This window comes from Leptodactylus fuscus, chromosome 3, assembly GCF_031893055.1.
Source record: "Leptodactylus fuscus isolate aLepFus1 chromosome 3, aLepFus1.hap2, whole genome shotgun sequence".
NCBI lineage: Eukaryota > Metazoa > Chordata > Amphibia > Anura > Leptodactylidae > Leptodactylus > Leptodactylus fuscus.
Window position 1 is genome coordinate 106,425,830 of NC_134267.1, and position 72,089 is coordinate 106,497,918.

Genomic DNA, 72,089 nt, shown 5'->3' on the forward strand with positions numbered 1-72,089 from the left:
GGGGTCTACCAACTATTGTATATGAATAAATGTTGTTTTTCTATTATACCACAGGTGTCCAAATACTTATTGGTAGACAGTGTGTGTGTGTGTGTGTGTGTGTGTGTATATATATATATATATATATATATATATATATATATATATATATACACATACACACACACACACACGATCTTATGTGTATATACACAGCAATGGGGCAGATGGGGCAGTTTAGCTTTGACAATATACTATGTAAGTGTCCTCAGTATAGATCAGGGGTCCTCAAACTTTTTAAACAGTGGGCCGGAGGCAGAGCAGGTCGCACAGACATCGGGAGCGGTGCCCTCCAATAGGTAAAGTGACGTGCGCTCCATGGCCTGGTCCGAGCTCCCCAGGAGTTTCATTATAAATGCACGCCTGCCGGCGTTGTCGGCGGGGCGAAGTGCTTGGCGGGCTGCATGTGGCCCGCGGGTCGCAGTTTGAGGACCCCTGGTATAGATACTTAATAATTTTTATTGAGTAATCTACATGTCATGGTTGTAGTCTGAGCACCTTACTTCACCTATTACTGCTTTATATAGCACTTTATGTAGTTATTGCCCACGTCTGAGTGTTTCTAGTTATGTTAAATGAACTTTAAGTTTTAGACTTTAGTTCTATAGTGATAGTTATCTTAGAAATTTACATAACATTTCTTTATGACATGAATAAACTTTACTTACTGTAACCAGATACTCCCAAACACTCACAGATTGCATCTGATTTAATAAGCAGGAACAGCAAGCCCAACCTTATCTCTACTGGTGACGCTGAATGACATTTTTGGAGTTAAATATTTACACACATGCTATTTATATCAGGATTGTAAATTGCATCTAACTTCACATTATTGCTGGCTTTATGTCATGTATTTAATCATAACAATAAAAGGTCCTGATTTACATATAATATTCATTGAATGGTTTACTCTTCATTAAAACCAAATAAATGATTGTCGTAATACAGGGATATATTCAATACACTCACATTACATGTTCCTTCATGGATCCAGTAACAAAAGCAAGAAAACCATAACAATATTCAGGTATGCTTGGCATGTGAATTTGCCACAAATGGAGATAAGGCAAACTTGGATATATTCTGCTAATATTACCCCTCATTCACATCTGCCTTTGGTAATCCGTTCGGGGAATCTGCATGGGGACCCCCCAAACGAAATACCAAACGCACTGGCAAGCGGTGTATAGTGAAAGCACATGGACCCCATAGACTATAATGGGGTCTGTGTGCTCTTCTCTTGCTGCCCAAATGAATCATGCGGACAGAAAAGTACTTTGTGATCTACTTTCTTGTCCGCATGACTCGTGTTGGCAGCGCGCGGAGAGCACACTGACCCCATTATAGTCTATGGGGTCCATGTGCTTTCACTGCACACCGCTTGCCAATGTGTTTGATATTCCGTTCGGGGGGGTCCACATGCGGATTCCCTGAACGGATTACCAAACGCACATGTGAACAAGGGGTTACTTTGAGGCACACATCTTCCAGCACTTGTGATATATGTCTTTATACTCACTGTACAGTGCAATTGTATAGCATTACAAAAACTAAAAAAATACTGCTCACTAAAGATTATATCAAACAGTAGATTATAATAAATCTTTGGCATATTTTATTCATTTTTGGTTACCATTAGAGGAACCTGAGGCAAAATGTATATTCTGCGGTATGACTAGTCTAGGGCCTAATAAATGCCAATGTTCCACCCCTCAGGTTCTGTATTAGGTATAACAGTGTATATGTTTTACCTGGATTGTGTGTTTTTACTCAGGAATGAATTAAAAATAAAGCTATTTTTATTATGATACATTGCACCTTATGTTAGGTTCATACTAGGGCTTGGGTTTCCGTTGTTCAGGTGCAATTGGGGATTCTGAAAAACGGAAACTCTGTCCTCTTAAAAAACGGTTATCTGCAGAAACCCGCGGACCCCATAGACTATAATGGGACTTTTAAGCAGAATGGAGGACGGAGTCTTATACTGAGACTGAATCTCTAGTGTGTACCATGTCTTAATCTGTATTTCTGAAGTGAACAGCCCTTGTTAAGCAATAGTTTAGACATAGTTATCTAAATGAATGGCGTACTATTAAGGCACATATTTATAGACAACCCTTACACCTGCCCTGCCAGTACTGCTAAATCTTTGGATCATTCAAAGACGGACTCTTGGGGGATTACTATAAAATGAAGTTATAAAGTGCTTATACAGTAAACACTTTGAGTCGCACTTTGGTACATATGTAATGATAATCCTCCAAGGCAACTCAAAGGTTATATATTACATCATTCCAAAATGGCAGAGATGTTTCAAGCACATGGCTACTGTATCTTCAGGCATACAGGAATGTATTGCTAAAATATACATAGCAACCTGGTGGATCTTTATGTGGAAGAAAGCAATTTGCTCATTTCTTTTTCAGCATTAAAAGAATATTTCAGCATGATTCTGAGGACATAGACACACAAGGTTTTTTGATGTCATTGTTGAAGCCAATGGTAAAATAGAGGAGATGTAAAGATTCTTACCCTGATCCACAGGGTACTGGCTTTAAAAAACGCATTAGAAAACTGAACGTGCGTCTTTACCCTAATTATTCTAGCTTAAAACCAGCTATTTAAATCATCGGACATGCGTATAATACACAGAAGAAATACATATAATATAATGCAAACATTCACAGCTCAATCGGTTTCTAGCTGAAAAGTGTCATGGCGTATGACGGCATATGTGACCACCGCCCAATGGTCTATTAACATGATTCATAGGTAATCCTAACATCTTGAACATTTGAGACCTTGCAGTAAAAATGTATACCCAGCATCAATTGAAGAAAAACTGAAATCCAGCAGGTTGCAGAATAAAATACACTGAAATTGAAAACATACTGTAAAGACTTCAAGCGCTTTCACTCCATCAGTCTAATGTGATTGTAAATCAGACAATCTTTGTGCATAGAAATTGGATAAACAAAGTAGAAACCTATTCAGTCAGACTGAATACAATAGAAAGGGTGCTGGAAACGAAAAAAACCCAGCATTGATGCAAAGCTAGTTCTGAATATGTATTTTCTGTAGCATTAGTGAGATGACTTTATAGTCCTGCATAATACCCACACATAAAGGCTGGGCTTCATTCAATAGGCCGAAATAACTAAATCTGACATGGCAGGCTAAATTGTAAAAGCAAGCAAACACTCTAGTGTGATCATACAGCTTTGGTTTTGTAGCACCAGTTGCAAAATTCAGTCACTGTCGTACAAAAGTCATATGTAATATGTTTCTGTAAAATAATGGAAATTATATAATGGAGACATCTTCCTTTTTATAATTTTCAGCAGTGCCAGGTGTCAATGCACTGGCCGTACTATCCATAATTTTCTCTTCAGCATCTTTGTCCAGGCCTTTTTCCTTCTGTTTTAAAGTCCTTTCGTGCATCCAAGGGATAAGACAAAGGATAATTCCGCCAATGATTGGAGGAATTCCCGCCAAATAAAAGGCTACGTCGTAAGAGCCAAGTTTGTCACGCAGAAAGCCTGGAGGAGACAGCAAAGGAAGTGTCAGTCACTAATATCAAATGCATTTTCACTACTGTTGAGCGAGCAGTAGTCGATGGAATACCTCGCCGGCATAGGAATGGTTGTAATCGGCCGAACACCAAGGGGTTAAATGCTTTTAATATTCGATGCGTTTAACTCCTTGGTGTTTGGCCGATTACACGCATTCCTATGCTGGCGAGGAATTCGATCAAATACTACTCGCTCAACACTAATTTTCACATATGTTCAGGAAAGTTTTGTGACTTGATGCCACAGTATTACATTGTAAATTGATTATATGTTAGCTACTGTCCATTTATTGTTCTTATTCCAAGTTTATTTACATACTGAAACAGGGTTTTTGGCTCCAGATGGAGTATTCATACAGATGACCTATCAACAGGATGTGAACCCTGCACAGATCAGCTGTTCTAGAAGCCTCCAGGAGCCAGAAACTGGTGTAGGGGGGTTGTGTGTAGGCTTCTCCTTTTTAAGTATCAAAAACAGAACGGCAGTTACTCAGAACCACCGCTATATAGAGAACATTGCTGCTGTGCCAGTCCTATTACTTTAATAGGAGAAATCTGTGTGCACTTCCTGTCCACTACACCAGCTTCCGGCGCCTGGGCGCTGCAGAAATAACTGTTCTGTACAGGGTTTGGGCACCCCACAAATCACATACTGATGACCTATCCTGTGCATAAGTCATCAATATAAAAACTCCATTTGGGTCTTGAAAACCTGTTTAGGCTAAGGCCCCACACAGTGGAAACACAGTTCATTTTTTTACCGCAGTGTTTTTCACTGCGTTTTTGTTAAGTTTTTCTCTGCAAATTTTCTTCCCTTATTAAACTTATAGGGAAAACGCAGCTGATTTTTTTCTGTAAAGTGTGTATGGGATTAGCCAGACTCTTATTCACTTTGCAGTTACAATAAAACTTGGGGGGTTTTGAACATTGCCGCAGTAGCAAGAAGGCAGCATTTTCGCAACATGGGGCTTTAGCCATAGACTGAGGCCCCATATTTTACTTAATTTTTGAGATAACCCATTTACTATATACACATTATGGTACGTGTCTGATGTGCTGAATTTATCCAGTGTATGTGCTGTGCTTGTATGACCTGTTTGCTACACTTGTACAATGTGTGTACTGTACTTGTATTAGGTGTGTTACTCCTCGTGTGAAGTGTGTTACAGTGCTTGTGTTATCGGTGTGTGGTGCTGTAGCATAACTAAAGTCCTGTGGGCCCTGGTGCAGACTTTGAATGGAGCCCCCTGTTTTTTGTTTGCATATTCATGTGTCATGTGATTATGGGGTGTGTGGTCTTTTGTGGTTATATATTCCTGTTACTAGTATGTTATAACATGCCATGACTAAGAGATATGTGTCTCAAAACAAGTATGAGTTTTGAGGATTACTGAACAAATGGATATATTTTTTTTAACATGAAGATTAAAAGGTATATTTTATTTTATTCCAAATTTTTTTGTTTGGGTGCGGATCATTTTTACCTGTATGTGCTGGCCCAGGGTCCGGGCTTTACCTATTAGTTTTGTGCACCTTAATTCAGAGGTGTGGATTTCTGATCTGGACATTGTAGGTGACCTGTATATCCCCTTTTTCCCTCTACTCCATCCCTATTCTTGATAGAGGCAGTTACTGGTACTGCAGTCGACTTGAAAGGGATACTATATGCTATACTTCTATGCTATACTTCTCACAACTACCATTGTCAAGAATATGGTGAGTTAGCAGCACCGCACCCAGCATGTAGACAATGCTGGGTGCTGAATGCTCTGAAATAGTTGACCTGCAGGGGTCCTGACAGCCGGACTTAACTCAATTTAAAATTGATGGCCTATTTTAGTGATATGTCGTCAATTTTTAAAAGGGCATTTAAGTTCTTTGCTATTGATGATATATCCTAAAGGTAGGTCAAAAATGAAAGATCAGTGGAGGTCTGACACAAGAGACCCCAGTTAATCAGCTGTTTAAAGGAATGCTTCTATGATACCTGCGACCTCTTCACCACTTCCATTACATGCGGTCTGTTTTATAGTGACTGTATAATGTAATTACATCCAGTTCACTGCTATATGACATGGCTCTAATAACATTGCACAGCCGCTATAAAACACAAGGAGTGCAATGTAAATAGTGAAGGGGTCAAGGTGCTCACACAAGTGCCATGGTCCCCTCAAACAACTCGTCAGATGGGGTTCTGGGTTTTGGACACCCACTTATGACTTATTGATGATCTATCTTGAAGTTAGATCATCATAGCATGGAACTGAAATACCCCTTTATGGCTGGGGTTGTGAAAACGCTGCGTTTTGAACACAGGGAAGATATGTTACAAAGTTTCTTTTTTTCTACTCTACTGTACCATTCAGTTATGAAAACTTGTTAATAACTGGAGGGACGCTATAAGCAAAGTTCATAGTGTACATGCACATGCAGTGTATATTATTAAATATATTAGGGGTGTTCTCTAGATGATATGGTGCAAAATAATAAAACAAGTAATACTCACCTCACTGATACTGTGTTGGCCTCTAGTTCCTGATCACTCTCCACACAAAGGAATAGTCACTCATCCAATCTTTGGGTCGCTGCTGCAACCAGAAGACTGAGCTTACATTTTCTCTGTGTTGAGAGGGAGCAGGAAGTAAGAGCTAATGGGATAACCTAGCAAGCATCAGGACAGGAGAGGTGGGTGAAAAATACTTTTTTTATTATTTTACACCATTCTCAGCCAGTTTTCTAATATTGTAATTGGCTGTATCCCCTTTAAGGTACTAACATAATACAAAACAATCGTGACATAACATTCAGATTTACCGGCAACAGGAGGACCGACAGTCATAGGAATAGACATAAATCCAAGCAAAAATCCAATGGCTTGAGATACATTCTCTGGCCCAACCAGCTCAAATGCAATTGGAGCCATAATACATATGAAGCAGCCATCAAATAAGCCCATAAAGAGACAGACAGCAATCAGACCACCAAAATTGTGGCACAATGGAATCATCATGGACATCAGTCCAATGAGAAAGAAAGATATCACCTGCAGAAAAAAAAAATCCATATAATATATTAATGGTAATATATAGCATATATCATAAAGACATTGTTCTATAATGTTCAGAACCATAAAATTGCTAGAAATAAATAAGTGTATACTATATAAATTATAGAAATCAATACAGGTTCATAGAAAGACATTGGGAAACCCATTTGAAAGAGCGATATATGGGCCTTTTGGTCTTTAATAGGTAGTGATAGTGCACCTCCATTGTAAGCTATGAAATTCATGAGAACAGTGTCTTACAAACAATCTAATAGGAAAAAGTGTTAAGGTACTGTACACACAGGGGCTGCATATAGTTTGTGCAGCGTGTGCAGCTGCATAGGAACCTAAAGGAGAGTTGGCCTTACTATAGTACTTTTTCAGATAACTGCATTTATGGCAGTGTAAACAAGTTGTTTTTTTAAGTGCCATGTTTTTAGTGTAACATTAACTGTATATACATTATGGTACTTCTGATATACTGTGCTTGTCTGTTTTATGTGCAGGATTTACCTGATTTATGCAATCTATGTAATCAGCTTTTATCCTGTGCTTGCACGTTGCACGACCTGTTTGCCATGCTAGTGCAATGTGCTCTGTGCTTGTATTACATATGTTGCTGCTCTTGTTAAATGTGTTACTGTGCTCTTGTGATCTGTGTGCCAGGGGTGTAGCTATAGGGGATGCAGCAGTAGCAGTTACCAGTAGGCCCTGAATCCTAAGGGGGCAGGGTTTTTTTCTGGCTGTGTCTCAGTTTTTAACATTTGTTTTACACTAGCTTTGCATTTTTAATTGTCAGTGAAAAAACATTGGTCTTTTTTTTTACCCAGCCCACTCAAACATCTGTTTTTATTGTTAATAAAACTAATATGTTGCTCAAAACAATTCTGACCCCACAGATTTGTATTGGGTTCTTCAGGCCAGAAAAATTGACAAAAATAGTGTCCTATTTCTTAAATGACATTAACTAACATTTGTATGCACCCCTTGACTCCATGTAATAGATACAGTCCTATGAAAAAGTTTGGGCACCCCTATTAATCTTAATCATTTTTAGTTCTAAAAATTTTGGTGTTTGCAACAGCCATTTCAGTTTGATATATCTAATAACTGATGGACACAGTAATATTTCAGGATTGAAATGAGGTTTATTGTACTAACAGAAAATGTGCAATATGCATCAAACCAAAATTTGACTGGTGCAAAAGTATGGGCACCTCAACAGAAAAGTGACATTAATATTTAGTACATCCTCCTTTTGCAAAGATAACAGCCTCTAGTCGCTTCCTGTAGCTCTTAATCAGTTCCTGGATCCTGGATAAAGGTATTTTGGACCATTCCTCTTTACAAAACAATTCAAGTTCAGTTAAGTTCGATGTTCGCCGAGCATGGACAGCCCGCTTCGAATCATCCCACAGATGTTCAATGATATTCAGGTCTGGGGACTGGGATGGCCATTCCAGAACATTGTAATTGTTCCTCTGCATGAATGCCTGAGTCGATTTGGAGCGGTGTTTTGGACCATTGTCTTGCTGAAGTATCCATCCCCGGCGTAACTTCAACTTCGTCACTGATTCTTGAACATTATTCTCAAGAATCTGCTGATACTGAGTGGAATCCATGCAACCCTCAACTTTAACAAGATTCCTGGTGCCGGCATTGGCCACACAGCCCCAAAGCATGATGGAACCCCCACCAAATTTTACAGTGGGTAGCAAGTGTTTTTCGTGTAATGCTGTTTTTTTTTTTGGATGCCATGCATAACGCCTTTTTGTATGACCAAAAAACTCAATCCTTGTTTCATCAGTCCACAGGACCTTCTTCCAAAATGAAGCTGGCTTGTCAAAATGTGCATTTGCATACCTCAGGTGACTCTGTTTGTGGCGTGCTTGCAGAAACGGCTTCTTTCTCATCACTCTCCCATACAGCTTCTGATTGTGCAAAGTGCGCTGTATTGTTGACCGATGCACAGTGACACCATCTGCAGCAAGATGATGCTGCACCTCTTTGGAGGTGGTCTGTGGATTGTCCTTGACTCTTCTCACCATTCTTCTTCTCTGCCTTTCTGATATTTTCTTGGCCTGCCACTTCTGGGCTTAACAAGAACTGTCCCTGAGGTCTTCCATTTCCTTACTATGTTCCTCACAGTGGAAACTGACAGATTAAATCTCTGAGACAACTTTTTGTATCCTTCCCCTGAACAACTATGTTGAACAATCTTTGTTTTCAGATCATTTGAGAGTTGTTTTGAGTAGCCCATGATGCCACTCTTCAGAGGAGATTCAAATAGGAGAACAACTTGCAATTGGCCACCTTAAATATCTTTTCTCATGATTGGATACACCTGGTTATGAAGTTCAAAGCTCAGTGAGCTTACAAAACGAATTTTGTGCTTCAGTAAGTCAGTAAAAAGTAGTTAGGAGTATTCAAATCAATAAAATGATAAGGGTGCCCATACTTTTGCACTGGTCAAATTTTGGTTTAATGCATATTGCACATTTTCTGTTAGTACAATAAACCTCATTTCAATCCTGAAATATTACTGTGTCCATCAGTTATTAGATATATCAAACTGAAATGGCTGTTGCAAACACCAAAATTTTTAGAACTAAAAATGATTAAGATTAATAAGGGTGCCCAAACTTTTTCATAGGACTGTATTAAGAACACATGTCCTTTTTTCACTGTTGTGTGCATGGGGCTTAGGCAGACACCAGGACTTCTACCCCAAATTATTTCTACCAAATTAAGAACTATTCCTGGTGTCTGTATAAGGACTGGAACCACATCTATTGTTCACAGTTCAAAATGGAGAACTTTTCTATTACAAATAATAAGAAGAACATACCTGTAAATAGACTTTCTTGACACCTGGAATGTAATCTGCAAGTCTGCCAAAAACAAGCCTACCAACCCCAGATGTAACACCAATACATAACAACAAAACCTCTTCCTTGACATCAGGTCCCAAACGCTCCTTAACATGTTTCATCTGTAGGAAAAAACAGTATTAATGTAAAATTCTTAAATGCATAAAACATATGCAGCAGCCCATACATTATTTCCAATGGACAATATTTTCAACAGAAGGAGGAGGAATTTTCTACTGGATCATAAATAATAAGTGTAGATTTACATGCACAATAAATCTAGTATGTTTTTATTCCATTACATGCTTTCAAGAGCTGTCCACATATGTGGTCACCAAAATATTATTCACTGCTTTCTCCAATGAAACACAGAAGGCAATCTATTATTATTGTTTATTTATATAGCACCATTAATTCCATGGTGCTTTACTAATCTAGCTGAGGAAGGCTTAAAGGGGTTGTCTCACAAAAAGCATCCTATCTATACTGCTAGTTTATGGGGATTTAAGACTTTTCCTAAATACATTGCTTTATCAAAACTGCTATCTTAATTTATTCACTTCATTGTTGACACTGCGTTTCTATGGCCACTGGGCTTATCTGCTCAGTTCCCAAGTGACTTAGCTGCCTGCTCTCATGGGGGAAGGAGGGGCTGACAAGCAACAGAGCTCCTCATTCGCCCACCAATGTGCCGAAAAATCCAGGAAGTGAAGAGAGCACAGAGACCTGCAGGCTGCAGAACAAGAGTTATGGGAATACCCCTTTAATAAGGCCAGGGCCTCGCATTGCAAAAATGTAGCGTTTTGGCCATGGTGGAAATACTGTGGCAAAAAACACTCCGTTTTATACTACCTGCAAAGTGGATGGGATTCTGGCTTATCCCATCCACACATTGAAGAAAATAATCTGCAGCGGACATGCTGTGGTTTCAAAACACTGGTGTTTTCCCACATGGGTATAATAGAGATTGAAAAACTCTGTGGAAAAAAACACGATGCGTTTCCACCGCGGTCTTTTCCAGAGCGTTTCTTGGCTACAGCTTGCAGCGTGGGACCTTAGTCTCAAGTGGTAATTGCAAATTGGTAAGTGTTCGAGATATCTGTCTAAAAACCAAACTGTATAAAAAGCCATTACTTACCAAATGAACATAAGGCACAAAATAGCCAAAAAGTGCTGCTGGAATTCCAAATGCCCATATACAATAGCTCTTGTATTTAAAGATGGAGAAATTGAAGATCTTTTTACGCCTGTTGCTGTCTTTAGGCAACAGTGGCTTGTAGGTGAATCCAGCCAAAAAGAGTATAAACATGAAGATACATAAAACACGCAGAGTATTATAAAGTCCTATTCCGTCAAGCAAGTAACTCAGGAAAAAGGGCAGTGACACAGTAAATAGGCTGCTGCCTGCTGTGACAATACCATTGACGAGACCCAAGCGTTTCTTAAAGTAGTGTCCCAAGATTACCAGGGATGGTTGGTAAGCAAATGAGCAGCCACAGGCAAACAAAATTCCATAGGTAAAATAAAGAGGTTCCAAACTCCTATGGAAAAAAGAATAAGAAATAAACAATTAAATATTAGCAAAAAAAAATATCTCAGGTTGGGACCCACGTTGCGGAAACACAGCTTTTTTTGTTGCAGATTTTGCTGCAGTTTTTTGAGCCAAAGCCAGGAGTGGGTTGAGCAAAAGGTGTAAGTAAAGAGCTACCTATATATTTCCCATTGCATTTGTCGCCATTCTTTGCTTTGGCTCAAAAAAACGCAACAAAATCTGCAACAAAAAAGTTGCGTTTCCACAACATGGGGCCTTTGTCTTAAAATGTATATCATACATTGATAGCATGCAGAATGAACCAGTAGGGATGAGGCTTGGTGACTGGGCTCACACTGGCAGAAGACAGTGCAGAAATAATAGTGTAGTGTTAATGTATAAGTAACTTTAGTGATTCAGCTCTTACCTAGTCCCAGTTTCTGCACTGTGCTACATTTATTTGCAGTTTGTGTCAGTGCATAATTTTCCTCAGACAATAATGACAAACTGCTAGCAATTTTTATGATATGATTTCCTGTGTCATTGCAACGCATACTCATTTATGATATGGTACCCAAGGTTGAAGTACGTAGGAGAAGAGATATAGTGAAATCTCAGATGCGTGACATTACCCAGGGGTGTACACTTGGGGGCAATTTGATGGTTTCACCCACCCCCTGCTGATCCTAGCTGACATCACTCTCCTGAATGATGATTCTGGAGAGCGGTGGCCTGGTAACCAATGAGACCTGATTCCAGCTTGGGATTGTCTAATTTCAGCAAAAGTCAAGACAACTTTCCAATATACTTTCTTTATCAATTCCACACAGTTTCTAGATCTCTGCTTGCTATCATTCATTCTGTTTACTTCCAGTAAAGAAAAATCAGTCCTTGGTCGTGTGATGTACAGTCCATGGGCATGTGATGAAAACACAGGTGCACTGGAAGAGTACAAGGTAGAAACAACTGTCGAGGGATCACAGCTCTGACACAAGTCGCAGTCCCTTTACAGTTCATCAGCAGGGATTATGGGTGTTGAACCGCCACTGATCCCTTATTTGATGACCTATCCAGAAGATAGATCATCAACAGTAATAAACTGGAATACCCCTTTTAAATGGGTTATCCACATTTTAAAAATGTATGGCCTGTCATTAGATAGAGTGATTGTGAACATCAAAATCCATAGCTGCTTACATAAAGAATACGCCACAGGGATGCAGAAGGGGGCCCTGGTTAAAGTTTGCACTGGATCCCACAAGATTTTAGTTGCACTACTGGCCATTATCTTTGGTGCCTGATATGTTATTTAGGCTCTGCATGTCAGGTGGGCAGTGTCAGCCAGGAGCAGACAAGGGGTGTGATTTTGAGCTCCATCACTGTCCACCTCTGTTAAGAGCTCTGAATTACACCCCCTTGGCCGCTCTTGTCCGACCCCGCCCACCTTACATTACAGAACCTAAATAGCATATCAGGCACCAAAACTAATAGCATTCATTGTACAGGAATGCTGGGGACTAGAGAAAAAATTGTAAATGAGCCAGAATCAGTGGAGCAGCAGTTATTAACAAATGCTAAGAACTGGAGGTGGTGAAAGGTTGTATTTCAGTTACATGGGACATTGCACTTTGTTTTTAAGTTACAAATACTTTTGTTATTATTAGTTATGATTGGTTGCTGGTCAGTGTCCTTAAACTACATGTAACCCTTACCTCATGTGGTTAGGGTAAGGGACTAAGAAAACTCCTTTAAGAGAGTGTCTTTACAGACGTATGGAGACTTACAAGCCATTTTCGCTCCACTTTGGGATTCTGGGGAATATGCAAATCTGTTTTCCAGGATGTAATTAAGAAAACAATGCCTCTGCTCGCTGTCTCTAGGACAGCTTCATTAAACACCAGGCATTGCTTTTTCGGAAAGCCTAACACCATGATGTGGGATTACTGCCAAACTAGTATATCTATTCCAAAAGGAACAGATTTCCCATCTGTAGACAGTGCTGTTTTGATCTGGTTGGATCTCTTCAGCACAATGTAAGGAAACTAGTTTGGCTGGGTGAGAGACTATAGGCCAGGGTCAGGGATGATATGGCTAGTAAGTCTCCATACGCTTGTAAAGGCACTCTCCTTAAAGAGTTTTCTTAGTCCCTGATCCTGGTCTATAGTCTTTCACCCAGCCAAACTAGTTTTCCTACGCTGTGCTGATGAAATCCAACCAGATCGAAGCAGTGCTGTCCACAGCTGGGAGTCTGTTCATTTTGGAATAGATTATACTAGTTTGGCAATAATAACACATCATGGTATTAGGTTTTCTGAAAAAGCAATGCCTGATGTTTAAGGGGGCTGTCCTAGAGGCAGTGAGCAGAGGCATTGTTTTCCTAATTACATCCTGGAAAACAGATTTACTTATTCCTCATGTGGTTAGGAACTTATATGAACTAAAACCAGTGCTACAAGAGAAGCTCATGATCAACTCTTCCAATAAATTAAAGAGTAACAATTGTCTGAATTGTAACTGTATTTTATGCCAACATAAAATGAATTGCATAAAGCTCCAGCTGGCTTGGCATATGGCCTTTATGCAATTTATGCATAAGATATTACATAGATTTTCTAGAACTATTAAATGGGGATAATAATAATACACATGGTAATATTTTCCATGTCTCTAAACTATTCCCCAGCACATACTGTATCATCATTATTCCTAAGTCAAGTTAAAGGATGAACCTTTGGTAAACCTGTTCTGCATAATATGGAAGTGTATAGGCTTCAATTTTCTTTATACACTTATCAGAATCTTCCATTTTACAAGCAGAAGGAATGTCCTAATCTATATGGAGTATAGCAATTTTTACACACAGCATTTAGCGGCATTCTTTAGGGCTAGTTCACACGGAGCAAAATGGTCAGTATTTTGACACGGAATCCGGAATCCGCGTCAAAATCCTGCCGCCTCCTTTTTTCCGTGAGCGGTTTGTTCCCGCTCGCAGAAAAAAGAAGCAAGCTGCCCTTTCTTCAGGCTGATTCAGCCGCGGCATCCACCTTGCGACACCACCCTCCGGACTAGGGCCATTCATTTGGGCCTAATCTGGAGTGGAAAGTTGCGATGGGATGCCAGTGCACTGCAGCGGCATCCCATCGCATCAGCCGCGACAGAATGTGTTCACGCAGAAACCTGTGTGAACTAGCCCTTAGGCAGGGTTCACACGGTGTAACATGCCGCGTGATGTGGCACGTAGATGCTGTGTGAGCTTTTGCGGGCCGTTCACGCTCCCATTGATTTCAATGGAAGCGGGGATCGTATGCGCCGCGCTATTTTGCGGCCGTGATTTTGCGGCCGCAAAATAGCGCGGCGCATACGATCCCTGCTCCCATTGAAATCAATGGGAGCGTGAACGGCCCGCAAAAGCTCACACGGCGTCTACGTGCCACATCACGCGGCATATTACACTGTGTGAACCCTCCCTTATGGTGTTTTTCAAATAGTCTAAACTAGTATTAAAGATCTTACTTGACAAAAGAACTTGAAAGAAGGCCAATAATACCAACTGCGGCACCGACGACTGCAGTCTTTCGACATCCAAACATGTCCGTAAATATGCTGACCACAGGAGAACAGAAAAATATCATTCCCATTGACAAGGAGTTCACCCATGCTGTGAAGGAAAAAAAACAATGTTATAAATAAATGCTAGATGGTGACAGTGCCCTATAGAAATTAAGTACATTTATTCCAAGTATGAACACGTGTATATTCTTTTCAGGGTAACACACTTGTACAGTATACCAGCAAGACTTCCAAGATTGTAACAAGAAGAACTATAATTATCCTTTCATGTCTTATGGATATACCATTGTTCACATGAGGCTGTCTCTTTGCAGCCTCTATATATCTCTGTCTACTGGTACATTGTAATTTCTGGAATCTACTGTGGTTTATGAAAAAAAAAAAAAAAAAAAAACACTACATTTTTTTTGTTAGTCACATGCAATCTTTTTAGTCATGCTGCCCTATTGGAATGTATGGGTTCGGCACGAAGATTGTCCTATGGTGTTATAGTGTCACTAGTTTTAGTGTATGAAACAGGCAGCCAAAAAAATGAGAAGAGAATGATGAACTTGTGATGATCACAACACAAGATCAATAAGAACTGTGAATGAAATAAGGCATTCGCTATTAATCCTATTCATACCCATCTCTATACGAGCTGCAACCAATACTTTAAAGGGGTTGTCTTATTATATCCCTCATCCGCTATGGGCTGCTCTAGCTATATTTACAGTCCTATGAAAAAGTTTGGGCACCCCTATTAATCTTAATCATTTTTAGGTCTAAATATTTGTGTTTGCAGCAGCCATTTCAGTTTGATATACTGTATCTAATAACTGATGGACACAGTAATATTTCAGGATTGAAATGAGGTTTATTGTACTAACAGAAAATGTGCATTAAACCAAAATTTGACCGATGCAAAAGTATGGGAACCTCAACAGAAAAGTGACATTAATATTTAGTAGATCCTCTTTTTGCCTCTAGTCGCTTCCTGTAGCTTTTAATCAGTTCCTGGATCCTGGATGAAGGTATTTTGGACCATTCCTCTTTACAAAACAATTCAAGTTCAGTTAAGTTTGATGGTCGCCGAGCATGGACAGCCCAATCTCAAATGATCTGAAAACAAAGATTGTTCAACATAGTTGTTCAGGGGAAGGATACTGTGACTGGTATAGAATGAGGTTAAAACCAATTGCTGTAAGAAAGCCAAGGTCTCTCCTTCCTACGGCCAGAAGATGGCGCACTAACTACAGATCTGTGAAAGAAAATCCTGACTCAGCTGCTCATACCATAACACTATATCTGCCTGCACAAACAACTCAAGGGAACAGGCGGCCTGTATTACTTCTACTAGATTCTGGCGCCAAAGTGATGGTATACATGACAGTTATCTCACCGTGTTATTGCCGCTACTATTAATGCTTGTTTCATGCACTTCTGAATTTGTGACTGTGACAAACAATGTTGTATATTAGCTTATTATTACCTCAGAGGCTTCCAAAGATATCACAGTAATATCCAGCACAGTGTGACAATTACCCTGTACAATTCCTGTCTCTAGGGATCCCCTGTCTGAGGCCAAGGCCCCATGTAGTGAAATGCCGTTGCCGTTTTTTCCCGCAGCACTTTTTTGTGGGGCCTTAGCCTAAAAGCATAATGAGTTTCAAGTGAGGCTTAAAAGTTGCTGAGATATAGTATCAGTGAACTCAATAATATAATGCTATTAACTAAATCGCAAAAATCAGTTGTGTTCACCATATGCTCCTGACACATACAACAGTCATATCCATGGTCTCCCCCCCCCCCCCCCACACACACACACAATTCACTTGATGGAGGCCAAAAAGAGTGAAGAGGGCTCCATACCTAATGTCTGCTATATACCACAGCACAACATGAGATCTATCCAGCAAAAAATGTATAGTGCACTACAAATACTATAGAGTTTTTAAGTGTTTCAGCCTAAAACAGATTGTTTCAAGTTCTTAACTCATAATAATTTCACAGTATAGTTAATAAATGCCTAACTGGTGGGACTCAACTGCTGTGTCCCCTGGATGAATGGAGACGCAGGTCGACCACGCATGCTGCATAGGATTGCCACACAGAATTCAAGTATAGTGTGTGGCTATCTTTGTAAGTCCCATAGAGATGAGTAATGGCAGCATACATGGCACAAGTTAAGGGCGAATGAAGACAACCTCCTAAAGATTTTCCATATTTTGTGGTTGCTTTTTTAAAGCATTAGCGGTTTTTATAAATATTCGTATATGACCGTACGGCACAAGGTTTTTTCATGACAATCTGGTAGCATTTGCTGACATCCTCTCCATCACATGATTGGAATGAAGGGTGATGACATGAAAAGTATTATGCTAGGGGGTCAATGTAAGACCGATCTTGCATTAGGGTTGTCTGAGTGTAAAACCATCAATACACTATATTGTATGGCACTGTGTCTCGTGCTTGAATGAATGGTAATAGTCACTTTCATGTCTTTTCCCTAAGGCTTGTTGTTTGATATAGGAATTTAACTAAGCTGAAGGGTGTATTGCAAGATCCTGACCCCAAAACATATCACAGAATAAAAATCTGAATAAAAACACTATATAAAATGTATGAGGGTGTGGAGAAAATATAAAATAGGTGTGCCCTGACATCCTGCTGCTTGATAAGCCCATTTAGAACTGCTGTGAACCTATGTGGAATGTTTAATATATTTACTTTCCAAATATCCTTGTCAAAATTCCTAAAAATATATGTACATATGTTTGCACCATGTGCCTAAACGCACAAATGTATTCTGTGCTGTGCAATGTAAAAGAAGGCAATAAATGTGAGGCCCTCAACCTTTTGTAGACCCAAGGAATCCAACCTCCACACAGAAAGATTATAATGGAGAGATTTGCACCTCTTCCATATTTTAGTCCTGATATACAGTACACATTAGATTATTTGTGTGTCCTATGAAAATATGTGACATTCCAACTACAATCTGTTTAAAATGTATCAAATTAAAAGCTATTAAGCTGTAGCACTGTTCTATCTGTCTTACTGTGCTGTGCTATCTTATCTCTGAAGACAACAAAAGTCATTGAAAATCCACTGAAAAAGTCAAGTTAACACAAGGTTGTTAATGCGTTGTGCGTCATGTTAGCCTTTGCTACATCTGTATGTGAACAAAGCAGATGTGTTAGGAAACACAAATAAGAAATGTGAAGTATGTAAATATATTAGCTGAGTATTACACTTTGTATAAATAACGGCATTCCTCTTGAGAACTAGCATTGCTGTACTAGCACAGTGTGCACTGGTCGGCACATGCTCTTGCATTTTGTAGAGAAATGTTCAAGAACAACATTCTTGTATTCCAACAAGAGCCTATTTGCATCCTGCTGAGCATTTGACGCCCAGATGTCTTTAAGGGGCTTGTTTCTCTGTCCCTTTTGTCCTGCTGTGCTCATAGCATTTCACGTGGTGAAAAGTCATTCCTGCCAGATGCAATATCTCAAGTTCAGTTCAGCTGCAATTACTCATATGGGATGTTGTGCTCTCCAACTTTGATGTAACCACCAGCGGTGGAGGAATTATTGCACAATAATGTAAGTGCAATAGACTAAACTTTATAGTTAGACTTTTTTATGGTATATGGTTCCCCTTCTAAGTAAGATTCCTACAGTGCTTTTTCAGCTTTTATACTCTGTATGCTGCAATTCTATTCCCAGAAATATAGGAAGAATATGCAAATCTGACTTCCATGATGTAATTAGGAAGCCAGTGCCTCAAGAATGCACACCATTCCCAGAAAGACATACCCAATTAACATTTTTCGATATATCAAAAATGTAACCATCAAACTAAAAATGCTTATTTTCTGTCTATACTGTCCCTGAACATGTTTTTTAAGGCTAGCACACTGACAAATTATATTCTAATCTAATGGCCTCATATAGATGCTCATGTATTATCACAGGTCCATGTATGAGGATGTGAGCCCAAGGCAAAACTCAGCATAGGTCCTATACCTATACGTTTTACAACTGAAGCTCACGGATGTAAATGAATGGGTCTGTAGAGGAACAGATGGCACAATATCATCCATGTGTCATCTGTGGCATTCAACCATGGACTTACATTGCGTGCATGTAGCCTTAGGGTAAGTTCACACTGGGTTTTTTGGTCAGGATTTTGAGGCCGTATCCTTCTCAAAATCCTGATCAAAAAGATGGTTCCCATTGAAATCAATGGGAGTCGCTCAGTTCTTTTTTCCAGGAGCTGCTTGTTCCGGCTCGCAGAAAAAGAAGCGAGATACTTATTCTTTCAGGCGGATTCGCCTCGCAACATCCCCCTGAAGATACTCCCTCACGACTACGCCCATTCATTTGGGCCTAATCCGGAGCAGAGTGCGCAACTGGATTGTTGCAGCTGCCCATATTTTGGACCGGAACCTGAGGCGGCGTCCGCCTCAGGTTCCGGTCCAAAAAAACATGTATGAACTAACCCTTAGACTACCAAAATTAGTGGCTTATGCACACAACAAGCATGCATAGGGACCATGTATAATGGCAGACAAAGTCCCTAGGGGTCCCTATGTGGGAGCAATAGGCACTCAATGTTCTGTATGTCGAATGACTATGTTATCCTACATTTATACAAGGCTGAAAATGAGAAAAACAATATTGATTGTATACTGCAATGGTGTGCCATTTAATATGAAGGCCTATTTTCACTGCTACTTATCTCTTACATACAGTACATTTTCACTGCAGACAGAACTGCACACAGTGCTAAAACACTCCATGACCCAACAAAAAGCAGCGACAGATGGCTGGTTTCACTAGTAACTGAAGGCGGGTTGTTTTGATAGAGACTACTCTGTCATCAAGAGCACTTTCTGTTGACTATAAAGCACAAGCCAAGCACATTAATCCATGTTACCCTGAGATAATGGGAAGGCTACAAGTATATTGGCTAGGAGCTTAAGTCTTTTTGGCTTATTAGGCCATGTAGTATCTTAATAATTAACTTAGAAATATGCACAAAGTAGACAAATCTAGATCGACCTTTGGTAGTTCATACAACCTGTAAACAGAGGACAGTACAAGACGATTTCTTGATAACCAACCACACATAAACATCCATAAAGCATACTTAAGGACGGCTCGGTCTTCTATGCGTAAGTGAAGGAAAGCCACCTTGTACTTAGATCAGCACATTAATCTACAAGCCTATTCAGCTAGTATTTTGTCTAGAACAAAGGTTATAAAGAAAGCAGGAACAAACAGTTGTGATAAGACAGTCCTCTGGCCCAAATGGGCTACACTTTACAACCTGGCCAAAGACAGGAGACAGAATAACCAGTGGATTTCAGTGTAATTGGTCAACGTTCCCAATACAATTTGTGGTATACTCATCTTTGAAATAAATATGCATGTATGTTTATGGCGGCGTCTGAATAGTAACTGTCGACTGTGAGCTTTCTCATGTGTATGCCAGGTTTAGTATATAGGATAGTTAATTTTTTATGAAAGGGACTTGTCAATCCAGTCAGCACAATTACGGGGGCCCTGTGTACAAGAAGGACATCGCTGAACTAGTGACACTACATAGAAGGGCGACCAAGGGAATTAGGGGAATGGGTGTTGTACAGACACAGATGAATAAAGTTCAGAGAAAAGGTACATTAAGGTACAGTACCAAGTCCTTTCTAATCTTTTCACTCCTAAACCAGTGACAAGGGGACATCCTCTACATCTAGAGGAAAGAACAAGTCACCACAATCATAGACAGGGATTCTTTACTGTAAGCCTGTGGAACTCACTAACATAGGATGTTCCAATAAGAAAGTGCTTTGGAGAGTTCACTAGCCCACTAGTGAACTCTCCAAAGCACTTTCTTGTTGATCATGCTATGACTAAGGGATCCACTATCCCAAAACGCGTCAGTTGCGCTTTTTAATCTTTTTTCACCATGTGTTTTTCTTCTTCTTGCACATCTTTTGTATTTTTTAACCTATGATGAATTAAAAGTTAAATTTTAAAGAAGCCAGGCTGTGGATGTGTACCCTCTTCACTTACCAGTGCACCTATTTTGGCTTTGTCTAAGTCCCAAAGCACACATCGTACACCCTGAAGACTTCCGATACAGGATGGTGAGTTGGAGCCGAAACATAACTTTGTTGGTGCTCCATCTAACATGTCTGAATGCACAACACATTGTTCCTTAGTATAGATGGGGGACAACAGCCGACAGCCAGTTTGAGTGCCAATGTTGTCTAAGTAAACCAGAAAGGAAAGACAGTGGGCAAATAAGAGCACAACCTGGATCACCAAGCAAAAACATTGCCTGGTCAGATGAGTCCAGATCTCTGTTGCACCTTGATGAAGAGAAGGTCAGAATCTGGCATAAGCAGCCATGGATCAATGAACCTTCCTGATTCCGGTTTTCGAAGGTGGAGTAGCGGTGTTTAGTCTTGGCATACCCTTGGTCTTCTGATACCCACAGATGATAACTATGTGTGCCACCATAAACTTCTGTGGTTCTGAAGGTAAAAGGAGGTCCAACTTGCTACTAGAAGGGTGTGTCTGATAAAGTGGCCATTCATTGCAACCACTAAAGGGAACTTAGGTTTTTTATGCATAACATATTGCTATTGACTTCCCAGTATGCAGTACATAATTCAGGATCTATTTATTGATAGAAACAATGGACATTCACTTTAGGCTACCTGTGGGAGGGAAAGTTGGGTGCATCAACCTATCTTCTGTTAAAAGCTATGATAAAGCAATGGCCAATATGATCCTAACACTTCAGCATATGAAATCAGGGGTCTAGATCTCTGTGGATGTATAGTGGAATATGTAAACTGCATGCCATTGCCAGTGTATAATATTTCAAGACTGTGTCTTGATTCCCTTTCTAAGAAATAGCCATACCATGTGAAAAGCTCTGTTTACGTGCAAAATCATACTCTTTACCGAAACCTGATATCGCAATGTGTTGATACATTTTTCAAGCCCGCAAATAAATGCTGTAATGCATTATGGGGGATAAAAGGCGTATATACATTCCAATTTTGAAAGCTTGATTATCTTCCTGTCTCAGTCTAGACCAATATAATATAATATAATATAATATACTTCTTGTGCTGAACAGAAACTACAACCTGCAGTGTTTGTATTTCCATATTTGTTCAACAAGAGAACTGAGTCATATTTCTGTGCAGATTATCTCAAGATTTCATTTATCTTTCCCAATCAGTTTTCCAGAATGGCATCTGTATCCTCTGGTAGACGTCAATTTCCACTAATGTAATGGGGACTGTTCCATTACAATACAATGAGTAATCTTTTAGCTCTACTAATGCTATTTTCGGCCCGACTTAACATACTGACACCAATGCCTGAGTTTCGTACTTTATGGGTAGGAAGTTCATATGCTATCTGCATTTTTGTAAAGATTTTACTGCAATTCAAAACAGAAGAGCCCATAAATTAGCATATAGTCTTTATAAAAAGTCTCCCCGTGTGTACAGCACCAGTGCAGGCCCAATATGTCTCCATGGTTACAAGCTACACATCATCATGTGTATAGTATGATTATGTAGTCATGTGTTATTCCCTTTCATCTGTCACATATGTCTTTTCTAAGACTGTAGACCTAGGGCATATGAAAATGCACAGTTTATCACGACTCAGGCTAGGTTCATATCTGTGTTCAGGTTTCTGCTTGGGGACCCCCAAGGGGTTGTCCCATCACAAGGATCCTATCTATACTGTTTGTTAATGTGAATGTAAGACTTTTCCTAAATACATTGCTTCAGCAAAACTGCTTTGTTTGTCCCCTATATCAAATTATTAATTTTTTTGGGACACATCCCTTGACTCATCTGGTCATAAGTCAAGTGATGTATCTGCTGCTCTCAGGAGGGAGGAGGGGCTAAGTGCACAGGAGCGAGCCTGGAGGGGGGGGGTAGATTACCCTTTGGGGGGAAGGGGCCGCCAATACAGACCCGGCATCCGCTGTAATAGAGAGGCGGATGCCGGGGAGGGTTAGACACCAGCACAGATGCCAGCAACATCGCTATGCTTCTGCCCTGCATGAAGCCAGCAGCGGCAGGAGCAGAATAACAGCATCGCTTCTGCCGCTGCTGGCTTCATGTAGGGCAGAAGCATAGCGATGTTGCTGGCATCTGTGCTGGCGTATGTGCATCTGTGCTGGCGTCTGTGCCGGCGTCTGTGCATCTGTGCCGGCGTCTACACTCCCCGGCATCCGCCTCTCTATTACAGCGGATGCCGGGTCACATATTCACATATGCATAAGCCAAGCGGCGAGATGCCGCTGGCCCTGCGTGCCCGCTCATAGACCAGTCTAGCCTTCACAATGCGAATACAGACCCGGCACCCGCTGTAATAGAGAGAGGCGGATGTCGGGTCTGTATTCGCATTGTGAAGGCTAGACTGGTGTATGAGCGCGCACGCAGGGCCAGCAGCATCTCGCCGCTTGGCTTTGCATATGTGACCCCGCCCACCAATGATGCAACAAAGCCGGAAGACAGAAGATTTTGCAACAACGAAGACTGGTGAGTATGTGACGTGGGACAACCCCTTTAACCCCTTGGTCTTCAGGATGAGGCATACATTTTGGGGGGTTTCCATCCCAGTCTTTTGAGAACCATAACTGTTTGATTTTTCTAGACATACCGACATACAAAGACAAGTTGTATTTTTAAATGGAACCATTATGGTATACATATACTGCATTACAAATCTTTGATTACCTTTTTTACCGGGGGAAATAGCAAGTAATTTTTATGTGTTTTGCAAATTAAAAACGCTTTTAGAATATTTCATTTTTGCATCACCATAGTTTAAGAAACAGGACTTTTTAATTTTTCTATTCATCGAGCTGTTCAGGGGCATTTATTCACAAAACAAGCTGTCGTATTCAACTGTACTCTTTTAGGCAGGATCCCACATTGTGGAAATGCTGCGTTTTACATTACCTGCATAGTGGATGGGATTCTGACTAATGCAGAAAAAGATCTGCAGCGGAAATGCTGCGATTTCAAAAAATGTTTGCATTTTTTAAATAGCATTATGTCAATTATGCCTATAGAAATGCTGACATTTTCCATACAGGTATAATAGAGGCAGAAAATCTGCAGTTTTCATTTGAAAAAATCTGCAGAAAAAAAACACAATGCATTTCCTTTGCGGCCTTTTCCACAGCGTTTTTTGGCTGCAGTTCACGCATGTTAACTGTAGAATGTAAAGAATTTAACTGCAAGGGATCAAGAGTTATCTTACCTCAATAACTGCAACAGGAACCTGGATGTGTGTGTGCTATGACTAATTTATTCATCATGGAGCATCAACTGTCCCATGCTCATGACAAAAATATACGTATCATATAGTGCAAAGGGGTCATGTTTCACTGCCTGTCCATTAAGTAGATCTTCTATTCTGTAAAATGTGACATGCCGACATAGGCACTCTGGGGCAGATTTCATTGCAAGTCTTCATATCTCTTGCACAAGTGAAAGATGTGCCTCATAAATAAGGCACACCCTCTGCTGATCATGCATCTGCATATTGAAGTTTACACCAGGTTATGGCTGACATAGATTTCAGGGATCAGGATCATGAGAGGCAGTTAAATTGGGCCACTGGTGCGGCTATAACAATGTAAGTTAGTAAGCATTTTACACTTTAAAAACTGGCAAGAACTTGTTCTAGCTTCAGACAACCCCTTTAGACCGGTGCTCCACGTGGCGGAAATTCCAGGGGAAAAACAGTGCCATTTTACAGTCAGGGCAAAGTGGATGGGATGCTAGTGAAATTTAGGTAAAAACCGCGCTGTGGACACGCAGCGATTTTGGAAATCTCAGCATGTCAATTATACCTACGAAAATGCCAGCGGTATAATTTTCATTTTTTTCTCCCACTGTCAGTATGTCTTTGGAGTGTGGGAGAAGACCCACACAAGAACAGGGAGAACACACAAACTCCTTGCAAATGTTGTGCTTGGTGGAATTGAACCCAGAGTTCCACCGCTGCAGTGCTAACCACTGAGCCACTGTGCTACTCCTCATAGGCATAATTGAAACAGAAAGTCCACAGAGGAAACCTCTGTGAACATTCTGTCTAACGCGCAGCAGGAAGAACCGCAATGTGTTGCCGCCACAGTTTTCCTGCAACACTTTTTTGCTTCAGGACGCCATGTGGAAGCTTAGCCTTAAGTTGTTTTGGAGCAAAAAACAATTTGCAGAAATATACATATAAAGAAGCAGCAGCCGGAAATTTATATTAACCAAAGATTGCACACAAAGTACTCAATTATTTCTGATATAATAACCTTCCGTAAAGTCCAATCAGCAATCAGCAAACATTGCCAGCCAACGCTAACATTTTAGTGATATTTCTTTACATTTGGGTATGCTTGAACATACATTAATTGCAATATATTTCACAATATTACTTTGGAATTATCTTTCTTTTGAAAATTGTTTTTGCTAGAAATAGGGCTGAGCTGTGTTTGCAAAAAAAGTGAATAAAACAGCAAAATGTAAATGCCAAAAAAATCATCTGTTTAAAAATGTAATATGAATACATAAAAGTGTATTAACCAAAAGCAGATCTGCATAAATAGATATACACAAGTAAAGTTACATGATTTGGGAACTATCAATGGGTTGAAGAAAAGGTGAGCCTGATGTTTCTCTGTAATATTTCCGATAGCACGGATATGTGAAGGAGCAGCTGGACTCCAGTCACCAATTATACCAGTGGAGAACATTTACAAGTTAGGCATTAGAGACTACCTGCTGCCCATATCAAATATTAACCGCTTATTATGGGAACATGAAAGCTGGGTCCACCTGCTGAGTTAGGCATCTCTGGTGCTCTGGTAATTCACCCGTGAGTGTTTGAAGCCATAAATTACAACAGTAAATTAACGAACTAATACAATTACACAATGTAAATTCTACTGCCATCCATTGTCCTCGCTGAACTGAACTCCTTAAATAACCTTTGTCAAATTGTTCTTGCAAAGCTTCCATTCTGTTATAGTTAATTCTTATTAAAGCCATAAATATCAGAAGAGTTATCCTAAAGTTCCATGTACACAGCATTGCCTACATGACAGTACATAGTGCTTCCAAGGGTGTAGCATGAAGCTATAAGTACTTTGTGGTCACATGGTGCCTCCTTACAGAGAATAAGTGGTAAAGAACTGCTACATAAAACTCTACAGACAATCACTACACCAGACTATGAGCACTGTATTACAGATCCATGCAACATCTATCCTTAATAAACTTGTGTGCATGTCTAAAAATCAATAAAACTTCAATTAATACAATTTATGTCACCCACATGTGCATTTTGGACTTCACATCTTGCAATGGAATGGTTGAAATCTTCAGCAAGTTTTTCAAAAAATCATCATGCAAGCCATACAGCTTTTATGTAAAATTACATGCAACGTGCCAATCCACTCTGATACTTTAACAATCATCAATGGATTTGCCAAGTTAGGCCTCATGCCAAACCTTTACAATCACAAGCAGCCCAGTCATGATCATGCTGATTTTGGTCCTGAAAATAAGAACTCCAACACAAAAACTTTGCTGACGGTCATTGCAACTGTGAGTCCTTGCAACAAGAGAAGCTATAAAGGAAAGGTTCGCTTTTAAGCATCTAGCAATGGCAACTGTTAAATCAGCTCTACTTTTTTGACTTTTATTGTTGGATTATCTTAATCACTGTCCCCCTGCAGACTTGGAGATCAGGATATGTTAGGATCAATAACAAAACAGAAGAAAATGGATATAGCATAGCCAAAATGACTCCATGACACATACTGAGGGAATTTGTCATACCTTCTACGCCAGAAAACTGAAGGATAATATTGAGGCATGTTTGAGCATGGCCCTTTCTTGCCTTAATCCCTGACCCATGGGGGTGCCTTGACCAAGGTCATTTACTAAAACTCTCAACAGTTTCTTGGCATGAGTTAAATGGAAATCTATGCCAAATCCAACATGCCATAGATCCCCATTCTGACCCTGGAACCTCTGATATATTTATGAAGAGGCCGCAACCTCTTTATAAATCTCTTGGTCCCTGTACCAGTCAGGCCGACGGCTTCCATATAGATATAATGGAAGCAGAAAGTCCACATAGGAAAGTTCAGTGGACTTTCTGTGAAAAGCGCTGCAGGAAAAACCATGATGCGTTTCTGTCTCACTTTTCCCGCAGTGCTTTTTGGTTTCGGCTTTAAAAAAATACCAGAAAAGCTACAGAACCCAGACTTTGCCATGTTTTAATAAATATTCCATGAAAAAACACCCAAAAAAGTCTGTGTATATAGACTTCTTAATAAATTGCTACAGACTTTGAAGTAACATCAAGTTGGAGCATTTTTAAAGTAAAAAGAAAGTTTAAACGTAAAAGGAAATACAACAAATTGTGCTCCATAATTCTGTGTGTGAATCCAGCCTAACAATTGTTAGCTATGAAGCCAATATGAATAGAGTCCATGGCACAGACAATATGTAGGAATTCTAAATAGTTCCAACATATTCCTCACCTCAACATCTATTAACTCTAAATTGTATAAAACTTACGACAAATTATGATATGGTAGAAAAGACAAAGTATATCTAGAACATTCTTGAGTGCCACAGGCTGCTAAATGTTTACCCTCGGGCCTGCCAGTGATACTTAAAAAGAACGCTCTGGATGAATGAAAGGAAGTGCGAGTTTTATTGACATATTAGAAGCAATACAGGTGCTTAGTACTGACTGTTGTTTGCTTTGACACAGGACCAAGACTGTGCGTATGAGGAGGCCCCGGCAGTCATGATGGCAGCTCGGTACCACCCACCTCTGCACCAATCATCTCGCACGCTGGGGGATGTTGATAACCACATGTGAGAAAGATCTACAGAAAGTTGAAAGCTTATGTGTTTCAAAGCTTTATGTAACATCACTACAAACGGGATGTTCAAAAAAAAATGAGCACAGCACTTTAGCACTGGAAATATAAAAACTAGATGAGAATTCTCTCACAGAAAAAAAGACCTACCTTTACTATTGAGGCTGCAGCTGAATTCTGGAATATTGCTCACCACAATTTACACATATTTAGTAAATTAATGAGTCACAAAGAATACACATTGAACACCCTTCTAATGTGTCTAGACCAGTGATGGTGAACTTTTTAGAGACCGAGTGCTCTTCAGTACGTATCTCCCCAGTATTATATGCTCTTTAGTACACCCCCATAGTATTATATGCTCTTTAGTATGCCCCCCAGTATGTATCCCCCCAGTATTATATGATCTTCAGTGTGACTGACACTGACACACACTGACACACAAAGACACATACTTTCATTCACACACATTCACACACTCTTATACTTTATACACCCATGATGAGTCGCCAGCGTTCACCTCCTTTTGACTGCAGCGCTGATGACTCACGTCATCATGTCTGCGTCGGGGCAGAGGTCAAACTCTGCAATCACTGTAGGCCGCGGGGGCGCGATCTGTGGCCTACACTGACACCTCTCAGTTGTATGTGCATTTGCACATACAACTGAAAGTAGCGATCGCTCATCAACGGGGAATCCTGTACCAGATTAACCTGTTAGTGAGTGATCCGGGCGACCGCAAACATGCCCATCTCTCCGAGTGCCCTCTCTGGCACGCATGCCATAGGTTTGCCATCACTGGTCTAGACAATGAATAAGTATAGCGGTCGGGTGTAATTTAAAACAATATGCACCACAATAAAAATAATAAATAGGTGAAAACCTACTGGTGGTATAAAGTTAGATATATGTTCCTAAAGATGCACCACATTTATCATACAACCTGAGTCAGTGTGACAGATTTGCCACATTTCTAGACTGTCTAAATGTATGCAGTCTAAAAAATAGAGTTGGTAATAAATCTGCCTCATTTTTTCTAGATCTTAAACACATCAAAAAGCTATAGACTAAACAACAGAATGGCGTGTGCTAAATTTACTACGTATGTGTTTCCAGAAAGCCTACCACCAGCAATAGTAATATTTAGCTACACTTCTCTGCTTAAACAAATGCCACGTTAGTTTAGTTAGTTTACCATATTGATTTATTTTTTCTTGTAACAGAAAGCTCCTATCTTTTAGGGCCCATTAACACGGAGTAATCACGTGCTCATTTTGGCAAAATACACATATAAAGAATACATGTGTAAAAATAAGACGCCCATTGACTTCAATGACATTTTTTACACGTGTAAAAAAACACGTCAAAAAACATGTCGCCTTTTTTTTACACGTGTAAAAAATGTCATTGAAGTCATTGGGAGTCTTATTTTTACACGTGTATTTTTCCAAAATGAGCACGCGTTTACTCCGTGTGAATGGACCCTTACGAAGATTTTAGCAAGTCATGATAAGCCATGTTGTGGCAACTTTAGCCACTGTTTGCCGTGAACTGAATTCAAGAGACCTTGCAATAGTAGGTGATCAGTCTTGAATACAGTATATGGTGACTTTTACATGTAACAACTTTGCTCATGTTTTGTTGCACCTTTCACAAAAAAAAAAAAAAAACATTCTGTGAAATTCCATTACATAACATTCTGCAGACTCCCTTTAGGAAAAGAATGCTGCTTTTTACAGTACCAGCAAAGCGACCAAGATTTTTTTAATCCTATTCACACACTGCAAAAAATGTGTGGTTTATGTGTGTTTTTAGCGTTTTGTTTTTAAATGTTTATTTTAGCTGCAGATTTCCAAGTGTTTTCCCTATGTATATAATGGGAGAATTAAGAATGCTAAGAAAAACGTAGCAAAAACGCAATTCAAAAACATGCCATGTGTTTATGCTTTTTTTCAACGTTTTTTTCCCCCAGCATTTTGCTAGGTGGGGCCTTCGACTTACACTGATTTAAAGCCGATACTACTACATATATACCCCCACAATGTGACAGTATATGTTGTTCTCATAATCACACAGTATACTTTAGCTGTAAAGGTGTATTGACTCGTTGTAGTCATATTTTAGTTTGTGCTCTGTTTTATGAAAATGATGTGCCAAACTCTGTTGCAATGCGTGAAACTTCCCTGAGGCTACATTCACTAATCTAAAGCTGCGGTGCATCAGTAAACCACACCTTTACCACATTAATGAAGCATAAACCAATAAAACAAATTAATAACTGCTGCTCCAATCGCAGGATTGTTAAAATCACAGTTGCTTTCATGGATTCTACACATTGTTTTGAAAAATTGTGACATATTTATCAATGGGGAACAAGCAGTAGATCAACGACCAAGCTAAAATGAGTTAACATTTGATCAGGTTTAGAAAAAAGCAACACAACATAAAAAATCCTATGGGGTTTGTAGGTATAATTGACATGCTGCGATTTCCAAAACCATGCCGGTTTTGGAAGTCGCCGCGTATCCACAGCATCGTTTTTACCGCAAAATAAGCATGGGATTCACTAGAATCCCATCCACTTTGCTCTGACTGTAAAACGTCGCAATTTTTTCGGCAGCATTTCTACTGCGGGCTAATCACGGCATTTATGCCACATGGGGCCACGGCCTAATGCTGAGTTCACACGGGGTATTTTGGTCAGGATTTTGAGGCCGCATCCGCCTCAAAATCCTGACAAAAAGACAGCTCCCACTGAAATCAATAAGAGCCGGTCAGTTCTTTTTTCCGGCTCCCAGAAAAAAGAACGGACATGTTCATTCTTCAGGCAGAGTCGCCTCACGAATCTGCCTGAAGACACTCCCTCCTCCTGACTAGGCCCATTCATTTGGACCTAATCCGGAGCGGAGTGCGCGACTGGATGCCGATGCACTGCACCGGTATCCAGCCGTGGCTACCCGTATTTTGAATTGGAACCTGAGGTGGCCTCCACCTCAGGTTCCGGTCCAAAATACCCCATGTGAACTTGGCCTAAGAAAGATTTAGAACATTGTTTACAATTTCACGAGAACTGTGTAATGCCTCATTTGTCCTCGGTAGCATTACCCAGGAGATGAGCACTTGCTGCCACATTCCTCCATAGATTAAAGGGGTTATCCAGTTTCCAACATTGATGGCCTATCCCTAGAATAGGATTGAAATCTATGCTGTAACAAAACTGGAACTGCGATGTCTCGGTACCTGTAACCTGTGGGTGCCCCGAGTTTTTGACATATGCAGATCAAATATTGATAGCCTAGATGTGAGTAACAGTGGTGAAGATGCAGTTAAACCTGCAATTCCCGGAGCTCTGATATGGACCAGTCTAAGTACTGGAGCTCACCATCAGAGCTCGGGAAATTGTAGTTTAAACTGCAACTTCACTGCTGTTACTCATATCTAAGCTCCGTTATTCATCAGGAGGGGGTCTACAGAGGGGACTTTTACTGCTGTGCTTGTATTTAATAGCCAGGATCACTGTGCTTGATGTATGGGCAGGATCCTTGACAGGGGAAGCAAGTCTGGTCCTCTGTTATATAGGGACTTTAGCTGCTGCTGAACCTACTAGAATCCACTGGTGGGGAAAACACACTGAACTTCTTAATCAGGTTTACTCTAGTTTATTCTCAGCGGTTTATACATCGTACAGCTGAGACTAGTTAAGTGGCGTTTACAGCACTTTTCTGGAAGCTATCTGATCATATATAGGAGTTTCCAGTGTCATCTCTATACTACCATCTAAAGTATTTGTTTGAGAGGGTGTGAGGTAGATGCCTCTCACTCCTACACAGTGGTATCAATGGCTCACATTTGGAACATAAAGCTAGAATTGGGGTCCGAGTATTTGGAGAAATAGTAGTAGCTATGTCATTGAACGTTTCCTTTTATCTCACAGATTATTGAGGAATGTGAGTTTGTGTGGGACTAGGTAACCCCTCGTTCACATCTCCGTTTGTATTCCATCCGAGGGAGTCTGCATTGGGACCCCCTCCAAACGGAATACCAAATGCAATTGCAAGTGCTGTGCAGTAAAAGTACATGGATCCCCATAGACTATAATGGGGCCCACGTGCTTGCCATTAGATCTCCGCAGGGATCATGAGGACAGGAAAGTAGTTCACAATCTACTTTCCTGTCCGCATGATTCATGCGGGCTGCGCTCGGCAAGCACACAGACTCCCCCGGATGGAATACCAACGTAGATGTGAACGAGGGGTAAGATAGTGACTGATTGGGAAAGACTCAGAGTACAAACCATCCCATCACAGTCCAATGTTACACATCTGAGTTTGAGGCGCAGACTAATCCTTGCACCAGTGTGAGAAATGTACTAGTCCGCATAGAAGGGATCTGACACTGGCAAAGAGTAGTTCATGGCTTTCCTATTGGTCTGGAAAGTTCAACACTGGGGGATTGACTAATAAATGAACCATTTTTTTTAGTATGCATATATTTACCTACACCCAGGGTCTATTTTTCTGTGATTAGCTCACACTTCTGGTGGTATATCCACTTTTTATGAACATTAATAAACGCTAAGTTTTATTTATTTTTGTTTGATCATCCCAATCTGTGATCCAATTTTCTTAGATTTATTGTATTACTCTTATACAGTTTGAACATTCACCCAACATCCACCAAATATGACACTTGTCAGCTCCTGAAAGCACACAATACCATTGTAACACTCACTGTTATTACCAAGATATTCAGATACCCAACTTATTTCATCACTGATTGAAAAGACCATATATTAATCTTCCCAAAAGAGTATCCAATTGGATATAAAATGTAACCTTTATTGATTCGTTTAAAAAAGTTAAATAGAAAAAATTGCCCAAGGCATATATAGTGACTAAACACCGCTGAGTTGCGGTCAGTGTGCTCTGAGACAGTTACCTATATGGCAAATGTATCTATGGGGATGCACATAGGACTCTGTCCCTTACAAGTCCTATCTCCCTCAACCAAGATGATCGGGGTGTTGCTGTTGCTCGGCTGATAAGTATGCTTGTAGAGGCTAGGAAAGACAAGACAGCTCCTACTCCTGGGTCCCTTGAGGATACTGACCTATCGTCACACCAACAAAGGAACACCAAAAATAGAAATACGCTATTGACACCTAAAAATACGCGATCTAAGGATGACACCACTAGGGTCATAGGGACATATGATCATCAACATGGACGAGTGAGACAGATTCTTCAGAAATATTGGGACATTTTAAGAGCGGATCCTGAGATTGGGGAGACCCTGAGTATGGGTCCTGCCATTACATTCAGAAGAGGGAGGAATTTAAGGGACAGGCTGGTACACAGCTATCTGCCGCAGGAAACAGGCAACTCTACATGGCTGTCCGCTGGGAAACCAGTGGGCACCTTCAGTTGTGGAAGATGTACGGTGTGTCCGTTTAATGATCGTAGGAAGAAGTTTGAGAATGTCTCCATGAGCAGGGAGTATACTTGTAGGGACTTTGCCAACTGTCTCACAATGGGGGTGGTCTATCTCCTGAGTTGTCCTTGTCCCCTCAAATATGTGGGTAAGACAAAAAGGCAACTCAGGAGGAGAATTAGGGACCATGTATGTGACATTGAGAATGGCAGAGATACTCCCGTAGCCAGACATTTCTGTACACATCACTCTGGTTCCACGGGTGGCCTGAAATTTCAAGTGGTGGAAGTGGTCAGACCCTCAGTGAGAGGGGGGGGGGATCTTGACAACCGGCTGCTTAGGAAAGAAAAGCAGTGGATATATAGATTGGAAACAATGAGCCCGTTGGGGCTTAATGAACATCTGGATTTTTCCTGTTTCATAGAATAATCCGGTGGCGGGAGTTTTTCCTGCAACGGGTGGGGATATACCTATGCGTTTATTCATTCTAGTATATCCTGCATCTAGGAGCGATTGTGGGTATCTGGTATAAGCTTTGTTGATATAAGTTGTTTAAGGGGCAGATTCTGCAGTTATGTGAGACTGAGGATGGATGGTGGTGGTTTATTCTATGATTGGACATATTGTGTACTTGACATGTTGGTGATATCACTGCTAGGAAGCAATTCCTGTTTGGGTCATAAGCAGGGTGACTGATCATCCTGTTGAAAAATGTGCATCATAACATATATTTAGTCACTTTCAACTAGTGATAGAAATGGAACCTTTCCCCCATCAAGATAGAAATATCCCTCTCCCTCTTGAACTATAGCGACGCTGTTTTACTATAGGAGTAAATCTACATGGTGCGGTACTGCAGCTGACATGCGTTGATTGTAAGTGCAGGTGCGTTGCCAAGTTTACGGGACTAAATGGTGCCTATTACTATGTCCTGGTGCTTGTTTTGCGGGAGGCACATATCGGCAATTATTGGTGGCACGGACCGCAGCAATGCCAGTCTATAGGTAGCAAACAGCAATTGTTTTGAGCAGTGTCCTATGTAGGGTTAACAGCACATAGGGTTAACAGCACATAGGTGAGCTGCGGGAGGAGTGAGATCGGGTAGTCAGCTGGTCTTAACCCGTGGGAGGTGCGTCTCAGTGAGATGAGGGGATTGGTCTATTGAGTTGGAGGTGGAGACTTTGTGATGCGTGAAAGGGTGACGTTTGGCCGGGCACGTTGCCGCTGACATCATATGCGGACCTGCCAGCGGTCAGAACATATTACCGTTTTTCTCCCATCATAAAGCGGCTAAGTGCCGCGACGTTATTTTCTCATCCCCTGAAGATTCTGAAAAGGATGAAACGCGTAGACCTTTTTAAGTAAGGCAGGTGGTTGCTGTGGCTCGTACATAGGCTGATATCGTAGGGCTGGTGGCAGACTCCATTTCTGGTGTTCCTTTGTTGGTGTGACGATAGGTCAGTATCCTCAAGGGACCCAGGAGTAGGAGCTGTCTTGTCTTTCCTAGCCTCTACAAGCATACTTATCAGCCGAGCAACAGCAACACCCTGATCATCTTGGTTGAGGGAGATAGGACTTGTAAGGGACAGAGTCCTATGTGCATCCCCATAGATATATTTGCCATATAGGTAACTGTCTCAGAGCACACTGACCGCAACTCAGCGGTGTTTAGTCACTATATATGCCTTGGGCAATTTTTTATATTTAACTTTTTAAACGAATCAATAAAGGTTACATTTTATATCCAACTAGCTGGTACCCGCGACTTCGTCTGCGGTGATTGTAGAAGTGGGTAAATACAGGCGCGGGTAAGGTTTTCGTACTGTGTATAAGGTAAGGGATATGAAATGTAACTTTGTATCTTGTTTTTGATGTAATTCAGAGAATACATGAGACTTTTGTGTTGAAGCTAATTTGTATTTGAGCTGCTATACGGTGTTGGTATAAACTGTACATAGTGTCTTTGGGACAGAGCTATTTGAAGTTAACATACCTCGATATACGACATTGTATGCTTTGTTATTTTCTGCCAGTAGTGTGTTGACATTTTTTTGTTTTTAAAAGTTGCTATATTCTGACAGCAGTCACTTTTTATTTGTCTGTGTCGGTGGATGTCTTTTTTTGCAGGGCCGGGTGTAGTTTGTAGTTGTTGCATTTTCGGGAAATGCTATTGGTTTGATCACTTTTGATTGATATTTGTATGATAATGAAAATAGTGAAAAAACAGCGGTTTTGGACTTTTCAGTATGTTTGCCGCTACGACGTTAAGCGTCCAGGCAAAATATTTGTCTAGCTTTGTAGAGCGGGCGATTTCGGACACAGGGATACGTAACATGTATGTGTTTCATAGTATTTAACTATTTTTATATGTGTTCTAGGGAAAGGGGGGTGATTTGAATTTGTAATACTTTTAATTTTTTATTTTATGTTTTTTCCCTTTTTTTGTTTTTGTTTTTGCATTTATTAGACCGCCTAGGGGTATTGACATGGGTGGGCGGTGTCGCGGATTGTCAGAGCGGTGGGGGTCGGCAAACATGGCTGCTCCGGAGCGTTAAAGAGAGCCTCCTGGAGTATTGTTAAGGTGAGGGGCAAAGTGGTAAAGTATATGTAAATGTGATTGTGTGGGGTTAGGGGCTAGGCTGTAGAGGGCAATATGAATTTTGGGGCTTGCTATGGTCCAAAGTGTGTGAGATTGCAGAGATGGTGGTGTGAGTTTGGGTTTTGTGGCGGTCCTGGCACAAACGTATGTGTGCTATTGTGACGAAAAGTAGCCTATTGTGCAATCGGGTGTATTAACTATGTTTGTGGAAACTTTCAGCCAAATCGGTCGAGCGGGTTTTGCGTGATTGAGGAACAAACATCCAAACACACAAACCCACAAACTTATAATAGGATAAGATTGGATACTCTTTTGGGAAGATTAATATATGATCTTTTCAATCAGTGATGAAATACCATTGTAACCATTGAAGCACAATACAGAACATCCTCATAAACCACATGCATCCATGTTAATCATAGTGAAAATGAGCAAATAAGAAAAGTCATTACAACTTGCTGTTCCCAATCTAGTAATTATTTAACCAATGGCTATAAAACTATGTAATGGTTGAAGAATGTGCCAAGTATATTTCACAGTCCTGGGATGCTGACATTGTAGTGCAGAAAAATCAAAAGTCAGCTTTTTGGTCATAAGGTCCTGACTAAAGAAATGCAGTCTTAAGATCCGTTCCTGTTACACAATGACAAAAAAAGGAAACAAGAAGAAACTTGTCACTAATGTACAGAATGGATGGATATCAGCCTGAGCAATCACACTACATTGTGTCTTTCCAGAAAAATAACTGTACTTGCAAAAAAAAAAAAAATGCCAAGCTGCAAGATCAGTTAAGTTTCTAACAGGAAAGAAAGATCCAACTATTCACAGACACAGATGTCTAAAAGTAAAAAAGCCTGACTCAAGCTATTGTGCAGGTGCAGCTATAACGTTCCCATTTGTCTCATACATTGTACATTACAGAAGGGGGGTGTACAAGATTAGAAGAACATGGCTGCTCTCTTTCAGCATCACACCTGGGCTGGATCTGGTGTTGTATTTTAGCTCCTTAGCAGAAAATGAAGCTGAGCTACAATGTAAACAAGTGGAGCATTGTTTTTGAAAAAGTGACCATGTTTTCTAACCCTGTACAGCCCCTTAAGGCTAAGGCACCACGTAGCGAGCCACAGGCAAAAACACTGCTGAAACGCATTGGTTTTTTTTTTTTTCACAGCGTTTATCACAGAAAGTCTGAATCGTTTTCGTCTGTGGGCTTTCTGCGACTATTATAGCTATATGGAAAATACTAGCGTTTCCGTAGGTATAACGGACATGCTGCAAATTTTTTTCTGCAATGTGTTTTGGGATTAGCCAGAATCCCATCCACTTTGCAGGTAATATAAAACGCAGTGTTTTCACAACATGGGGCCCTGGCCTAAAATCTCAGATGGAGATTTTTGGTCCGGAACCTGAGGTGGAAGCTGCCTCAGGTTCTGTACCAAAACTCAGGTAGCTGCAACTGAAAGCAGATGCACTGCACCAGCCGCGCACTCTGCTCTCAGATTAGGCCCAATGAATGAATGAGCATCTCGCTTCTTTTTTCCGGAAGCCAGAAGAAATGGCTTCTGGAAAAAACTCCTGAGCGGCTCCCATGGAATTCCATGGGAGCCGTCTTTTTGGTCAGGATTCTGAGGCGGATACGGCCTCAAAATCCTGACCAAAAATCTCCGTGTGAACTTACCCTTTAAGTCACCATCTGCTGAAAAAATTCTTATAGGTTTTTTTTTTTTTTAAGTTGTTTTTTTGGTTGTTTTAGAATTGCGTTTTTAAAAAATACTTCATTTTACCTTCAAAAACACTGCATTTCCCCCATAATGCGGGAGGCAAAAATACAAATGCGGTTGAGAAGCAGTGGAAAACATATTGGGGGCGTATTTATCAATCTACACTTACACCAGAATATATGGTGCACGGCACTTACAACATATTTACAAACAGTATGCACCAGAAAGAACAGAAAATTATGACAGGCTCAACACTTTTAAAAAATGTGTCCCAAAATGCGCGTGATTTAGAAGTGTTTAACTCTACAACACATTCTTGAAACAGAAAAGAAGGAATATGGCGCAGAAATCGCCAAATTGTGGCGTTTATGTCATGTGGGGCCCCGGCCTTAAGGGTTGCATTAAAAATTCTAAAATATATTGCTACCACTTCCTTCCATAAAATGTTTCCAAGCACACTATTAAATAATACAGAAAGCAGTGCTGGAACCCAGAGGGGACATCTGGAAAGCATTTTGCCACATGCAGGAATTTACCTTCCCCAGATCAGCTACTAAAAAGATTAAAAAAACTGTTCTAAAAGTACATATGGAAATAATCTTTTCTTTTTGGTAAGCTTGGCATCGCTTCTGAGCGTTCTGTGACAACCTCCTCTCCACAAATGTACAGTAATAATACCATTCAAAATAAATATACCCGTGTGTGTGTGTGTGTGCGTGCGTGCGCGCGCGTGCGTGTGTGTATATGTGTGTGTGTGTGTGAAAAAACTATATAAACTAAAATAGCAAACATTTTTTAAAGGTAATCATATTTACACAATCTTATGATGAGAACCGTAACCTGAGGTTCCTGGGCCTGACACAAAATCTGCAATGGGATGGGGGAATGTTCATTGTCTTGATTTTAGGATGAATAAAGTGTATTGATTAACTTCATTAGGCTAAGGCCCCACGTTTTCCTCTGTGAACTGTCTTCTCCAGTTATAACTATAGGGAAACCTTTGGTGTTTCCCTAAGTATAATTGACATGCTGCGATTCAGGAAATCGGTGCATATTCGCAGAGCGTATTTTAACGCAAAGTGGGGATAGGATTTTCTAGAATACCATCCACTTGGCTGTGACTGTAAAATGCCACGTTTTTTTTTAGCAGCGTTTACGTTACATGGGGCTTCAGCCTCAAAGTGAAAACTACCGGACCATTCCACTTCACATTCAACCAGGCTAAATGTGGGCAGGACTGGCGATGGTTGTTCTTGCAATCTTCACTTCGTGGGACAACCCCTTTAACTAATTCTTCGGGGAATAGAAAATTCAATTTTGCCATTGTTTCCTTCTGACAAAAAAAACCCCAATATTTTTCATAGTTTTTTATTCTTAGATTTTACCACTGTGTTGGTTAAATAATCTGATCATTATATGTACAAGTTTTTTTGTCAAGGAAATTATTATTAAAAGGGAAGAATATGGTTTTTGGTTTTCTTTTTTTATACATTTTTAAACATCCTATTTTTTTTCATTACTGGATACTTCACCAATATGGGTGGGGCTAGAAGAATATGCAGAAAAACATATGCTGCTAGGCAACCTACTCTAATAGACCCCAGCCTCTGACAAGGCTTAATAAGAATAGTGATACGGCTACAAAAGACTGACAAAAGCATTTAAGAGGCTGATCAGTCGCAAATAAAGTTATCACCAACTGCGGCTATTGCAGCAGCCTGGCGTTCAAATACGGCTTCTGCTTATGCCCACGAGCTGTACATGTGTTTATTAACCCAGGCAAATTATGTACAAGTGGGTGATTTTGCATTAAGGGGTTAATGCAATACAGCGCAAAATTCTAGTACAAATGTGAATGAGGCCTTGGTTACAGCCAAATACATATTTAATAGTCAGTTTCCATCAACATATGCCATTTGGTAAGCTACAAAAAAAGCAATAACAGGCAAGACTGGCAATCGCAGAATGCAGGAATAGATAGTGCCAAAACACAGTGGTTAAAAAAAGAAGGGAAAAATGTTATCCATGTTCAGCTCTGTTCCCAATTGCAACATATTTGGCAGAGTAATCTTTTTTAAGAAAGTCAAGTCATGGAGTCATATTATACAGATTATAAAATATACTACCAGTAAATATATTTGTTGTAGAGATCATAGAAAATTAACTGTATTTGCCATGTTTACAAGCATTTAAAATGATCCATTGAAGAATTATATTTATATAGTATGGCGTTAGCAGGTATTCAAAGTGTATAGCAATGTGTACAGCCACCTAGTAAACGAAACACTAGAGGACCTGCAATCTCAGTCATTCTATCCAGCAGAGTGGCCCACTATTCACTAACAGTCTATACAAATTGTTGCAACTTTGGCAGAAAGGACCAGAGCCTGTGCAGTAGGAAAGGAATTAACAGCACACTTAAGGCGTCTGCAATTATTATCTATCTACAAGGGAACTAGTTGTCAGGGGGGGAAGGAGACTGATTAGGAAATTTATTGAGTGCTACATTTAAAGGAGACTGACTGGTGGTGATGGTGATCTGGGGGGAGTGAAGACACAATAGAGTGCACATAAGGGATTTTGGGAATTGTAGGGAAAAAATGGCATAGTACAAAAGATTAGCAGTGGTCCTCAGCCAGATACATAAAATAAACATGTGTTACATTACTTCCGTCTGTAGCAGGTCCAGAAGAAATCTGCAACAGATGAGGTGGTATACTGTGGATATATGTCTGCAACATGTAGTTAAATCCATATATATATTTTTCTCAACATGTTAATTGGAGTTTAGTAAATGCACATTCACATGTATTACTTTGATGCAGATTTCCTTTGAGTTGCTTTATGTTACAATACATTATTTCTTTAGTAAAATTGGGAAACATCTACTTCCCAAGTGTAAAAACAATGTGAACTCCAAGAAACAATAAAAATGTAAAGTAATAAAACAAAAACATTTTAGAACTGGAATGTGAAAACAATGAAAAGTATCAATAAAGACTACACAGACTATTCATGTGTTGCTCTGTTTTACCCCTCGTTCACATCTGCGTTCGGTATTCCATTCGGGGAGTCCACACGGGGACTCCCTGAACGGAACACTGAACGCAACTGCAAGCGGTGTGCAGTAAAAGCACACAGACCCAATAGACTATAATGGGGTCCGTGTGCTTGCCGTGTGCTGACCAAACAAATCATACGGACAGGAAAGTAGATTGTGAACTACTTTCCTGTCCGCATGATCCCTGCGGAGATCTGTCGGCAAGCACACGGAGCCTATTATAGTCTATGGGGATCCATGTGCTTTCACTGGCACACCGCTTGCAGTTGCGTTCAATATTCTGGCCTTATCCAACTCCTGCTTCTGACTATAAATCATGGACAGTATATGAGGGAGCAGATGGACAACAGTAAGGCACTATACACACTGTTGTCATTATGTTGGGTCTACAGCAGCCATAAAAGATCAATTATCAAAATAATGATCCATTATAATCTTTTTATTTTTTTGTTACTAGATTATAACATGGCATGCCAACCTGAAAAAGAAAAAAAAGCAACACTAGTGTGAACAGAGCATAACACATGAATGCAGGATGCGACCACATAGAGTTTGATTGTAGTCTGTAACCATAGAGACAAGTGTGTTTGCATAGGATTTGCAGACATAAAAAGGCAGGATATTTTTAATGAAGGCGATTTGCAAAGTCTATGTACAAAAGTGTACTTGACTCAAAAGTGACAACAGATTATTTAGGCAACAGTGGAGTACAGAAATAGCACTGTGTTTCTCGTAATGAAGCAACACATATTTAATTATCTGTACTTGTGTATTTTTATGGGACTAGTCCAGACGCTGCAGGAAACATAATCTACACTTTACCAGGCATTTGTACCATTGCCAAGAATATAAAGCCACAGCTACTAAACCCAAACATGAACACGGCAAACAGGGGACGAATTTATTGAAAAATAGCTGCTAGAAATTGTGCCTAGAGGCATAACATAAGGTTGTGATTGTATTCATGTCACGTGAGATGCCCAAGTTTAATATTCTGAAGTATATCACAATATCAAGTTATCTTTCAAACAATTTTATATATGTTCATATGCCGTGTACTTTGGTGAAGATCATATCACCTCTAAACTGTGCCTGGATTTTATTTTGTCATTAGAAATATGCTGGGGGTGATGTGACTTGCCAAGAATGGACAGGGACAGTATTGATGTTATTCAGGAGAAACAGAGCATGAGAATCCATGTGCAAATGGTAAAAGTGCCAGTATCTGATGATATTTTACCAAAGTATGTTTTTGTTGTTGTTTTTTTTGCAGGGTGCCCTTGTATTGAATAACACAGAAGAACGGAATAAAAAAAAAAAAGAAAAGAAAAAAGCATACTCATATACTGTATATCTACCCAAGGTAGACCGAAAACGTATTCCTTAAGTCTTCATTGGTAGACTGGAGGCCAAACTTTTGACATATTCTCCAGGAGTTTCCTTGACTCGTCTGGCTCAAATGCAGAGTGAATTTGCCCATTCTATGTAACGTACTTTCTAGCCAGTATAACATAAAGGACTGTTAATCTGCTGCAATTATTTGACCACTGGGACACAATTTAATATAAAGCAGGATATAGAAATGATACTTTCCATTTTGAAAGCAATGTGAATAAGAGCTATTTCTACACATAAGAAAGGCTCACACTGGTTACAACTAGACACGTCTTTGATGCAAATTGGTGCATTGTTGGCGCATCTAGTTTGGGTTAAAAAATGTTGTCTTGCCAGTCATGTGGATATTAACTTCTCAGAAAAAGGGGGCATGATTTAAATGTACCCACAGTGCACCAAAATTCTGTTGTGAAGTTCATGCCTCGAAGTAAGCCAACTAAAAGGTGGTATAAACTTGGACTGGACAGTCTAAAGATGCACCACATGTATCATCTAGTATCAGACACTGTGATAAATCTGCTGAATTTTCAGACAGCCTATGTTTGCACTATGGAACTTTTAATAAATCTGGGCCACTCTGGTTAGACCATAGAAGACAGTGAAACCTGTCACTATACTTAGTCACAGACCTATCCAAATGACGTTTAAGGAAAAAGACCAATAGTTATATCACATATTCAATTTGACATATTGTAAATGCTGAACTTTGCAGTCATAAAAGCAAATGGGATGCAGTCACTCTGAATTTACTAAAATTCTTTCTTACAGGTTAGCGATATTCTAAAACTTCATCGCTACAGCCAAATAAACTGACCAGTGGGAGTCACCAGAGTGCTTGACCAGAAGGGGGATTTACCATGTGGGTTCTGCTTAGTTTATGTGATTTTTTTTCACCTTCGCCAAATTCTGCATGATTCAGGGAAACCTTATAATGACCAATTCTGAGCTAAGAGGTTTAATAAATACATAGAACCCAAAACATGTTCATAGCACAGTAATCTGTCCCCGTTGTGTCATAACAATACAGTTTAGGAATTCTAGGGAAAAAAAAACTACAGCCATACCTTGTATTGCACTGTAGTACAAACTAAAGGTCAGTGGTCTCTGAGAGCTTTAGATAAGGATGGAATTGACCATTTTTCCCTCTTTAGCTTTAATTATCTAGACTGAAACTCACATAAAGAAGTCACATATTTCTGGAACTCCTTTACATATTTATTTTATATTCATAAAATGTTTAGGTAAATGTGCGCTTTCACACTAGTCACATGTAATAAATTAACTCCTTAAAGTGAATGTCTAACATCAAGTATAATAATAATAATAACAATAATAATAATAATAAAAAATTTTATTTATATAGCGCCAACATATTCCGCAGCGCTGTGAAATCTGGTTTATTCTACATACAATTCTGTGCTATATTCATATGCAGCAGATTTGTTGCAGAAATTTCAGCAGCTGCGCCATGAAAGGGAGTTTCAAGTTAATGGGAACTAAGCTACAATATTCTGTCATGGTTACCCTTTGGCCATTGGACAGTGTATGGGGCCTTCTGCTTATGGCTTTGTATACTGTATAGTTGTGATAAAGATGATTGGTTGAGGTGCTAGGTGCCAGTCCCCAATCCATGTCATACTGATAAGCTATCCAAAAAGTCCAATGTCAAAACTCAGCAAAGCCCGAAACTCCCCTTGAATCCATGTTCAACCACATTCCATACTCTCACTGAGTAACTGTATATGGAGTATGGGCTTGGAGTAGGGGGCTGTGATAGAGATAGAGAATATGATGGTGGGAGAGGGTGCTTTCATATGACACCAAAAGCAAGTTTTTTATGTTTTCTAATTTTCAGGCTATATCTTCACTTATTTGAAAATGATCAAATCTGTACAATGTAAATCTATGGAGAGGGGAAGAAGAGGTGAGTTCACTAAAGCAGAAAGACAACTACACTGTAGAGACAGTTTTCTTTCATAACACTTCTGACAGAAATTACTCATTTAATGATATAGACAGCCTCATCTCATATCTCTGTTTTTCTTCTTCTCCTTCAACTCATCTATAGACTTCATTGTAAATGTTTTTCTTTGGTTTACAAAAAGAATAATTAACAAGATAATAAAATATAAAAGTCACATATTTTAACATCGTTCAACACTGTCCCTCACTGTGACTCAATAGTAAAACCCAGCGTCTAAACTGCAGAAAGGGTTAACAAAGAAACACATGTCCTACTAAAGCCCCATGCAACGTTTTTCATTGAGTTAAATTTCATGATCGAGATCGGGATCGAGATCGGCTGGAAAATGATCGGAAATCGGATTTTAAAATCGATCTTGAAATCTCAAGATCGGCTCAACCCCAAAAGTGACTTTTCCCATAGAAAAGCATTGACTAGGGTTGAGGTTCGGGATCGGAAAAGATCGGATTCTGATCGGCGATCGAGCAAATTTCACGATCGAGATTGGCTGGAAAATGATCGGAAATCTCATCGGCTCAACCCTACTCATATGCTTTTGATAACGCAGCTTTTTGGCGGTGTTTTTTTCCCTGCAGGGTCTGCATGGGATTCACTTTGATGTCACTGTAACATTCTGCATTTTTTTCTGCCGTGTTTCCAAAACATGGGGCCTTTGTCTTACGTCTACTTTAAAACACAGGAAACATACCATCTATTTCAAACTGTATGCTGTAAACAGGAGGCTGGATTCACACCCAAAATTGCCATACATTTGTCTGACTTGTCCCGAACTCCAATTTAAAAAAGTCTACTATAGTTTTTCTGAAATAAATGTATCAAGTTAGTCTATTCAGCATGTTATAAAAAGAACCCCAAGCACAAATATAAGCATGCCAATGTATACCAAATAGTGTAGTCTTTTTCCATACGACTAACCCATATAATGCTACAAATACTGAGCAATATATATTTTTAATTTTCTCTCTTTCAGGTGCATGGCCGAATATCCTATGAGCCTTTCCTAAAAAGACAGCATGGCTGGAATGGAGCATCCACTACTATGTAGCATGTTATGATGGAGGGCTTTTGTGTAACAAGACGGAAGGAAACAGACACTTAACAAACTTTCCAGACATCTCCATTCTGCCTGGTTTATTTTGGGATTTGGTGCTTTTGGGTGCAGTGACATGAGGCAGAGATGGGGGCTTATTGTATTATCTCATACACAATTAACTTCTTCACAATACACACTACTTCTGACAGCCTGACAAATCTCAGTTAACTATCCACTGTGCAAACTAATCTTCCGTGGCAAATTCAAGCAATTACCTATAGATTAGTCCACAATGATTCCTTTATCCTCATCACTGAGCTGACATAATAGAGATTAGCTAGAGCCATTTTATTTCTGTGTTCACACTTCATGTCCGGCAACCTTCAAACACTATTCCTGGAGCAATCACAAAGCTGGATTACATGTCATCAATGTCACCATTAATACCAGGAGTGAAAACAAAATGTTAAGAGATTATATAAAGATTATAAATATAGATATCAATTATATTAAAAAAATGTATGTAAACAATAACTGAACAATTTGATGCAGAAATATGTATGTACAAGGCAAAAATGTCAGAGAACAGCAATATAAAAGGGGTTTTCTGTTGAGGTATTTTTTGATAATGATGATCTATAGTCAGATTGGTGGGGTCTGACACCCAGCCCCCACAACAGTCAGGTGTTCTAGATAGCATCTGGTGTTGGAAACCTATGGTGGTGGTACAATAGGAAGTAGAAGGCACTGTCCCCAATATGGGAACTTGTTCTGGGGGCCCACCAAACAGTTCCTTTGCTGAATCTTGCATATGTGCTGAATGCCCGGTAACCAGCGTTGGGCATTACTGGTAATACTGATAGCTCTGTATCATCATGCCCTATAGTACTGTGCATGCTTCAATAGCTCCATGGTCAGTTCATGCAAAGTACTGTATACGGAATTACATGGCCATGGAGCACTCAACACATGTGCAAAGGGCATCAGGAATTTTGGGGCCCCATACTGGCAGAATCTTTGGGCTCTTCTCCTCCCCAATGTGTCTTACAGTTTCCTGTCCTATGGTCACTACACAATAAATATAATATTCCCCTGTCCCTCCAGAGTGTATAAAGCTTCCCAGCCTCCAGTATAAAGCTCCACATGGTTTATAATGCTCCACAGAGCTTCTAAACAGTATATTGCTCAACACAGTATAAAATGTTCCCAAGAGCTCCCCCCACAATTTAATGCTCCATAGTAGCCACAAACAGCATAATGCTCCATAGCATCCCCACACAGTATAAAAAGCTTGCCTGGGCCCCCCACGGTGTAATGCTCCACAGTGGTCACACACAGTATAATATACTCCCCTGAGCCCCCCAATGCTCTACAGTGGTTGTATACTGTATAAAATGCTCCCAAGAGTGTCCCCTCTAAAAGTGAAATGCTTAACTTTACAGATATGTGTCACTGCATAGGAAACAGAATCATTTTTGTGCTATCATTAATACTAGTCTTGTATGCAGACATGTAGGCTTCGTTCACTGCTAAGTCATGTTCTCAAAATATAGAAGGCTATTGGGAAATAAAATTCTTTGCATTGCTTTATAGAAGCAGACTGGAAAAGCAGCCAGCTCGCTGTGTACTGAGCAGTTAACTTACATGAACTGAAATGTATTGTGCAACACTAAGCTGTAAAAAAAAAAAAAAAAAAAAAATTATAAATGAGAATATTTTCTGTTGCCTGAGGCATTACTTAGACGACTTCCAGACTGAAAGTCATCTCAGAGAACAGCAAACACCAGACAACCCAGGGATACAAGTACAATAAAGTAAAGTACAGTACCATAAATACTATGACATAATGCAAGTATCAATGATCTGATATAAAATGTTTTCAGGGCCTCAGTTATAACATAAAAAGGTGATACATGCTTTTCTTCATGAGCTTAGCTACAGCATATTAAAAGACTACTGAACGGCATCAAAACCTGCAGCCACTCCTACCTATTACAGCAGTTTATGTCCTTGTTGTGGTTACTAGTATACCACTGTATGACTGTAGATGTCGATGTAGCAGGATAGAGACAATGGGAGAGATTTATGAAGACCAATATTTTTGAATGGCAAAGAATTCAACTGATTTATAACAAGTCAGACACCTCCTCTTATATCAGACGCATCCTTAGGCAGACCACGTATTTACAGTGACATCTGCACCAGCTTGTAGCTGGGACTGATCTCAGGAACCATTTATGTCAGAAAAGGGGGGATAAACTGTGAGAAATCTTATGGAGCAGCTAGCCCCATCATCAGCATGTCCTTGCCATGCCTTCATTTAAAAAATGGCAAAGGAGGCTAAAAACAACTTGGTTAACAACCTTTCTATGCCAGAAAACTGGTGTAAGTAGAATATAAATCTGAAGCATTAAAGGTAGTCAGTCTATCATTGGATCAATGCATTTTTCACTAAGCATATGTTGGAATAGCCTATAGAAAGGCTATTCTAGTCCTAACGTTCCTCTTATTTTATTGCAAGGGTGGGTTCACATCTGCGCCCAGTCTCTGCTTTGTGGGTTTTCGTCTTCTGCCGACAGGAAACGGAGACCCGTTATTCAGTGTCCGGCTGTGAGCGTCTTCTGGTCTCCGCGGCAAAACCGAGGTTTTTAATTGGACACAAAGTCCTGCATGTCTGACTTTGTATCTGGTTAAAAAAAGCGGTTTTGCCACGGAGAGCAGAAGACGCTCATGGGCACTCAGGAGCGAGCACTTTGCAAACCCATTCAAAACTGACTGCTGGTTCTGTCTGCTGTCCAGTTTTTCGGGCACAAGACGGAAATCTTAAAGCGGAGACCAGGTGCAGGTGTGAACCTGCCCTTAACATAGGACCCATTTTTTGATGTCTTCACAATATCTTCACAACCTTTACAATTCTTGCATCCACTGAACTTGTGAGTTTTTGGATAGTTTCTGCTTGAATTTCTTTGCAGGATGCCAGAATAGCCTCCCAGAGCTGAGTTTTGATGTGAACTGAAGCCCACCCTCATAGATCTTTTGCTTGAGGCTACTCCAAAGGTTCTTAATAGGGTTGAAATCAGGGGAGAATGGTGGGCAAACCATGAGTTTCTCTCCTTTTATACTCATAGCAGCCTCAATAACTTACTGCAGTTCTTTGCTTCCTGGGATGGTGCATTGCACTGCATGAAGATTATTTTGCTCTGGAAAGCATGGTTCTTCTTTTTGTACCATGGAAGAAAGTGGTCTGTCAGAAACGCAGTATACCTCACAGATATCATTTTCACACCTTCAGGGATCCTAAGGGGCGTAAGAGCTCTCTCCTCATGATTCTGGCCCAAACCATGACTATCATCTCCTTGATGGCATCACAGCCTTTTTGGGGCATGGTGGCCATCCACTACTCCATCCATCTGGACCATCCAGGGTTGCACAGCACTGATCAGTAAACAATACTATTTAAAATTTAGTCTTCATGTATGTTTAGGCCTATTGCAACTGTTTCTGCTTGTGAGCGCTGTTTAGGGGTGACTGAATAGTAGGTTTATACACAACTGCAAGCCTCTAGAGCAGGGGTGCTCACACTTTTTCAGCGTGTGAGCTATTTTTTAGCTGACCAAGGCAGAAGATCTACCAGGGCGGGGCTGGGGTGGGCCTGTGGGTGGGCTTGTGGGTGGGCGTATCTGTGGGCGTGACCGGGTAAGTGGGCGGGACCAGGCGGATCGTGACAGCAGGAGACTGGCTGCCCAGAGATCCCCGCAGTCTGTCTGTTCACAGCGCCTGCCAGTGTCCGGAGATGACTCTCAGCCTGCACTGTGAACAAGCAGACACCGGGGATCCCTGCATCCCACGATCGACCCATACGTCCTTTGCGATCTACCAGTAGATCGCGATCAACGTATTGGGCACCCCTGCTCTAGAGGAGCCTGCACCTACATAGGACTCCAGAGGCATCAGCAGTGATGTAGCATAGTGAAAATGTGATTTCTGTGTGCAGGAACATTGCTGTGTAGTCTAACAGCAGAAGAGTAAAGTCAAGTTCATGCCAAGAGTTGTACACAATCCCAGAAGTTACATGTACACGGCAAGATTATTATAGTAAATTAGTAATTAGAAGAAGTCTGTTTTGGAGAATGAGGATAATTGAGCTATTAAGACTTTAAGGCTACTTAAACATTAATGCTCAATGTTCTTTTCTTCCTCTGAGAGATATAAGGCAGAAACCTTTATTACACTTTATTGATCATTTGATGGGCGGTTGAAACTCTCCATCAGTTTTTACTGCACAATATATGTATCTAGAAAACTATATGTTTCTCCTCAAGTAATATCTCCAACTATAAAGAATATTCATAGATTGGGATTCTGGTGTCACCTGAAACGGAGCAAAAAATTAAAAAGTACACGTATGCCATAATTTGGGGGTGCTATCTATATGTCTAGACCTATTCTGATGATATCACTGAATGTATTACTATGTAATGTTGTATTAGTTATATGTGATCACTTTGGTCAGTTTACTAGCTGCTATAAAAGCTAGAAACTGTCATTTCTGGCATACCTTCAGTGTACCTGAAAAACACAAATTAATTGTCCAACATGACTTTAAAAGGATATTTGGCAGAAACACTAAAGCTAAAAATAATTTTTTTCAAAAGACAAATAAACTGTGGTTTTTGGTGCAGTTTTGTTAATTAAAAAATGTTTAAATTAGAAAACCTTACTAAACTACACTAAAACTGCACTTCTTCAAGTGCAGTTTTGATGAAGTTTCATAACTGCACTGTGTGAAAGCACCATCACCCACCATGCAGAGAAAAAGTCACCATCACCATGCTCCCTTGGTCTCCAGCAACCCCTACACGTTATAATGGTCCCCAGCGGCCTTACACATGTTATAATGGTTCTCAGCAGCCCCAAAACACTATAATAGTCTGTTTGGCCCCTAGCCATGCTATAATGGTACAGTGACCATTACACAGGTTATAACGCTCCACAGTGGCTACTCACATTATAATGGTCTCCAATAGCCCATACACAGACTAAAATGCTCCACAATGGCTCCCAAATTTTATAATGGTCCCCAGTGGCCCCTACACAGGTTATAATGCATCCTGAGGATGCAGATATAGTTGAAAGTAGATGTGTGGTCATCTTTCCACCAAAGTTTCGTGGCACCCCTGGGGGTTTTTGTAACAAAATATGCAATAAATTAGAGAATACCAAGGCCATCAAGCACAACAAAATACTTGAGCTTGTCTAGAGATCCAGCTGAAATCAGCAAGACCTGTTGATACAAATTCTGATATCCATGACCAGTTTAAGAAAGCATAGCATTCAGAATAAGTGGGAAAGTACCAATGTCTGAAAAAGTGAGCTGGAACAGTGAAAAGTAGGCCGCACAATCATGAGAATAGTGAGTATGACAAATAGTTCGGACTATAGATTAAGTAGTTAGGTTAAGTATGTGACTTCTGCTCAGTTCTAGGTTCACAAACACAGTTCCGTATCATAGATGGATAGACACTCTCTGAGGCATCTATTAAGTGCTGTACTGCCTCTGTCCACCATAGTGCTTGGTTTGCAATGACAAGGCTGCAGCGCTGAATGCTATCGCTTCCTCAAACAGTCCAAATAGTGTACCTTCCTCAAACAGCTGCCTGGTGAGAGTTCCTGGTGTCCAACCCCACTGATCTGATATTGATGCTCTATTCTATGGAATGGCCATAAATATCCTAGTCCTGAAAAACCCCTTTAACATCACTATGTGGAATCAGTGAGAAAAGTCTCCACATCCACACATTACTACTACCGTATATACTCGAGTATAAGCCGACCCGAATATAAGCCGAGGCCCCTAATTTTACCACAAAAAACTGGGAAAACTTATTGACTTGAGCATAAGCCAAGGGGGAGAAATGCAGCAGCTACTGGAAAATTTCAAAAATTAAAATGGCCAGAGTTTTTGGGTGCAGTAGATGCTGGGTGCTGGGAAAGGGGAGGGGTGTTTTGGTTGTCTGCCCCTTCCCTGAGCTTGAGGACTGTTTTTTTTTTTTCCCCCACTTGTAAATCAGTCTGGCTGAATATAGGGTATCTGCAGTGCTCCTATTAACCCCTTTCCGACAGAAGAGGAGCACTGCAGATAACCTATATTCATTAGACCGGGCACTTTCAGAAACAGGGATACCTAATGTGTATGTGTTTCACAGTCATTTTCTAGGTTTATATGTATTCTAGGGAAAGGAGTGATTTAGAACTTTTATTTTATTTATTTTTTAAAAGCTTCTTTTTTTCCCCACTATTTTATGGGACATTGATACATTGATATTGCGGCTGGTCATAGACCCCCCCTCCCCTCCTAAAATTAAAAAATAAATAAATTGATAAAATAAATAAATAAATTAAAAAATTTGCTGACTCGAGTATAAGCCGAAGGGGGCTTTTTCAGCACAAAAACTGTGCTGAAAAATTCAGCTTATACTCGAGTATATACGGTATCTTACTAGTACGAGTTGACAAGCTTTTTGCTTCTTTCTCCATCTTCTCTCAACTACGTGCAATTAAGGATTCTGTATCTATTATGCACCACTAATATATCGACTTCAATTAAATGAAATTCTTCTTGAAATATGTATCATGTTTTGTTAAGCACTCATCCTAGGGAATCTCCATTCTAATGTTCCAACTAAGGAGACTCCACATTCTTCTTATCTTCTACCAAGCACAAGCTGGCACATGAAATGCTGCCAAGAAAAATCTATATTCATTCTGGAGTTGATACATATTCCTGCATAATTTAATATTACCATTTTATCACTGAGTTGCAATGACTGCTACAGTGAAGCAATGTAAGAGTGCTGAACACAAAGACTAAAACAGTTTGTGTTCAACCAGCCACTAAATATATATATATATATATATATATATATATATATATATATATATATATATATATACACTCACCGGCCACTTTATTAGGTACACCATGCTAGTAACGGGTTGGACCCCCTTTTGCCTTCAGAACTGCCTCAATTCTTCGTGGCATAGATTCAACAAGGTGCTGGAAGCATTCCTCAGAGATTTTGGTCTATATTGACATGATGGCATCACACAGTTGCCGCAGATTTGTCGGCTGCACATCCATGATGCGAATCTCCCGTTCCACCACATCCCAAAGATGCTCTATTGGATTGAGATCTGGTGACTGTGGAGGCCATTGGAGTACAGTGAACTCATTGGCATGTTCAAGAAACCAGTCTGAGATGATTCCAGCTTTATGACATGGCGCATTATCCTGCTGAAAGTAGCCATCAGATGTTGGGTACATTGTGGTCATAAAGGGATGGACATGGTCAGCAACAATACTCAGGTAGGCTTTGGCGTTGCAACGATGCTCAATTGGTACCAAGGGGCCCAAAGAGTGCCAAGAAAATATTCCCCACACCATGACACCACCACCACCAGTCTGAACCGTTGATACAAGGCATGATGGATCCATGCTTTCATGTTGTTGACGCCAAATTCTGACCCTACCATCCGAATGTCGCAGCAGAAATCGAGACTCATCAGACCAGGCAACGTTTTTCCAATCTTCAATTGTCCAATTTCGATGAGCTTGTGCAAATTGTAGCCTCAGTTTCCTGTTCTTAGCTGAAAGGAGTGGCACCCGGTGTGGTCTTCTGCTGCTGTAGCCCATCTGCCTCAAAGTTCGACGTACTGTGCGTTCAGAGATGCTCTTCTGGGTACCTTGGTTGTAACGGGTGGCTATTTGAGTCACTGTTGCCTTTCTATCAGCTCGAACCAGTCTGGCCATTCTCCTCTGACCTCTGGCATCAACAACGCATTTCCGCCCACAGAACTGCCGCTCACTGGATGTTTTTTCTTTTTCGGACCATTCTCTGTAAACCCTAGAGATGGTTGTGCGTGAAAATCCCAGTAGATCAGCAGTTTCTGAAATACTCAGACCAGCCCTTCTGGCACCAACAACCATGCCACGTTCAAAGGCACTCAAATCACCTTTCTTCTCCATACTGATGCTCGGTTTGAACTGCAGGAGATTGTCTTGACCATGTCTACATGCCTAAATGCACTGAGTTGCCGCCATGTGATTGGCTGATTAGAAATTAAGTGTTAACGAGCAGTTGGACAGGTGTACCTAATAAAGTGGCCGGTGAGTGTATATATATATATATATATATATATATATATATATGTATCATATTTATTTAAATGGACTGAAATATGTAAATAACTTAATTTTTTAGCAAGGTAATTGTGAATCATCAATGTAATCTAGGAATTGGTATGCCCATTCATAAATGCTGGCACATGTTTGAAATCATATTTTTTTTAGGTGACCCCTAAAAGAAGGGAATATAGTTGCTTGATGCCCAAGCCTTTCTAAGTAGCTCTCCTAACTTTTATACATTCCTAAACGCTATAAAATCCAGATCTACACTATGTAATCTGAGAGACAGGAACTGTGAGATATATGATAAGAAAATAAATCCCATTCAACACCCTTGACTGAATTTAAAGGTTTTCCACGGAAAGAGAGTTTTACAGCTGTTCACATTATAGACAAGACTGAAACAGCTGTCAGAAAATAATGATGTAATAGGACTTTGAATAAAGTTATTGTAACCTTTAGGTTTAGGTTCTCCAGCATATAATATATATGGTACTATTGCTTAAGGCAGGGTCCACACCGTTGGATTTCGTTATGAAGGTGTCCGTTTAAAAAAAAAAAAAGGCCACCTATCATAATAGGCAATAACAGACATTAAGGGCGGGTTCACACCTGCACCCGGTCTCTGGTTAGTGGTTTCCGTCTTCTGCACGAGAAACTGGACAGGAGATGTTTTTGCGTTTTTGCGTGATTGAGGAACAAACACACAAACATCCAAACACACAAACTTTCATAGTTATAATATTAGTAGGATAGGATGGTTGTAGTTCTGGCATTTTCAGACGCGGGGATACCTACTGTTTATGTTTGTTTTATTTATATATATTTTTATATTTATTTTTATTTGGGATCTAGGGAAAATTAGGGGATTTATTTATTTTTACATTTTTTGAAGACTTTATAGACTACTACGGGTCTTAAACCATAGGGGTCTGATGATTGGTACAATATACTGCAGTCTATTGAAAAATAGACTTCTATCACAGGCCTTCTAATGGCAACCTGTAATAGAACTATAGTGAAGACAGACCTGGGAGCCATCACTGGGGAGATTTATCACTGTGATTATGTATATTTTCAGCATAAAAAGAATTACATTTGTACTGAAAACCATGGAGAGATTTAAGACTGGAAACCCCTGCAATAGCAAAGATTGCACCTAGTTTATGGTGCCGGACTGGTCATAAATGGGGCACATGCTCTGGCAATCCATGTGCAGATACTGAAATCAAAGCTGAGGTTTGTATTTTTATGCCACTTTTCTGGCATGGGTAATGATAAATTTGCCCGATCATTTCTGATGATTAACAAATAGAGACCCAACAAGCTGATTTTCAATTTTCTCTACTTAAAAGGGAAGGAATTGAAGCTGCAAAGATCCATTAAGTAAAATAGCCTGGTGGATCCAACAGTATATATAGCACCCCACATTTACATAGACCTACTTGGGTGAAAATAACTCAACTGGGCCTAGTTGAACTGTATGTGGTTTACACCAGATTATAGTCCTTTGCCCTGAAACAATGAAGAATTAGAGAGGCTAGGCAGATAAATTGCTGTTATCAGTTACATATGACAGTAGTATGCATAACAGACAGTCTGGGTCATCAACAGGAAGCAGGGGAAAGAGTTAGCAATGGTAGGGAGAAGCAGTACAAAACAGAGCAAGGGAGTTGTTAAGTCAATGTCAATGCCAGGAACACTATCAGTAAGTTACAATAATAAAGTATTCAGACACTTTGTACCAATACAGAAGACAAAATACTATTGTGACTACTTTTCAGAATTGTTATAACTGGTAATTTACTGATAGCAAATACATACTAAGATTTGAGGGCTATCCGCTATTAGAAACTCCCATAAGTACTCATAATTTACATATGATCCACTTAAATTATTTACTTGAGATTATGTAAATGAATACCAGCATTTCTTATCTGCCCACTCCCATTTATAATTCTCTGCTGTGCCCTTTTGATCATACTCAGAAAAAAAAAAGTAAAAGCTAAATAATAAAACTGAGGACTAACAAATAGGTGAGGCAAAAGACACTCTGAACTCTAAAGTAACTCTAAGTATTTTGTTCTGTTTAGGAGTCAGGACAAAAAGTCAGATGTGTAGAAAATCCTTGTGCATGCGATGAGATTTGTGCATTTCATTTCAAATAATGACATCAGATGGGAACCATGCCAATGTCTACAATCCCGCAATCCAAGGATTGTGTATCAGAACCGCCTTGCCTTTAATATCCCTAGCAAGAAAAACTACCTTGTTCCAGTAATTAAAACATGCTGTCTTAGCTTTGCACACAATGTTACTTTTTTTCTTCACAGAATTATTCTGGAAACGTACCAAACACTGAACCCCACTTCAGGCTGGGGCCCCACGTAGAATAAATGTCGCGATTTGGCATAAACGCTGTTACGGCTTTGGAAATCACAGCATGTCAATCATACCTACAGAAACACTTGTGGTTTCCCTATAGGTGTAATGGAAGCAGAACAGTTTCTTCTGTGGACTTTCTGTGAAAAGTGCTGTGCGAAAAAACGTGATATATTTCCGGCAAGGTTTTTTCCCACTGCGCAGAGCCAAAGCTTAAAACAAGTAATTCCTGCACTATTTAAAGGGATTCTATCATTGTATTTTTTCTGCCTACCACGTCGGAGCTATTCTTCTCCTACCTATAGATGTCTTCTCCGCACCGCTGTTCGTTAGAAATCCCGGTTTTCGTCAGTATGCAAATGAGTTCTCTTGCAGCACTGGGGGCAGGCCCCAGCGCTCAAACAGCACTGGGGGCATCCCCAATGCTGCGAGAGAACTCTCCAGCGCCGCCTCCATCTTTGTCTGGAACGGTCTCTCTTCGCGTCTTCTTCGGGTGCTGGGTTCAAACTGCGCATGCCTGCCAGCTACAAAAAATGGCCGCTTACACTTACTGTGTAAGCAGCCATTTTCTTGTGGTCGGTGGGCCTGCGCAGTCAGCTTTGCCCGAGGCCTAGAAGTTTGAACCCAGCTCCAAAAGCAGGATCGAAGAGAGGCCATACCAGACGAAGATGGAGGCGGCTCTGGAGATTTCTCTCGAAGCATTGGGGACGCCCCCAGTGCTGTTTGGCCCGGAGAAGACATCTAAAGGTGGGAGAGGAATAGCCTTTCTTAAGGCAATTCCAACGTGGTAGGCAGAAAAAATACAATTTTAATGATAGTGTAGATCTATGTTCACCACTACCCGTTACTCTTTGATAACTTGTGGTGTAGGTAGAGACAGAAAAATCTAAACACGTATTCATCAAAAACTTTAAGACAAATTACATATGGGAACAACCTAAAACCATTCTGGCTCCACCCTTCTGGTCAAATAAACTTTGCAAAGTGAAATCTTACTTTGGCAGCCTAGATTATATATCACAAGTAGTCTGCCTTAGGCCATGAACGCAACCTCAACTTCCAAAAATGCAAAATGGCAAGCAAACCTATCATGCACCATAATAGTATAACTGTTCTCAGCTGATCATTTTGGCTAAAAGTTTACTTCTATATTTGTCTTGGTTAGGGTGGGTTCACATCTGTGCCTCAGTATCCGCTTTCAGGTTTCCGTCTTCTGCCCGAGAAACTGGACAGGAGACGGAAACTGGCAGTCAGTTTTCAAATCCATACATTTGAATGGGTTTGCAAAGTGTCCGCCTGTGAGAGTTTTGTGGTCTCCGCGCGAAACCGTTTTTTTTAACCGGACACAAAGTCGGACATGCAGGACTTTGTGTCTGGTTAAAAAAAAAAACGGTTTAGCTGAGAAGACCACAAAAAGCTCACCGGCGGACACTGTCTACCAGGTTTCTGTCTCCTGTCTGCAGAAGACGGAAACCCGAAAGCAGAGACCAAGGCGCAGATGTGAACCCGCCCTTAATCAGTTTTTAATGACGGTTCTTTTCCATATGCCCTACTAGGTGAGGGTAAGAGAAGATAGCCAGAACATGAAGCCACTGCACAAATAATTGTTTTTTTCTGAAAGACCACTGACAAATATAGAGATACTCATTTATTTAATACAGCCTCATGTGATAACTTACTAACTTTGTAGCTCCATTTTTCATTGGGAGGCACCTTCACCCCTTACATACTTGATGTATTTATTTATAAAAATATGCTCGGACTGGCAAAAAAAAAAGTCCTACTAACCCTTATCAATCCCATTCCAAAAATCCACAAGGCCCCCCTGCTTTCCGGTCACACTCAACACACAGGAAATACCACCCCGCCAATCACAGGCCACAAATGGTGGCATTTATGTGTGTATTGTGACAAGACCAGGGAGTAGAAACCAAAGTAGATGTGCTCCTGTTTATGCTATGACTTAAATAGGAGCAATGCTGTATGTCCTCCCCATCCACTGAAGATATTTCTGCGGGGTCTCAGTGTCAGACCCTCACAGATCACATTCTGATGATGTACTCTGTGGATATCTCATCCATATGAAAACTCCATATTGAGCTGAAAAATCTCTTTAAAGAAAATAAACTCACATTTTAATCACCAACTCTGTACCAGGACTGTCTTACCTTTACAGCACTTCTGTAGTACTCAATTTATGTCTGTAGTGTGACAAACTCTCCAAAGTAGTGTAAAGCCCCACCAAAAGACCACATTTTTTAGAACACTTCCCCCATGTACACCATATTTTTACTTCCCTTATCCTCTTTATATACTAACCTCTTATTTAAGAGGAATACCCCCTCCCAATGACACCATACTTCACTACAACACAGCTGTTTGACTATATATCACACAACTCTGACAAGCCACATGTCAAATTATAGCACTGCAGAAATTGGCATGTCATAAATGTCTAGGATTGAAGTATCCCTTTAACAACAAAATCTGTATATTAACTTGCTCTTTTCAAAAATGTGGGTACAATAAGGACAGCAAAATCCTTAAATGACTCCCCTCCCCAGACTTCCCCTTCATTGCACACATCTGCAACAAGCAGTACATTCAGTACATTAATTCACTTTGAAAATAATAACATGCTCAATTTAAATAAACTTCCAGAAATGCACTTAAGTAATTGACTAACCAGGCCACATATGGCAGCATGTGGTTCCTCTTATTTACAGGATGATGTAATAATCTTATGGAACATTCTTCCAAGTCTCAGAACAACTGAGACCTCTCTCTATAAATGATGTTACTTGCAACTATTCACTGAAACACAAGCTCCATATTCCCTTCTCCCCCAACTCCGCTTACAGGGGTATAGAAGGCAGAGATATTGATATCTGTGCTGGGTTTTGTGCATTGATGTACTGGTTTAGTTGCCCTTTGGCTACGTATGATAAAGATGTAAAAAAAAGCAGTCACTGTGGAATCTCGGTCACACAAAGTTATAGCTCCCCGCTCCCAGATCTTTGCCTTCTGAGACTCTGCAGGTATAGCTGGAAGGCAGGGGGTGGAGCCTAACAGCATTCAAAAAGTTTGACTAAAAAAGTGCACACACAAAGGGTCTTACAATAAACTGCACGTAAATATTGCATTGAGTTTTATGTATACAGTTACCAAACATGCAACCAGTTTTAGCAGCTGTACTGTGTGCCATAGCTTTTCTATGTTACATTGCCAAACATTATAGATCAAAATTGCTACAATTATAATATATACTAAACATGACCCCAGTCATATTTATATGCAGAACTTTAGAAAGGCCCCTTGGTTATATTCATTTACAGAACTTTAGCCAGGTCCCCGGTCACATTCATATATAAATCTTTAGCCAGGCCCCCAGTCATAGTCACACACAACTTTAGCCAGGCCCCCCAGTCATATTACTTTAGCCTGGTCATATTAATTTACAGAACTTTAGCCAGGTCCCCAGTCATATTCATATATATATATCTTTAGCTAGGCCCCTGGTCATATTCATATATAGAACTTTAGGCAGTCCCTGGCTATCTAAAACTATGTATAGTACTGCAAGAAAGTGTTCTGTATATGAAAGTACCTGTCCCTGCATGTGCTTTATAACTAGTAGCAAACGGCGCTGTTCTATTTTGGCATAGGCCATTTGTGCTGGCTGGAAGTATTTATGGCTGTAAAGCTGAACACTTGCCTCAGAGGCCTACAGAAAAGCAAGCAGATCAATACAAGGGAGGAAAAGGAAGACACTACTGGCATTCCACAAAACAAAAGAGGCATGCAGGAGTTATCTGATGCTATCCCATCAGGGGGTCACTGGATCTCCCTGTGGTGCACTCAGTACTAATGCTGACCAAACCTAAACCAAGCACAAATCCTGCAGCAAAACATAATAACATTGGCTTCTACTCCAAAAAACATGAAAAGGCTTTCAAAGTATGCAGAATAGACAGTCAAAGAATAAAAGATAGAGGGATAGATAGATAGATAGATAGATAGATAGATAGACACCAAATATATAAATTAGAGATATGCTTTGGCAATGCCAAATATCTATTCGGACGTGCCAATAAAGCTTGTTTGATTTGATTTGATATGAGGCATATAGATATCAGACAGATGTATATTACAAATATATATTACTTAAAGGATAAGTCTAAAATATCTGACAGATATAGAATGAAATCAAAAGCTATGAGAGAAAATGAGTTAAGATATGAGATGTATAGGTAGATATTAGATAGACAATAGATACATAGCTAATACATGGTAGGTAAATACAAACAGATGAAAGGTTCTGCTCTCCAGCATATTTGTGATACACATGTGACGTTAAATTATTATTGTAACATTGTATATGATATAGCCTTCTTTATTCTTATGTGTGCCATCACATCTGCTATATGACATACACTAGGTCCTGACATGGCTGCAGAACCTCTTACAATATGGAGAAGAAGTTCTACGAAGTTCTGAGCACTTTAACACAAAGCAGAGCAGATGTGGTGTCAGAATAAGAACAAAGAGCAGAGTAAACTTGTGCCCCCCTCCCCACTTCTTCTGCCCCTAGTGGCTGCACAATCCCCCCATTCACCTGTCTTGAACATAAGTTGAGGGTCATTTTCCGAGCCGAACTCTTTTATGAGGACCACGAAGAGGACTCCACATGCGTTCTGGATGCCAAACACTGAGCCATTGCACCACATGGCAGACAGCATGACCATCCAGCCCCAGCCTCCCTCCGGGTGAGTGAAGCCACCAGGGTCCTGTCCTGAGTTGGTGGCCTCCATGCTTTCCAGCTTCTTGACTTCAGTCCCTGGTTCGGAGATCCATTCTCCATTCTCTTTTTTCTCCTCCACATTGAGCGGTGAGCTTTCGTCTACTGCTGGGGTGTGCTCTTCTGCCGGCGACTTCTCGGTCCCCAGCTCTTCCTCACCTTGGGCTTTGTAGTCTGTCATCTCTGCACTGGTGGTCCCGCAATAGTCTGCAGCCAGCACCGGTCACAACAGGAAGAGGCTTCCTCTACTCTGCTCCTGTCATGCAGCAGGGAAGTGCTTGGAGCTACAGTGCAGCACAGCAGGACTTACAGTAAGTCACAACTTGTAATGTAGTCACTGACTGTCCCAGCAGAAGCCGAGCATGTACTACCTGCTGTTCCCCTGCCCCTTCACGTGTCCTGGCTCCTGTCACCTCGGACACAGCAACTGCCAGTTCACTCGATGGAAAGCCCATGTTTTTTTTAAGGGTAAACCTCTGGAAGAGGCTTGGTTAGCAGCAGAGGTGTGTCTGAGAGAGTCCCTGCCCCCGGTCACTGCACGGGAGGGGAGCTTATATGTGGCAGGCAGGAGCAGCTGTACACTACATGTGTGAGGGGAAGAGGAAATGAGGCACAATGCCTGGTGTGTCACATAATACACTGCTTATGTCTGCAGCCACAGGGACACGGGTGGGCTGCTTAGATTCTCCACCTCATGTATACGAGTCACCGCCATAAACTGAGAAGAGACTCCAGAGCAAACGTGTGGCGCAGTCGTCCTAATGGCAAAGAAAGCTATGCAAGAACGTCACACGTAAAGGCTGCAAGTCACCAATGGAGGATATGTGACACCCACACCTGTAGAAACTTCTACACCACCCAGTAATGAACTTTCAGTCCTGATATCAGATAGAGACTACTACCATCGTATATATTCACAGTAAAATACAATGTCACAGCAGCAAGAAACAAATTATACAAAATCTAACATTACAGGAGTATCAGGCTATAGTCTGGCGGTCTCTAGTGGTAGAAATGTATATGGATTCTTCCTGGTCACTTCCATATAGTGAGGCATGGTCAGTAACCAGGGGGTCCACCTACAGTACACATGGCCACTTAGTACTGACTGTAGAATAACATACATATTATATGTACAGAATATATGGTGAGAGGATTGATGCCCACAATGTGTCTCACAAAGAATGCCTATGTAGGACCAGAACATGTAAAATGGTCCTGCTTGTGTCTCTACCCCTCAGTAGAATTAAAATGGGATGCCAGGTACTCATGGGGTTACTTCTAGTATTGGGCAAGGCGAATATGATGTCAGGACACCTTCAGTGATTGGACTAGTTCATACGGGGCAAAATGGCGCGGACTTTAACGTGGAATCCGCCTCCTCACAATAGAGTCCTATATAAACCGCTAGCGTTCTTTTTTCCGCTAGCATTTTTTTCTGATAGGGGAAAAAAGAAGCAACATGACCTTTATCAGGCGGATTTTGCCTGCAAAAACCAATGGGAGACGGAAAAACCGCTAGCGATTTTGGAAGCGGTTTCTGGCCCCCCCCCCAAAAAAAAACGCTTCAAAAAACGCATTTTTTCCAAGGTCAAGGTGCTGGAGGAAAAAAAACTAAACTAAAAACGCTGCAAAAAACGTTCCAAAAAAACATTTCCTAATTCCTGAAGCGGATTTTTTCCTGACCAAATTCCTCAACACCTAACTACGTATGAACTAGCCCTAAGAACAAAACAATAGGCATCAGACCAAAAGTGACATCACTCAGTGTAATTCAGTGTGAAAAAGGTCTTTATAGTCCTATAATCTGGATCTCTATCAGTTCCCATCTATGACAGGTGAATGTCACATCATATCATTGAACCTGAGAGAGGTGGATAGGATTCTTAATGATAGTAAAGAGGAAGTATCCTCCTTCTCAGCTGCTCATGTTACCAAATTGTCTCTATAGTATGGTAACCTCCAAGGGAAAAGGATAACTAATGGACAATCCAGTGTCAATGTATACTGGGGACCATGCTCCGCATTTTGTTATTTCATTTTCGAAAGAAGTGAAAAGAGAAGATAAATAAATGAAGATAAGGAAACATGGTGGCTCAGTGGTTAGTACTGCAGCCTTGCAGTGCTGGAGTCCTGCATTTGAATCCCTCCAGGAACAACATCTGCAAGGAGTTTGCATGTTCTCCCTGTGCTTGCATGGATTTCCTCACATTCTACAAAGACATACTGATAGGGGGAAAAAAATGAAGATGAAACTAGAATTTCATTCATGGCCATTGTAAAATATGGAAAAGATACATTGACAATGTGTTCTGCATATGAAGGTGGGAGAACCATATTAAGATACTTCAGTATGGTTCATTCCTAACCTGCATGGTATCAGATAAGCTTCCTTGACACACTGGTAATACAAACTGAGGATGTACCCTTTGGACTGACCTATGTGTGAAGGCTATCCTAACTATTTGTTTTTGTCTTTTTAAACTCTTTGTTTAATTTTCACAAATATAATAAACTGTCTCAATACAAAAATTCTAATTCCAGAAGGGAAGAGTTCAAGGGTCAAGTCCCCATAGCGAATACAAGAAAATAACAGTTGAGCTCCTGAGGCAAAATAAGTACAGAAAGACGCAGACAAAGCGAATAAGGAGAAGGGAATAAGAAAGCGAGAGACAAAGGTGAAGAAAAGAGGAAGAAGGCGAGGACAAGAACTTTTGACTTTCAGGCTCCATATCTCACCATCCACTAGAGCTTCAAATACGAGACTACCATGATTTTATAGACACTAATCTTGGCTAACTCTTACATAAATTTGACTTGCAACTATTTAGCATATGATTAGTTATGTAGATTATTGTCATGTAACTGCATGTTATTGTTTTGCTCCTAAATATCCAAATTTTAATTTTGATTATTATGTTAGTATTTTTTATATCCACCACTGCCTGAATCCTTCTGGGCATGATCTTGATCAGATTCAAGTATGTGTCGACTGAAATCTGATCTAAGGTCTAATATCAGGAAGAAAGGAAAAGATGGTCTTCTGTGCAATCTTTAATGCTGGATAGCAGATGAAAGGACATCCACGTTGCAGTGGTTTTTTAACCAGGGCACTACCATCAGAAGAGTGTTGAGTGAGGCTGATTCCATGTGCACCCACAGTATTTTCTTGAGGTGTTGTGTTGGTCAACTATCCAAGTTATGTGTGATTCTATGTAGTACTACTGGATGTCTGATAAGCCCAGACCCCTTGAAGTTTAGGTCTAAAAAGTACCAATTTAGCAATCTGAGATGGTTTGCCAGCCGAAACAAATGTGATCATCTATGAATAGATCTTCATTAAGAAGTCTGTGGGTGTCTGTGTGGATACCATTTGGAGAAGGTATAAAATACACTGGAGGACCTTCATCTTAAAGATGGTGCATTTTCCAAATAGTTGTCCTGTGATCAGGGCTACACCTGACATGAGACAAAGTGAGGTGACAGCCTCATGCAGCGAATCCTGTCAAAAACTGAGAGGCAGCATTTTGTTTAATAGTGGACAATATATTACGCAACGATCCCTACGCCTGTCCAGTGTGTCCTTTCGTTCTTCCTCCAGAGGGCGCGGCAGAATTCTTCGGCATCTGTGTCCTGAGGCAGTCCTGGAGGCAGAGATGGAGTGATTTTATTATGTCTTGTATCCTCGTCAATTGGATGTTTTTTAATCTGATGAAGTAAAAGTTACATTTTATATATATGGCATGTTAGAATTTTTTTTTTAAATTTTTTGCATTGTATCAGATTCCTTAGAAGTCCAGAGTGTTTTTTTTCCGCGCAGCCCATTGTTCATGCTCTGCATACAAGATTGGATATTTGCTTTATAGTTGGTTGAGTGATATAACTTGTTGTTGTGTTACGTATAAAATATAACTTATTTCCTTTCAGGTAAAAAGTTACATCGTAACTGAAGGAGTTGGTCACTTTATGTCAGAGCTACACGTTTCGGGACCAGCATGTCCCTTCCTCATGGCATGAAAAGAAACCAAGCACCAACGCTTATAAAACGCACCTGACCAATCCAACTCCACCTCTAAAAATTAACTCTATAATAGCCATCAGAAGTGATATAAATAAGTTTGACTAAACATGAATATAAATATTTCTTGAAACAAACAAATTTTTTTTTTTAAATGTAGATTGCGAGCCCTACATAAAGCTCACAATGTACATTTTTTCCCTATCAGTATGTCTTTGGAATATGGGATTGAAATCCATGCAAACATGGGGAGAACATACAAACTCTTTGCAGATTGTTTTTTGCCCTTGGCAGGATTTGAACACCAGGACCCAGTGCTGCAATGCTACAGTGCTAACCACTGAGCCACTATGTGGCCCCTATGAAACAAACAAAATGTTGTGAAGTTATATCAAATGTAATGAAATGAAACCATTAAATGGCAAATATTACTACTTGTTCAGACACAACATGTGAATATGTATATCGCAGCGCCGCACCTCCCATGAGGCGACCTGAAGCGAGCGCCTCAGGCGGCGCTATGTCAGGACCCCAGGGAGGGCGGCATTTTTGATTACCTAAGCCAGTCCAGGACAAGCTGTCCTGGACTGGCTTAGCACCGAGCGGTGGTTTGGGGAGGCCACTTGAGCAGCGCTGCTCCAGCAGCCTCCCCTCACGCTCAGGCAGAGAGCAGGTCCTATCCGTGCCTGCTCTCTGCCTGCAGAGTCCGACATGCAGTGCTCTGTGTCCGGATTAAAAAATCCGGTTTCACGGCGGAGAGCATAAAACGCTCACCGCCGCTCACGGCCAGACCCGGTCTGTGCTTTCAGTCTTCTGGCATGCAGAAGACGGAAACCACAGAACGGAGACCCTGAACGCAGGTGTGAACTTAGCGTAAGGGGATTAAAAGTAGAAAATTGATATCTCTACTCTGTTTACAATTGCTACTTTTAATCCCCTTACGCTAGGTTCACATCTGCGTTCGGGTCTCCGTTCTGTGGTTTCCGTCTTCTGCATGCGTTTTATGCTCTCTACTGCATGTCCGACTCTGTGTCTGGATTTTAAAAAACGATTTTGCGGCGGAGAGCATAAAACGCTCACCGCCGGATAGCTTTCTCACCCATTCAAATGAATGGGTGAGAAAGAGTCCTGCTGGTTTCCGTATCCTGCCCCTGTTTTGTGCAGGAAACGTAAACCTGCAGTACGGACACCGGGCGCAGATGTGAACGAGCCCTGATCTGTCCTCTAGCACAGTGATTTTCAACCAGTGTGCCGTGACACATGGTCGGGTGTGCCGCGGGGAAAGTTCCCCAGACGCATGCCAAGATTGTCACGGGAGACCTATTTTGCTGGCACAGCAGCCAGTCCCCGTGTAAATGTAGACGGAGCGTCCCTTCACTGCTCTGCTAGCTAGAGCTGAGGTGTAGGACACGCCCCCTTCTCTCCCTGCCCACCAATCAGAGGTGAGCCTCTCACTGCACAGGATAAGGGCTCCCTGGACCTGCTGCTACATGTGAGGAGGAGCTCCTGCCGTCTGCAGCCCTGAATAGGAGAGGAGGAGAGGAAGCTGAACAAAGTGAAAGTAAAAGAAAACACCAGGTTAGTAACTATTCTTATTAATGTCAGGCATTTGGGGTTAATAATTTAGTTTTAGTAACTCCATGTGCCTCACATTAATAGCAATTAACCCCATCATGTCCCTCATATTAACCCCTGTGGCTCACATAAGAGTTAATAACATGTGTGACATATGGGGGTACTATATAATGAAGATATTTACTTAATTATTACCTCCATATGTCTCACATATCAGTATCCCTTATGTGAAGCACACAGGGGGTTAATATGAGGGACATGATGGGGTTCACTGCTATTAATATGAGGCATATTGAGTTGTAACCTGTAATATACATGACCAGACTTTTTATACACAACTGTGGATAAGAGTACAGATCTATACATTTCTAAGGACCCATATATACAGCCATTCTTTTTGTGGCTGTGTATCTGGGCCAAATTGAAGAGCTGAAAATTATAGAGCAGGTCCTATATCTGTCCTATACCTACCCTATATCAGTCCTATATATACCATATATCTGTCCTATACATCCCTATATCTGTCTGCATTTGTGGCCCTGTCAATTAATTTTTAATGTTTATATCAGTGAAAACCACATGCGTGCCACTTGTATGCAGAAGGTGTAAGGCTGAGGCCCCACGTTGCATAAACGCAGCGTTTTTGTTGCAGATTTTGCGGCAGTTTATTTCAACCAAAGAATCAACCATTTAGAATCTATATTATTAACTATATGTATAATATGTACTGTTTTAGTGTCATTTTGTGCCATTTTGGTTGGTGGTGTGCCCCGGGATTTTTTAAGTGTAAAAAGTGTGCCGCGGCTCAAAAAAGGTTGAAAATCACTGCTCTAGCAGACGGATAGCGTTTGCCATCAGCATAAAAAGGTGTCAGTATACAATCAGTATGTGCATCAGTCCGTTTTAAAGTTTCTCAAACTGAATTCAAACGGATGGATGGCATACTGATGTGTGAACCAAGCCTAAGTCTGTTTTTATTTATATGCTAATCAACCTTTTCCGTGCACCGGAAGTCTCACTGTGCTCTCCTCTCTGCTATTCTCTATGTGTATGCACAGAAGAGGCTGCTGTGCTGATGACTCATCTTCCTGTAGTCAATTATAGTCTGTATAGATAATCACTTCGTCCCTACTGTGTGGTTGCATCTCTCCCAAGAGAATTGCCACTGCAACGAACACCGCTAAATAGAGACAATATATAACTTAAAAGGGGGAAGGCAATGGAAAACAATAATGAAAATATATAAGTAAAATATAACTTGTATTACATCTAACATTAAAATGCATAGAAGGTTATTCGTTAAAAAATGTATAGGTCCCCTAATCCACACTTTATACTGCTCCCATGTATTCATATGTAATGAGCCGTGTGTAAATTAGCAGGGCTTCAAACTAATTCCCATTATGCAGTTAGTTGCTGCAATTTTTACTAACATTCAAAATAAATTTGCAACATTGATACTGTGTAAGTACACCTTTCCCTGGTTCATGAGCCGGAGTAATATATATATATAGCCTGCTCAAAGAATGGCGATTATAGCTGCTAAAGTATAATGCATATGATTCTAGCCATTGATATTATTCTGCTCAAGTTTATGAGGCTGAATATTGCAAGTACAGCAGAGTATATTATTTGACCCATAGTCAGTATATTCCACCAGTGCACAGGAATAGTATCTTATAGCTGGTAACTGTTCACTGTGTCAGCATTCATTACTGCATTCATTTCTGCAGAAAGCTGGCAGCTAGCCATGAGTTGTATGCCACTGTAGGGGATTTATGGGGTGTATAAATATAAATGTGGAGTTAATCTATCCCTGGGTTATTCTATCCCTAGGCCTATACATGTTTTGCCGTCATATGGTAACCAGCTTACAATCACACCTGGCAAACATTATGGCCCCCGTCGCTTCAGTCAGAGCTCAGCAAAGCACCATTTTCCAAGAGGGAGGATCACCGGCGCCTAGAACAAGATCCGGGCTCTATGCAGCCTGTAATAGAAGTGCCAGTATTTTGCAGTAGCCTTGCAATGCAGTGCATTAGTGATCAAACCCTCCTGGGGTTCAAGACCCCTAGGGAGTCTAATAAATATAGTACTAAAAAAAGATAAAAAAGAATTAAAAAATTCAAATCACCACACTTTCTCTAGAATACATATAAAATTTAAAAATTACTGTGAAACTCATACACATTAGGAATACTTGTGGTCGAAAATGCCTGGTCTACAAAGTTATAAAAATAATTTTCCCCTACGGTGAACGCTGTAGCAGGAAAAAAAAATACTGAACAGCTGTTTCTTTGTCTGTTTTGCCTCTGATAAAAAGTTTAATAAAAGATCCGCCTTTAAATTTCCCTATTATATTAATAAACCCCCTAAATCGATATTGCCCCCTGTACAAATGTGTCCCTCTTATATAATTATTGCCCTCACAATAAATTAATGATTTCCCCAAAGTATGTGAAAAAAATATATACTCATCCATGATCACTTGATGCAGGGCACACAAACTGCTGCCGTCACCTCATATTACCCATTTTTACCTTTAGGCCATCTGCAAGCCAATTCACACCTGAAGCTTATAAAGCACCGTGACCGCAACACCTCTGTATTATGGAGCAATGACTTCATCAAGTCTGCCAGGACGTAGATGTTTTGTGGTGACAGCGCCTGCAGCTTATAAGCTAAGAAAGGTAGAGTGCCTTATTCTTCTACCATTGTATTTAAATTGTATCAGCTTCTGCAGGCGTTAATACAATGGAAATAGCTGGTTTCTAATTGCTGGAATTTGCGGCCAGCCTCTCTGCGCCTTGCTGGCTACATCTCTGCCATTATACATGTTAATAAAGAGGTGGACCACCAAAATCAGCACATGCGCCATACATGGACAATGTGTTATTCAACACAACTGTAGTGCAGCAGCAAAGTTGGTACATTGTCACTGGCAATGGTGCCCACTTAAAGGTGTCAAGGAGCGATCCAGTGGGTAGATGCGGCAGGATACAGTGGAGCAGCTCCTTTGCTGTATGACTCCTCTGATCCAGGCTCATTAACTGTAAACCACATGGCACCGTTTTACCTTACACCCATGAATTGAGGCAGGAAAAGTAGAAGCAATGATTTTCCCTGGTAAAGATAAGGCCAGAAATGGTCCAGAGAGGGGAATCCAGAGGAGGCGGATGGGCTTTGCATGGTGTTGGAACTGGTTCTGCACAAGTGGGTGGATCTAGCATCTGGCGTTATTGTTTTTCTGGAATGTGACCACTGCTGCTCAAGACATTGACCCAGTGGGCTGTGAAAGCCATGTTTTGTCCTTGTCCATAATTACTGATCTGTATGTCAATGGTGGTGTGCATCTTTCCCTAGACTGACATAGCCAAACAATGGCCCACATTCTCTGACACATGACAATATAAAACAGGGACAGCTTTCATGAGAAATGATGGCAGCTAGGTATCCTTCATCAAGGTCAAGTGCATATCATCAGTTGGCGAAATGCAGTGGAATCCACTAAGTGGACTAGAATAGTTATGGAATAGTTATCTATTCTATAGCTATCACCAGTGCCACCACTCTCTTCATCTAATACCACCTTGTTACCCTGACCCAGTTGCCAGGTCCTATTCGCAAACTAATCATCTTCAACTTTATCAGGGTGCACTACTGTTTATTAGATAGCCAAAATATGCCTCCTTAACAAATGGAGATTTTTCAGATTAGCAAAGTCCCTCAATGTTTATTGGACAACCAAAAAACAACCCCTTAACAAATAGAGATTTTTCAAATTAACGGGGTGCCTCACTGTTTATTAATATGTGAGAGGCAGGCAAATACACCACACTTGCTCATGACTGACAGCCTATTTATTCTTAATGAGTATCCTGGAGATTTTGATGAGCCATAGGCTGCATTCACACCGAGTAAACGCTGGCGTTTTTTGTGTGTTTTTTGCACATAGCGCCGCGTTTACGCCGCGTAGCGTCGCGTTAACGCCGCGTATACGCCGCGTTAACGCCGCGCTATTTAGCGGTGGCGTTGCCCGGCGTTAACGCGGCGTATACGCGGCGTTAACGCGACGCTACGCGGCGTAAACGCGGCGCTATGTGCAAAAAACACACAAAAAACGCCAGCGTTTACTCGGTGTGAATGCAGCCATACAGTTGTATGTAGTTGCACATTATATTATATGGACTAATGCCCGCAGTATTGCCCTTTGGTCACAAAATGCCACTGTTCCTCACCTATTGTTCCTTCACAGACTTTGTTAGGGCCCGTTCACACGAGCACAGAAGGGGCGGATTATGGTGCGTAATCCACGTCATGATCTGCCCCCTCACAATGGTGGTCTATGGAGACCACTAGCGTTCTTTTTTGTTTTGGTCTATGTTGCCGCTAGTAGAAAAAAAAAGTAGCGAGCTGCACTTTCTTCAGGCAGATTCCGCGGCTCGCTGAGCCGCGGCTTCCGCCTGGCGGCAGTAGCCTCCGGTGTCGGCCTATTCATTTGAGCTGACTCCGGAGGGGGAACCCGTGACCGCGATAGTCGTGGCAGGCAGGTTTTGACCTGACAGTAACAAGGCTCCCCGCGGCAGCACAGAGATCTCGGCTATCTAGTCAAGTGTATGTGAAACTTTTACCATAGTCTTAGTAAAATAAATTTTTAGCTGAACTGGTATTGGCTCGTCCTTCTTGTCTGTGACTTTGCTGTATTCTGGGGAGCCCACTACTGTCATGGCTGGCAAAGTAACCAAAAAGACCCCTTAACAAACAGAGATTTTTTTTTTAGATTAGCAAGGTGCAACACCATTTATTAGAAAATCAAACAAAATTCCCTTAACAAACAGAGATTTTTCAGATTAGTACAGGATGCAGCAGTGTTTTGCCATTAAAACGGCATTTTATATATTGGGTAACCAAAAAATACATTAAGAAACAGAACAGATGGAATCATTGTTTGCTACATCGATAGTTTGTATGTATTTAATGACATAAATGAAACTCTTGCCCAAAAAAACCCTTAAAAAAAGATTTTTCACTAACAGGACTGACTTTGTCTGCAAAAACTATTGCAAAAAAGACTTAGACAAAATTAGATTATTGTCAATTAAAGGGTTAACTGTCCAATGACTGGATTGCTGCTGCAGCAGTCAGGTTCACAGCATAGACAAAGCAGATATTCTCCCTCACTCATATGATTTCTATCACTAGCTACATGTAATTAATTACATTAACTAAACTTCATTCCTCCTCTTCTTCTTCTATTCCTATGGTTTTCTAGTTCAATTTCAAGTTTTGCTGATGTAATACAATAGAAAAAATGTTTTGATGGGGCGTGGCCTACGCTTGAATGGAGGAGGATACACTCCGCTTCAGCCCGTTGCAGCTTATTTGTAGACCTACTGTATCTGTCCATGGGGAAAAAATTGCCCGGAAAGGTGCCCCTCAGCACCCCTGGACCCTCTGACCACCCAACTAAGGCAACCCTGGATAACTATCTGGGTACCTTTTTTTTTGTGGGTTCAGGTGTACTTATTATTTATACCACTTTGGGGAATGTCTATTGCTTTGATTAATTTTTATTCACATTTTTATCAGATGTGAACATCAAAAAATCAGCGGTTCGGCACTTTTCATTTTTTGTTCCCGCTACAGTGATTTTTTTTTATATTATAATAATAATATTTTATTTATTATAATAATGGGCATAAAATGCTATGAGAAAAGTGCTGCTTGCAGGACTTTTCTCTTGACATTTTTAAGGGGGAACAGAATTCCCACGTGGCAACCGGGCACAGGTGTGAACCTAGCCAAAGTACTTATTCTCCTGACAATAGAACTTTGAGTCCTGGGGCCGGCATAATAGTGGTTTGTACATAAATCTCATGGCTAAATCACAAAGCTATTTTCTCTAGTCACGTGGTCATGCCTGAAGAACATTACAGTATAAGCGTAATAAAATAGTTTGCTGTTAGAGATGAGCGAGTACTATTCGAAACGGCAGTTTCGAATAGCACACACCCATAGGAACGAATGGATGCAGGCGGCATGCAGGGGGTTAAGCGGCAGGACGCCGGCCCCGTCTGCGTGCCGGCCGGCTTCATTTACTGCCGTTTCGAATAGTACTCGCTCATCTCTATTTGCTGTTAAATATTTTTTAGTGCTGAACTGGTAGACTCATCTATGTGAATTTTTTTTAAGTGTTCTGTTTATGCAAATACTAGCTGGTACCCGCGACTTCGTCCTCGGTGATTGTAGAAGTGTCTAAATACAGGCGCAGGTAAGGTTTTAGTAGTGTGTAAAAGGTATGGGATATGAAATGTAGCTTTGTATCTTGTTTTTGCTGTAATTCTGAGAGCA

The 72,089-nt window shown here is 40.6% G+C and overlaps 1 protein-coding gene across 1 annotated transcript; it reads right to left on the bottom strand.

The window, feature by feature from the left end:
• Positions 1 to 930: 930 nt before the first annotated feature.
• On the bottom strand, positions 931 to 60,326 carry SLC16A10 (solute carrier family 16 member 10). The gene is made up of 6 exons (XM_075268150.1): positions 59,963 to 60,326; positions 14,574 to 14,718; positions 10,668 to 11,070; positions 9,508 to 9,651; positions 6,428 to 6,656; positions 931 to 3,581 (listed from the first exon to the last, which is right to left on the bottom strand). The coding sequence occupies exons 1-6, from the start codon at positions 60,324 to 60,326 to the stop codon at positions 3,346 to 3,348; spliced, it is 1,521 nt and encodes a 506-aa protein (XP_075124251.1). The 3' UTR covers positions 931 to 3,345.
• Positions 60,327 to 72,089: the final 11,763 nt, after the last annotated feature.

Coding starts and splice junctions, on each gene's coding strand:
- SLC16A10 (XM_075268150.1), bottom strand. CDS start 60,326: ATGACAGACTACAAAGCCCAAGGTGAGGAAGAGCTGGGGACCGAGAAG. Junction 9,652..10,667: donor TTGTGCCTTATGTTCATTTG/GTAAGTAATGGC, acceptor TTTTTCCTACAG/ATGAAACATGTTAAGGAGCG. Junction 6,657..9,507: donor TCAAGAAAGTCTATTTACAG/GTATGTTCTTCT, acceptor TTTTTTCTGCAG/GTGATATCTTTCTTTCTCAT.